The 72,089-nt window shown below is 45.7% G+C and overlaps 1 pseudogene; it reads right to left on the bottom strand.

Moving 5' to 3' along the window:
• On the bottom strand, positions 43,332-55,489 carry LOC110437544 (annotated as a pseudogene).

The raw sequence follows: 72,089 nt of genomic DNA, 5'->3' as shown, positions 1-72,089 counted from the left end.
GTTAAGGCGCGCACGGTGGAGGAGATGGAGCACTGGGGCCTAGGGAGGATCCGTCTTCGAGGCTCCACTTCTTCAGATGAGCCCAACATCATGATGGATGATCGGAAGGAGGCGGAGAAGTGGGAGCACCTCGAGGCTTGCGTTCTTACTGTCTCATGATCTACTACTAGATTTGAAAGAGACCTCCTGCCTAAAATCATGCTTTATTCATGCGACGAGGGGTGGTTGGGAGCAGCTCCCTCTTCTTAAGGATCAACTCCTTGAGTGACAAGAGAAGCTCCTCAAGGCCTACAAAGATCTTATGGTGGCTTTGGAGGAGAAGAAGGAGAAGGAGGCTGCTCTGACCGAGACTCAGGAGACCCTATCCACTATGGGCAGCAAGGTCTCTCGGGCGGAGGAGGACGCCCAAGTCACTCGAAAGGCCTTGGAGAGGGCAAAAGAGGAAACCGCGCAGTCGAGGGAGCAAGCTACTCTAGCTAAGGAGGTGGCTACAAGGCACGAGAAGAGGCCGCATGTTATAAAGGTGCTGCCGCCGAGCTCGACAAGGAGATGAGGCTCGTCGAGTCAGACCTCATCGCCATCTGGGATGCTTACCACAGAATAAAAGAGGAGAATCGGAAGAGCAAAATCGCTCGAGGCGCCGCGGAGGAGGCTGGGAAGAAGGCCCGTGATGATCTCGAGGTAGAGCGAACCCGCTCTCGTGGCCTTTCTAACAACGTTGATCGTCTGAAGAGAATGCTGCAAGAGAAGGAGGAAGCTATCTTACAATCGGGTAAGATGACCGAGGACCTGTGGATCTGTTGATGCAAAAACTAGATCTGCAAACACAAAGGGCTAATACCCGATTCAAACGTTAAGGCGTGCCAGCCGATTTGACCTTACTATCGGCAAAGGTGATAACTCGAATACTTTGGTCCCGACAACAGCGATGCGCCCAGATGCCATGGCCAAGAGGTATTCACGCGGAACTTGAGAATACGCCGAGCTTAAGTCGACGAACTCCTAAGAACTCGTAGTAAAAAGGAAAAAATATGACGAAGTCGTCGAAAAAGTAGATGATGGAATGTGAGTAAAAACTTGTGTTTGATTGATTGATAGATGTCTCGATTACAAGGCCCAAGGGTCTACATTTATACCCTGCTCAAAGAGCTACAACCAGACACGACTAGGACTCGAATTCCAAATCAAACAGAATCCGTATACAAAACGATCTAAATAACTAAGGAAAACATAAAACTGTCCCCCCGTGACAATCTAGGACGCCACCATAGACCAATCGGCAACCTTCAAGTCTTCCCTCCGCGTCATCGGCAGACTCTCCATCGTAGCCATCAGCAAAGGTTAATGCTGGCCATCGGCACAAACACATCACCACCCATGGTCTTAGCCACATTCAGCTGTCTCTTCATTGGCAACCACCCTCATCGGCAACTCTCCTGCAGACCAGTCACCGTTGCCCTATCTTGCCAATCTACACTCTACCGATCCTAGGTACGTGTCCAAAAACGGTGTCAACACATGCCCCCCAGTTTCGGAGTATGAAATAATTAGTGCTCCGAAATTCTCTGCAGTAATGATGCCTTTCCATAATTAATTCTCCCAATTTGGCAACCGACAGCCTAAATCTGAACAACCTCAGTCCGATTTTTCGCAGATTTCTCGAATTCCTCAACTTCCCAAACGGACATCTCCACTTTAATCCCCCATCGGCAATATTACCGTTACAAGGAACTACCGATGGACCGATCAGGAAATCCCGCACAACGAAATATCTCAACCTCCCAAACGGACATCTCCACATTATTCGCCCATCGGCAATATTACCGTTACAAGGCGCTGCCGATGGACCGACCAGGAGATCCCGCACAGTGAAATATCTCTGGATTATGACCGCTTCCTGTCAAATCACCTGTACAATCCCTTGATTATCATGCGAACAGTTACCATATCTACCGGAGTACCCTCGGATTTCACGGATATGGCGAAGAGATAAGTCAGATTTGCCCTTGCCCGTTTTGTCCTATAAATAGTTTCTTCTCGGGTACTCCTTCTCCACCACATCATTCTACAGCTCCAACTCCTCTTTTCTGGCGGCTGCACTGTTCGAGAGCTCCAATAACTCCAACGAAGCCCTTTCTTCATCAACCTCAAAGTCTTCGATCATCCTTCTCGCGAGAAGATGGTCATCAACTTTGCTGTCCCCGAGGTCAGTTCATCCTTACCTCTTGCACTTTTGCCACATCCTTGTTCATCCCCAATTTAATTTTACTAAACATTCCTCTCTTTTTTTCCTCTTTTGTTCTTCTTTTTACCTCAAAAATCATTAGGATCTGTCCAATAAAATTGTCATCCCTACCGATCAACCACATCTCCAATGCCTCGGTCCGCTAGGGAACCCAGATCCCACTGATCTAATCAACGCAGAAACAAATAGGATCCCCTTTAGAGCCGAGAACTTTTCCCTAGATCTGTGGAAAGATACCTTCCGTTCCTGGCCCAGTCCTACCGTAGGATGGAAAGATTGGTTTTTGAGAGTCAGCCATTCTAATGAGGTTCAGTGGGGTGAGCGAAAACTGGATCAATGCATCAGGTTGTCCCTTGCCGATATGCATAGGAACGAGTCACTGCTGATTGCTGCATCTTATTTCTGGTCAGACACGCTTAATGCCTTTGTCTTTGGTCATGGCCCTGCTTCCCCCACCCTTGCCGATGTGCTTATGCTCACCGGCTTAGATGTATCCACTGCCGATAGTAGCCACCTATTTGATACCACACCCAGTGCCAAGGTGGAAACTCGCGCTATCGGCCGCTGGTCTGGGTACATCCAAAAGTACAGTAGGACGGGACCTGTTAACATAAAGGAACAAACCACCTTTCTGATCATGTGGCTAGACAAATTTGTATTCTGCGGTCGATCGGCAGGACCAACCTCTGTCTACCTATCGGCAACAGAGAGGTTAGCCAATGGTGGCCGATTTCCCCTCGGCCGATACCTGCTTGGTTCTGCCTACCATCTCCTCCATCAAGTAGCCAGAAAACTCCTGCTTGGCCAACCCATCGGCAACTTAGGGGGTCCATGGTGGTTTATCAATATGTGGCTCAGCCTCCACATGCATAAGCGCCTCGAGTTGAACCTCTTACACACAGCGCTTCCCTAGGGACATAGCCGAGAATTATGAATTGGATGAAGAGGAATCGGCAACTCGTCCTCCTCTGAACTTTGGTGAGGCCGTCATAGTTCTACCTGGTACAGGTGGCAATGCAGACCAGGTCAGCCGATTCTTCCAGACCCTGTATGAAGGTCTGATCAGAGAACAGCGAGCATGGATGCCTTATGAAGATCCAGATACCATGTTTCCTTTGGTCTTCCATCCATTCAATGATGCTCTCAATAAAGATCATGATGTGATGATGGCACTGATCACTCCCAGAGCTATACCAGTAAACTTCTTTAGCAGTGGGAAAGCCTCCAACCAAACCTATGAGTTTTACAACCCAGCGGCACTAGCCCGTCAACTAGCCTTTGGTCAGCTACCGATTGCACTCTGTTATGCCGATGTGATAAAACCTAAGGAGACCATCACCAGCCTCCTCGAGTGGACTCGAGTAGCTCAACTGCCACCGAATGCCGATACAGATGCAGATCTATCAGAGTGGATCCCGGTCCTCTTCATTACTCAGGCGTACAAACAATGGTGGGAAGAATGGAAGGAGCATTTGTTCTGCAAATTGGCTCTTACGTACCGCGGCATGATCGACCCCAAGTACAAAGTTCCCGATAACACTGTAAGTATTTCCAAACTGATGTCTCAATTCTTTCACTTTTATTTCCATCGGTAACTCACTTTCTGTATTATATTGCCGGTTGATAATGTTCCCCCATCGGTCAGCAGGAGTGGCAAGCCGATTGATCTTTTTCTATCAGGTCTGATCTTCTCAATCGGCAACAATGCTCCCACCTTGGCTGCCATAATGCACCGAGGTGTACGCCTCAAGAAAGTCACCACCAAGCGTACAAAGACATCTCCATCGGTAGCCGCCTCTACTTTGGCGCAAGCCTTTAAGGTAAATCTTCAAATTTCTTCACCGATTTCATTCTTCCATCTGATACACTTGTACTCACGAATTCTCATCCTTGGTACATCACACTGGCGCATCGGCAAGGACTAGAAGCACAGGCGCCGATGCCCCCCAGTCCAGCCAGGTGAAGAGGAAAGGCTCCAAGAGCATCAGATCACAAGCAAAGCACCAGAAGACAGCAACACCTCCTCCTCCCCCAGTGTCTCCAATTCCAGTGGAATCTTCTCCCTCCTCTCCAGAAGCCCAGATGCAACAGGCACCATCTCCTCCTCAGCCGCAGGAAGAAGCTCACGTAGAAGAATTCCAACCGAAGGGACCTCAGCCAGAGGATACATTGGCTGACATACACGAGCAAACTGCCGATCTAGCAGGTTCAATCATAGCATCGGTAGTTTCCTCCATCCAAACAAGTGCTGCTCCTCCTCAAGGTAACATACTTTTTATGAAATTATTGCCGATGAACTTATTTTCCCTGTCTTATAATTACTTCTGTTATTCTTTCAGCTGACATAGTCCCATCGGCAACTCCAGCCGATCAGCCTATAGTTCCATCGGCATCTTCCAGTCAGAGGCGAGAGATTGCCTTGAAACAAGTAAGCCATCCAATCTCCATCGGCATTATTTGTCAATACTTGACCATGGAATGACTCACTTTATTTCTCTTTCAAGAACATGATTCTCCTGATAGCTTATTCTCCTTTGCCATCGATATCTCTGAAGACGAAGGTGAGGAAGCAAGCTCTTCTCGGGCAGTTGGGATCACATCGGCAGAAATCAGGGCGAAATTAGAAGAATTATCAGCCCTCCTTCACCAAGACACAACCCAACTGGTTGATGACTCTGACCCAGCCAAGGCTTTGTTGAAGACCCTCAGAGGCCAAATTCCTGCCGATGCTGAAGAAATCCTCTTTCAAGCTGCACATCTAGGGAGCCGTCAGCTGCAGTACTAGAGAGCTGCCCAACGTCTTGCCGATAGAGCTGCTCGTGCCCAGCTTTCTGAGGAGATGATCAAGGTAAAACTCCTTGCCGATGAGAAACACAAGAGCATCGGCATCCTGACATCCTCAGGAGATGTATTGAAACAAAAGATTTCTGATCTATCGGCAAGAAGAGAAGTTTTGTTGGAAGAACTCAAACAAGTAGAAGATGCTTTATCCCAAGCCTGTCAAGAAGAAAGCCAACTGCCAGAGACAATCAAGCTTCTCGAGCAAGAGCGAAATATCCAAGCCCGCACGGCATTGCAGATGAAGAAGAAGCTAAAGCTAGTGGAAGGTTCTGCCGATGATGATGCGAAAGTAATAGAAGAAGCAAACCAGATCCGTCTGCGTGCTATATCGGCGATCCAGACGCTGTTGAACATATGAACCATTCATCGGCAACATACTTGCTTCTTTATTTTGAACACTCCTAATGTGTTGGTCTAGCCGATAGGATTGTTATCGACACCTTTTAAATTATCAAGTCTGGCTCCAGATACATTTTGATCCAGCCGATAGGAATGTTATCGGCACTTAAACTTTTATGTATCGACCCATATGCTTGGGTAATACTTATTTAGATATTTGCCATTTAATGCTTTGGGAAATTCGGCCCCTTCGAGAGTTTCTAAAATATAGGCATTACCAGGAGCCGATCGACTTACCCGATAGGGACCCTCCCAATTGGGAGACCATTTCCCAAATTTTGTACTTTTAGTCCCGATCGGTAAGATTAGCTTCCATACTAAGTCTCCACTGGCAAACTCCTTAGCTTTTACCTTCTTATCATACCATCTGGCAACTCTCTTCTTATTCTGTTCTATACTCATCAAACCCTCAGCCAATGTCCCGCTAGATCATCCAACTCGTCTGTCATCAAAGTAGCATAATCATCGGCAGCCAATTGATCTTGAAAAGATAGTCGCCTAGACCCAGCCTTAATTTCCCAAGGTAACACTGCATCATGCCTATATACCAACTGATAGGGTGAAACCTTGGTCGATCCATGACAAGCCATCCGATATGACCATAAAGCCTCATTTAACAACGTGTGCCACCTCCTAGGATTTTCTTCAATCTTCCGTTTAATAAGCTTGATAATTCCTTTGTTAGATGCCTCAGCCTGCCCATTAGCTTGAGCATAATAAGGAGAAGAGTTTAATATTTTAATCCCCATACCGATTGCAAATTCATCAAACTCCCCCGACGTGAACATAGTACCCTGATCGGTAGTAATTGTTTGAGGGATTCCGAATCGGTAAATAATATGCTCTTTCACAAAATCGATCATATTGGCCGATGTAACTTTCTTCAAAGGAATAGCTTCAACCCACATAGTGAAATAATCGGTGGCAACCAAGATAAACTTATGCCCTTTACTGGATGGCGGGTAAATCTGGCCGATCAAATCGATAGCCCATCCTCGGAACGGCCAAGGCTTGATGATAGGATTCATGGCCGATGCGGGTGCCCTTTGAACATTGCCGAACCTTTGACATCCCTGACACCCTTTGAAATACTTAAAGCAATCCTCAAGTATAGTCGGCCAATAATACCCATTTCTCCTAATCATCCACTTCATCTTAAATGCCGACCCATGTGCTCCACACACTCCTTCATGGATCTCTCCCATCAAGCTTCTAGCCTCATCATCACCTAGACACCTGAGAAGAATCCCATCAATAGTTCGGTAATATAACTCATCTTCAAAGAGCACATACTTAGTAGCTTGAAACCGAACACGTCTCTCAACTTTCTTGGATGGATCCTTTAAATAATCAATGATTTCTTTTCTCCAATCATCGCCACCGATTGCCGATATTGCATTAATCATGGGCTGATATCCCGAGGCATGTTGAGCTAACCGATTGGCCTCTTCATTATGCAATCGAGGAACATGCTCTAATCGGAAGTCCTTGAATTCCTTTAACAGTTGCATACTCCTTTCATGATAAGTTATCAGGACCTCGCTTCGGCATTCATAGCTCCCAGCCAACTGATTTATAACCAACATAGAATCCCCGAAGATTTCAACAGCATCAGCATGAACTTCCCTCAGCAATTCCAATCCCTTTATTAAAGCCTGATACTCAGCTTGATTATTTGTGGACGTGGCAACAATCGTCAAGGAAAACTCATACTTCCTTCCTCGAGGGGAAATTAACACTATGCCGATTCCTGCCCCCGGTCACACGTGGATCCATCAAAGAAGAGCGTCCAAGGTACAATTTCCAAAACCTCCACTGTACCGCAATGTTGAGTTACAAAATCGGCCATAATCTGTCCCTTAACTGCTTTAGCCGATTCGTAACGCAGATCGAATTCCGACAGCGCCAAAATCCACTTGCCGATCCTACCACTCATGATCGGCATAGATAGCATGTATCGGACCACATCATCTTTGCAAATGACAGTTGTCGACGAAAGTTGGTCGGCAGTCTACCTTGGGGTATACCCACGGTAGTAGTTTATCGGTAGACGGTGCGCAAGCTACGAACTCGATGGTGACGCAAGACAAAGACAAGGTTTTTATCCAGGTTCAGCCGCCATGAGGGCGTAATACCTACGTCCTGCGTCTGACTGTATTGAATTGTGTTGAGAGAATAATGTGTCCTAGGGGGTCCCTTGCCCCTCCTTATATAGTCGGGAGGGCAGGGTTACAGATCTGGAAACTAATCCTAGTCGGTTACAATTGCCATAGATAGTTCAATATCAATTCCTATTCTAACCGACTAGAATCCTGCTTGATCTCCACGTCTTGTTTCCTTGCGCGAAACTCCGAGCTATCGGATCAAGCCTCGAACTTGTCTCGTAACGGGCCAAGCCTTCTGGCCCAAGCCTAGCCGTAAGGGTATAGGGGTTTATACCCCCACAGCTAGTCCCCGAGCACCATGTATTGTGAAGTAACACGCCGTCTTGAGCTTCTTCGACCAGCGAAACTTTGACATCTTCAATAGGCAGGAGAGTCGCCCAAACGGTTGCAACGGTATTTTGACCGACTCAAAAGACAGTTGATCAACATTGACATCAAAGAAGCAGGTTGTTCGAAGAATGCATGGTGCTCTTAATCAAAAAATATTTCTTTCCAGGTGAAGTGTGCCCACTTTACTTTGCTGAAAAGTATATATTTTCAACAAGCAAGCATGTTCACCGCAAGGTGAAGAGTGCCCACTTAGTCCCCGAGCCTGGTAGTAGGTGGCGTAGACACGTGGTGCTAGGGTCAGAAGAAGAGTATTCAGAGAAATTCTGAAACCAAGATGCATCGCCAGATGCATCGTACCGATGTAGTCCCCGAGCTTGCTGGAAGGCGAAGTATAAGCCTTGTAGCAAGGTCTAAAAAATTAAAATTATCCAGTCCCCGAGCATCTCATGCTCGTTTGCCATCGAATAGACTTATCAATCAGTCCCGAGCAGATAATGCCTTGGTGATTGGCATAGTCCCTAATTCTTGCAATCTGGCGGGCTGGTCGGCCAGTCCACGAGCGTACAATGTTCGGTGGCTTGCGCGGCCCCCAGATCCCCAAGCTGGCGGACTGGGCGACCAGTCCCCAAGCATACAGTGCTCGGTGGTCGGTGCAGTCCCCAGATCTCCGAGCTGACGGACTGGGCGACCAGTCCCCGAGCATACAATGCTCGGTAGTCGGTGCAGTCCCCAGACCTTCGAGCTGGCAAAGCTAGGCAACCAGTCCCTGAGCATACAGTGCTCGGTGGTCGGCGCAGTCCCCGAGAACGTTGATCCTCCACCAATTTTTGTCTGTCATTTTGAAAAAAGCATCTTACCACATAAATGATTGACGTGACGTGACCTCCTGACGTATTGTCAGATGGTTGCGCGAAAAGGTGCGCCTGGTAAGTGTGCAGCCGCTCTTTGCGTGATTCGAGAAAAGGAAACCATCAATTATACAAAAAGGCCGCCGTATTAACTGCCGCTAATTATTGAAAACCGAAGCGCCGCGTCCGCCGTTGGGCCCGCCCACTTCCCAAGAATGCGGGAAGTGGGAGGGGTGGAGTTGTGGTTTATAAAAGCCTGACAGTAGCCCCGCATTGCTTACCCTGCCATCGCTTTCAAGCTTTCGGTTCTTGCCTTCTACAACCACCGTCAATCCTCCCAACTCGCAATCACTCCTGCAACGTCAATGGCGAAGAGCGACTCCAAAAAGAGGGCCGAGCTGATGGCTAAGGAATGGAAAAAGTCCTAGAGTAGTGTGAAGTCCCTCAACGACCTCGTCGACATGGGGCTACTGCACAGCCCAGAGCTCGGCGGCTGGAGGGCGCTAGAGGGGGAGAGCTACCCCGACCCCCGTGCCGGTGAGATTGTAGTTTTCGAAGATTTTCTCAAGAGGGGTTTTGGGGTTCATGTCCATCCTTTTCTCTAGGGGCTTCTACTGTACTATGAGATCGGGATCTGCAATCTGCACCCGAACTCAATTCTTCTCATTTCCACTTTCATCCATCTGTGCGAGGCCTATGTTGGAATAGAGCCGCACTTCGATCTTTTCCATTATCTTTTCTGTTTGAGGAAGAAGGGAGCAGTTGGAGGCTCCAAGATTGCAGGCGGAGTATACCTCAATCTTCGTGACGGGATGAAGAACCAGTATCTAAACTGCCCATGGAACACTTCTCTCACCGAATGGTACAAGAAGTGGTTCTACGTCAGGGAAGAGCCGGGCAGCTCCACGTTCTGCGACGTGGGGTACATCCCCGAGGAGAGGGTCAGTTGGACTGACCGCCCAGAGTTCGCCGGTCAAGTAGCGGACCTGATGAAGCTGATCGACTGGTCGCGTTTGGACGGGCTAGGAGTGGTCGGCAACTTCGTCTGTCGTCGGGTGATGCCCTGCCAGAAGAGGGTGCACTCGGCGTACGAGTACGCTGGGAGCCAGGACCCGACCATGATGAGGCCTGAGGTCTTGGAGAAAGCTGAAGTGCAACAACTGTTGAACGAGCTGTTCAACTTTGCAGACGGCAGCTTCGTCCGTGGTAGTGATCGGGTAAAAGCCTTCAAACTGGGGCGACCAACTCCTAAGGTAATGCTGCTGACTGATGTTACCTCCTTAGTTCTTGTTCTTCGTGATTGTTGACTTGTCTCTGTTATTGTTGCAGATCGGAGATGTTGACCGGTGCACAGTGTACATATCACTGGCACCCGGCATGGAGAATCCCGCGGGTGAAGACCCGCCAGAGGACGACGCTGCTCGGTGTACTCGGTACACCAGCAGTGAGGAAGAGCAGAACCACCCTGCCCTGACCACCGAGGACAGAGTGGCGGGGAAAAGGCCAATGGCAGCGGACCCCTCCCCTGCGGCATCGCTGCCGACAGAGAGCAGCCAGGCGCCAAAGCGCCGTCGGCTTATCCGGATCGCCGATGACGACGACGAGGAGGAGCAGACCGCGCCGTCGTTGGTCCAGAGGCCTCACAGCCATCCGAACGTTGCACCGGCCACCACTGGTCAGGTGACCAGTGACCCGCCTGCACCGCACGTCGAGTCGACGCGCGTTGTAGAGACGGGGGCGCAGGCACTGACCGGTAGGACCAGGAGGAGGTTCACCGCAACGCACCGGCGCTCTGACCTGTAAGTTCGCATTCTTACTTTCGCGTTGGGATATCTTGCGTTTTGTTGCTGCGTTTTTACATTGCTTAAATGTCGTCTCATTGTTATCGCGGCGTTGGACGTCGATCCTGACCACGTTGCAAGCCAGAGGGTGGCCGAGCCCGTTGCTGCCGCTGGGGACGCCGCGCCGCAGATCACGGAGAAACCCGCGGCAACAACCGTGGCCGAGAACACCGAGGAGCATCCGGCCTCAGCGAAGACCGCGGCGAGCACCCCGACGAGGGATGAGTAGGCTACGAGGACCCCTCCCCCGAGTAACGTCGTGAGGGAGGAAGACAGAGTCCCGACTCCTCCCCCAGCCGAAGAGAGGGGAGTTCCAACACCGCCCCAGGCAGGGGCCTCTTCACCCGCAGGCTCCCTTGGCCTGGACCAGGGGCCGGTGATGCCTGCGACCACAGCCGGTGGCAGTACGGCGAACAAGGAGGCCCGGGCGGCCTCTGACGATGACGTGTTGGAGATTGAAGGTCGTCCTCGTGACGGCCGCCAGCACGTTTACGTGTGGCGCCAACGCGGGGACCACTTCATCGGACACGAGGAGCTCACGGAGACGAAAGAGGCCACGAGAGTACCGGAACAGGAGCTCGTGGACGAGGTTAAGGTAAGTGGTCCTTTGTGTTGCTCGACATTTATGTGCTGCGGTCCTATGTTCGACATGCGTTCTTCTTGCAGGGCGCAATGAAAACGGCGAAGTACCGGAAGAGGTGCTTCGACCAAATTGAGGGCATTGTGGCCGAGAACAAGGCCCTGTCCGCGGAGGTGGACCGGCTTCAGTCAGAGGTTGGGGAGAAGGTGGCCGAGATGAGTGCTCAGGAAGAGTGCCGTCTCGAGCTCACTTGGCGTTTAGCCGACCAGTATCGGCAAAGAACAGGTCAGTCGCGCACTCCGAGCAGCTGAATGTAGCCGCGTGGTTAGTTTTGCTGACCAGGGGATTGTTCCTGTAGAATTGGAGGAGGAGGTTGCGCGCCTCCGGCAAGAGAAGGAGCAGATCGGCCAAGACCTTGCCGAAGCGCTGGAGGCCGGGCGCCGAGCAGGCGAGGAGCTAAGCCACAGGAATCGGGAGCTGTCTAGTAATAACCGTGCCGCCCCCTTTTTTATTTGGTTGCTCAACGTTCCTTTGCTTGAACTGACCTCTTGCTTGGTTTGTAGTGCTCAAGGTGAATACCAAGAAGAACTTAGACGAGCTGGTCAAGGACCGGGACTCCTGGAAGACTAACTGCATTAGGCTTTGGAAAGGAGTAGCCCCGGTTTTGGACTTGATCAGCCCCGAGCTTCCTGAAGACCAGCCCCGCGCGCTGAGACTAACGCTAGTCGAAAAGGCACAACGGGCGTGGGACTGGCTCCAGCAGTTCGTCAAGGACACCGGGGAGTTCGCCGGGGCGCATATCCTCAGCATGGTGCGCGCCCACTATCCCCTGGTCGACCTGTCCAGGCTGGAGAGGGGGTACCTCAAGGAAGTTGGCCCGCAGGAGGCAGACGACCTTCGAGCTGGCCTGCTAGACTTGTCATCAACGGTGATCGGCGACATCAACCTATGCGGGACGGCCACTCCCCCCGACCAGCCGGGGTCAGACAGATCGGCCAGGGAGTTGTCGGGGGCGTCTATTGCCGGAGATGGGCGGTCGACGCCTACGGTCTCGACCAGCTAGGCGCCGGTGGCCCCGACCCCATCGTCTGGGCAGCAAGGCCAAGCAGGTGATAAGCCCGAGCAGTAGGCCTGTAGGATAGTCTATAGGAGTAGATTAGTAGTCGCCCGGTGGGGTGTTTATTGTAAACTCTGTATGTAAAGTTTGTAATAAAGTTTGATTTTTGTCATGACCATGAATTTGAGCATTGTAATGTTATCTGAGTGATGTATCACTGTGTTTGATTGATAATCGTTAAGGATCTCTGTCGCAGAGGAAGATTGTTGTGCTCGTCGAAAACTCTGCGTGTAAACAATGTATAGCGAAAAAAGGAAAACTTTTATTATTGAAAATTATAAGAAACTTACAAGCAAAAGGTACTGGAACTTATGGATAAAAATGGTGCAGTTTGTCTATGTGCCAAGAATTAGGCACGCATGTTCCATCTGGATACGCCAATCTATAGGATGTAGGACGTGTGACTTCGGCGACCACAAAGGGTCCTTCCCAAGGCGTGGATAGCTTGTGCATTCCTTCCTGGCTTGTTTTCCACTTGAGTACTAGATCACCGACCACGAAAGAACGGTCCTTGACGTTCCTGTTGTGGTACCGTCTAATGGCTGCGAGATACTTTGCTGTTCGAAGACATGAAATTAGACGCTTTTCCTCCATGCAATTGATTTCGAGCTCCCTAGCGTTGTCGGCCGTTGACTGGTCGAAGTTTTCAATTCTTGGAGATCCGAAGGTTATATCAGACGGCAGCACTGCCTCGGTGCCGTAAACCATGAAGTTGGGTGACACTCCCGTGTTCCGACTAGCCTGTGTTCGGAGACCCCAGACCACGGCCGGTAACTCTTTCATCCATCGACCAGGTGCTCTATCGTTCTCGGTGTACAACCTTTTCTTTAGGGCATCGATGACCATGCCATTGGCGCGCTCTACTTGACCGTTTGCCCGTGGGTGAGGTACTGACACGTATTTTATGACTATGCCTCTGTCATCGCAGAAGTCCCAAAACGTAGTGCCAGTGAACTGAGTGCCCAGGTCGGTGATTATGCTGTTGGGGATCCCGAATCTGTGTATGATATGATTGAGGAATTCCACAGCTTTCTCGGAGGTTGCTTTGACCAGTGGCATGTATTTGATCCACTTTGAGAATTTGCCGATTAATACGAAGACGAACTTGAAGTTGCCGGGAGCCGGTTTAAATGGCCCGATCATGTCGAGACCCCAGCAGGCGAAAGGCCAGGATGACGGGATAGTTTGAATCTCGTGAGCGGGTACATGGGTCCTCTTGGTGAAAAACTGGCATCCTTCACAATGTCGGACCAGTTTTTCTACGTCGGCGACCGCGGTTGGCCAGTAGAAAGCCTTCCCGACCAGTGTTCTGGAGGCTGCGTGGTTGCCGCAGGATCCGGTGTGTATGTCGTCCAAGAGCTTGATGCCATCATCTTGGGATATGCATTTGAGCAGCACTTCAGAACTTGCATTTTTTCGCATAAGTTTGCCGTCCACCAGTATGTAATTCTTTGATCGTCAAATGAGGCGCTCGTTCTCCGTTTTATCCTAGAAGCCCGACCCGTCCGATATATACCTAATGAACGGGGTGCGCCAATCACGGCTGCTGGTTGTTGGGGTAGCGTCGTCTATGAGCATCGCCTCATTAGGTTGCTTTTCGACCAGGTCTGTGCTCACACTTGGCTCAAGGATGTCCTGGATGAAAACGCCTCGTGGGATCTGGGCCCGAGATGACCCTAATTTTGACAGCCCATCCGCTGCATGGTTCTTATCTCTGACCACGTGAATGTACTCTATGCCATAGAAGTTGGATTCCCATTTGCGGATTTCTTTGCAGTAGAGGTCCATCTTCTCGTGGGTTGCGTCCCATTCCTTGTTGAGCTAGTTGATAACTAAAGCAGAGTCTCCATGGACGTACAGGCGTTTGACTCCCAGCTCAACGGCTAGTCGTATGCCATGCAGGCATGCTTCGTACTCGGCGACATTGTTTGACACCGGAAAGAGGATCCTAAGGATGTAGCGCAGTTTGTCCTTGTTAGTCGACACGAAAAGTATCCCAGCGCCGGCGCCGTTGATGTTCAAGGACCCATCGAAGAACATTGACCAGTGGTCGGAGACGTCGGAAATGGGAGGCTCGTTGAGATCCGTCCACTCTGCGATGAAATCGACCAGGGCTTGAGACTTGACTATGGTGCGGCTCTAGAAATCTAGGGAGAATGGGCATAATTCCATTGCCCATTTTACAATTCTGCCGTTGGCGTCTTTATTGCGCAGAATATCCTCGAGAGGGAAACTGGTGGTTACCAAGATCCGATGACCGTCGAAGTAGTGCTTTAGTTTCCTTGACGTTATTAGAATGGCGTATATGAGCTTCTGTATTTGTGGGTATCTGGCTTTGGACTCGTTTAAGACTTCGCTTATGAAATAGATGGGTCTCTGGACCTTGTAGACATGACCTGGCTCATTTCGCTCGACCACTATTGCCGTGGAGACAACCCTGTTGGTTGCTGCGATGTAAAGGAGTAGGTCTTCATTGGGCTGAGGCGCTGTAAGAACAGGCGGTGAGGTGAGGAAAGTCTTGAGCTGGGTGAACGCAGCGTCAGCTTCCTCTATCCATGAGAATTTTTCCGACGCCTTCTAGAGTTTGAAGAAAGGGAGGCCTTTTTCTCCTAGTCTTGAGATGAAGCGGCTGAGGGCGGCCATACATCCGGTGAGCTTTTGAATATCCTTAACATTCTTAGGTGGTCGTATGTCGAGCACTGCTTTTACTTTTGAAGGATTCGGTTGTATGCCGTCGCGGCTGACGACGTTGCCGAGTAGTAGACCAGAGGGGACCCCAAAGATGCACTTTTTGGGGTTAAGCTTCCATTTGTACTTGTTTAGTGCCTTAAAGGTTCGGTCTAAGTTGTCGATTAGGGTGCTTGCGTCCCTTGTTTTGACGACGACATCGTCTACATAAGCCTCGACGAGATCATCACAAATCTCGTCGTGGAGGCATTGCTGGATGGCCCGTTGATAGGTGGCTCCGGCGTTTTTGAGTCCGAAGGACATGGTCGTGTAGCAGTATGCGCTGAAAGGAGTAATGAAAGACGTTTTGATCTGATCGTCTTCCTTTAGCGAGATCTGGTGATAACCAGAGTAGCAGTCTAGAAAAGAGAGGAGTTTGCATCCGGCCGTTGAATCGACCACCTCGTCGATGCGAGGGAGACCAAAAGGATCTTTAGGATAGTGTTTATTGAGATCAGTGTAGTCAACGCACGTTCTCCATTCATTATTCTTTTTGCGTACAAGAACCGGATTGGCGAGCCAATCGGGATGATACACTTCTTTTATAAATCGGGCTGCTAGAAGCCGTGTTATTTCTGTCCTAATAGCCTCCTTTTTGTCACGAGCGAACCGTCGCAACTTTTGCTTGATGGGTCTTGCAGTCTTTGAGACGTTTAAGGAGTGCTCGATCAGGTTTCATGGGACGCTGGGCATGTCTGCGGGTTTCCATGCGAAAACGCTCACGTTGTCCCTTAGAAACCTAACGAGCGCGTCTTCCTATTTAGGGTCCAGGTTGGCCCCGATGAGGGCCGTCTTCTCGGCGCTTCCGTCGACCAGCTGTACTTCCTTGTATTCCCTGGACTTTGAATTCTTCATGGTGGTCTCCTATTCAGGTAGTGAGAGGTGGTCGGGAGGAAGCTGTGCAGCTTGAGCTGTTGTGTCTGCCATGCGGATTGAAAGGTCAATTGCTTCGGTGATCTTGAAGCTTTCCTCCTCGCAAGTGTATGCAGTGTAGACATTGGCCCTGACAGTTAGAACGCCCTTCTCTGTAGGCATTTTAAGAACCAGGTACGAGTAGTGTGGGACCGCCATAAACTTTGTCAGTGATGGCCGGCCCAGTATCGCGTGGTAGGTCCCGTCAAAGTCAGCGACCACGAAGTTGACGAACTCTGTTCGAAAGTGGTCGGATGTTCCGAACTGGACAGGCAGTGTTATCTGTCCGAGGGGTACTGAGCTTTGCCCTGGCAAGACTCCCTAGAATTGAGCGTCGTAGGGCTTTAGCTGTGCCGGGGTTATTTTGAGAGGAGGCAGGCTGTTGCGGAAGAGGATGTCGATGGAGCTTCCACCGTCGACGAGCACGCGCTCGAATCTGATGTTGTTGATGTAAGGATCCAGGATTAGGGGGAAATGTCCTGGCTCCGATATGGCGGCCCACTGATCCTTCCTACTGAAGGAGATCTCTCTGTGCGACCAGGGAGGAAATTTCGGATCAGCGATCAAACCATCTGTGTTGTCTATGTTGAGGCAAGCTCTCTTTAGAAGCTTTCTTTCTCGCTTGGACTCGATGGAGACCTTGCCCACGAAGATGGAGCGGACCATGTCTGTGGGACTGACATACTAGTATCGGGGGTCCCTATCCTCGTCGTCGTCTTCGTCTTCATGATCGTGCCCGTCCTGTTTCCCGTTTTTCTTGGCGGGGTCGTCTTGAGCAGCCCGCCGCGTGTAGATGCTTTTTAGGACGCAACATTCCTCCATCGTGTGGTTGGATTTTGGATGCAGTTGGCATGGTCCCTTCAACGTCTTATTGTAGTCTTCCTGGTAGTCTCGCCGCCCATTAGGACGTTTGACCGTATTCACCTCGTGGTCGTGTCACGCCGCCTGTCCCAGCCTTCTCTGTGGTCCCGGTTGTCGGGGCGACGATGGTTCCTATTGTCGAAGCGGCCGCAACTGTCGTCTCGCCGAGGAGGCTGGTCGGGACCTCTGGCATCATTCCGGATGAGTTTTTCTGCATCGTCGGCGTCGGCGTAATTTTTAGCCGTGGCGAGGAGCTCGGCCATTGTTGTTGGCCTTTTGCGCATTAGCTTGTTCCTCAGTGCTTCGTGGAAGCACAGCCCTTTGATGAAAGCAGATATGGCCTTGTCGTGGGAAATTTTTGAGATCTTAAGGCACATATCCGAGAATCGTCGGATGTAATCGAGCAGAGCCTCATTTTTCCTATCCCGTATCCTTTCGAGGTCGTATTTGTTCCCAGGCTGTTCGCAGGTAGTGATAAAATTGTCGATGAATGCTTGGCGTAATTCTTCCCAGGAGTCGAAAGGGTCCTTGGGCAGGCCTAGGAGCCACTGGTGACCAGCCTGGTCGAGGACGACTGGGAAGTAGTTGGCCATGACGTGCTCATCTCCTGCTGCTGACCGGACGACGATCTCGTATAGAGTGATCTAGTTTTCTGGGTTTTCCTTGCTGTCGTATTTTTTGAGTTTCTCAAGCTTGAAATTGCGGGGCCACACGACCTGGCGGAGGTGTGAGGAGAACTGTCTCAGGCCCGGGGGGCCGTGCGTTGCATCGTACTCAATACGACGCAGGTTTTCGTGAACTGCTCTCTCCGTGGTGCGCCTGTTGATGCGGTCCCGGGTGTCTTTGGGAGGGATGTTATATCGAAGATCCCTGTGCTGGTTTACTTCTTGACCACGCCCGCGATTCTGCTCGCGGTGACAGGTCGTGACGCCGTGAATCTTTTCGATGATTGTTGGGGGAACGGCTGCGGTGGTGCCTGCTGGGCTGTGGTGAGGTCCGGCTGCGATGGGTCTGGTCGGAGGAGACCTCTGTATAGGAGATAGCTTGGACTCTTTTGAGCAGAGTGGCTGTCTGTCCCATCGCGGCGATCAGGTGTGCTCGAACGCTGGATCGGACGCCCTGGCATTCGGGAGTATCAGGGAGTCGATCTAAATTGGCCATGGCGACAGCCACGTTGGCACTTAGCGTTTTGTAGACTGGTTGATCCCCGACCATATCGAAAGCGTCTGTGAGATTGTGCGGCGGGAGTTGGCGTTCCTCGTCCGCGCGTCGTCGGGCGCGGTCGCATTGCGCTGCTCGCGGAGCTACTGTTGATATTTGGTAACGCAATAAGGAAATGATCCGCAAGCGCACGGATATTGGTGAGCATTTCACCCGGGAGGTTATCCAGAGTTATCGTATTTATATTTTTACCACTGGGAGAAAGGGTGCATCTGACTAACCAAATCTATTGCTACTATCCCTTTAGGCTACAAAGAATGTCTCTCGATGTGAGTGATAAATAGAGAAGACTGCAACCGTAGTCTCCTTCTAACCTTGGTAAGTGTGATCTATTGCTCTAATGGGGAGGCTAACGGAATCTAGACACCACAAAGGATGTTCAACCCGCACCTATAAACCCTATCCTTCCTGCTAACGAGATGTGATCTGCAAAGGTAACTCGGAATTGTCACGTTCCTCACTACTACCACGGTCCAGCTAGTCAGGGAATATCTATGAGTACCCCAGCCTAAACACCACATTTACGCCAGCAATGATTACTCTAAACTCTACGCGAAGAGATTAAAGTAAACTCATAAACCATAAGAACAATAAAACAAGAACTTACTAGAATTTAGAAGTCGAAATACTGAAGAATCCTAGGAGCAAGCTTCGGGTTAGGAGAACTTGATCCCGCAGGTACAAGCTTGGAGTAGACACCGACAGGCCGGGCTTCCTCCAATCTACACCTCCACTCTATCTCTCTCAATCTAGTAGAAACTAGAAGATCTATTTCTACCTTACATTGGATGCTAAGCCTAAAAAGAAATATTAATTAGAGAAGAGGTTTTCCTTCGAGGGCACCCCTCAGTCTCTATGATAATTTCTTCATGTCTTCTCCAGGGGCCAGGGGGGTCTCCTTATATAGTCCTCCTCCTCTATGCGTTTTTGGGTCGGTAGGGGAGGTGGTACTATGTTTTCCTTGATCCAATAGGTCGGTGGAACATCCCGAGCGAAGAGAGTCCTGATTGGCATCCAACAGGGGGCGGGCGCCCTGGGCCTGGCCCCTTTCGGCCTCCGCTTTGGTCTCGTGGCTTCTGGAGTCTTCTAGATGGTAGAAAATTGCGCGGTGCGTTGATATCTCTATGTAATCCTGACATGTGGGCCTTTCTTCCTTATTTCCTGATAACCCCCTGCAGAAATAGACAAACACCAAAACTCGTGGAATTCTGTCAGATAAAACCCTAAGTCTAGATGTTGATTTCGTTTGGATCCTTTTCTTTGTTTATTTGATAATAAAATTTGATACTTAAGGACCGTCAACAGCTGCCTCTGCTCGTCTGTTTCTCCATCAACGACCGGCTCGTCGGCGCTGACGTTGAAAACGAGGTCCCCTCGCCGGGGTGGGAAGACTGGGAAGCGAGAGAAACCCGGAGGATATGGTGGCAAATCCAAGTCGTAGTCTTCGTCCTCGGAGTTTATGACTTCGGTGGGAACGGAACCAGTGCTCGAATTTGTGCTGGAAGCTTGGCCGTCCCGTAGTTCTCGGATCGTCACCATGTTGACGTAGTGACGAGCTGGTCGACCGCTCCACTTTGGCAACCAACCAGCCTTGTTAAAAAGGGATTGGATGTGCCGCGAGTAGAGAGAGGCCGAGTTGTTAAGACCGCAAGGATAATCTTGCTGCGGATCAGCCTCGAGCTTGACGGACCGTCCTGAGGGGGTGGAGGTTATCGTCAGAGACGTTCCCAGCCATTCGTGTGTGACGACACGAGTTGGCCAGTAGGAGTTGAAAAAATCCGTTGGTGCGGCTTGATCAAGCTGACGCGAGATCCCATCTACTAGTCGGGAAGCTTCGAGAAGCTTGAAATCAGCGCGATCAAGGGCTCAGAGAAGATCCGAGCCATCGATCTTCTTTCCCTTGTAGCGCGGAAGCGGTGGTTGGGTGCTCGGTGCCAGCATCTGCGTGGTTAGAGCTGATGCCGCCGTCATCCCAGATTTGATCTAGGTTTCTTCCGAAACCGTGGCTGTGAGGCCACCGCCGCAAGTTGTCCACGTGATCTAGCCGACGGTGAACGTGAGGCCTTCAGGCACGGCCGCGGAAGCTGGAACAGTGACCATCTTGTTCGCCAAAAAAGCTGTACGCACACCCCCTACCTAGCGCGCCACTGTCGACGAAAGCTGGTCGGCAGTCTACCTTGGGGTATACCCACGGTAGTAGTTTATCGGTAGACGGTGCGCAAGCTACGAACTCGATGGTGACGCAAGACACAGACAAGGTTTTTATCCAAGTTCGGCCGCCGTGAGGGCGTAATACCTATGTCCTGCTTCTGATTGTATTGGATTATGTTGAGAGAATAATGTGTCCTAGGGGTGTCCCTTGCCCCTCATATAGTCCGGAGGGTAGGGTTACAGATCTGGAAACTAATCCTAGTAGGTTACAATTGTCATAGATAGTTCGATATCAATTCCTATTCCAACCGACTAGAATCCTGCTTGATCTCCACATCTTGTTTCCTTGCGTGAAACTCCGAGCTGTCGGATCAAGCCTCGAACTTGTCTCGTAATGGGCCAAGCCTTCTGGCCCAAGCCTAGCCGTAAGGGTATAGGGGTTTATACCCCCACAACAGTACACTTGGCCGATAACAAATAGTGTCTCAACTTAATACATGAGAAATAAAGACACAAACATAACTTTTCAATGGCCGAATACCTGGTCTTAGCATCAACCAATCTCCTGCTTAAATAGTAAATCACACATTCCTTCCCTTCAAATTCTTGAATTAAAGCCGAACCGATGACCATCCCATCGGTAGACAAATACAATCTGAAGGGCTTCCCTTGCTGAGGTGGAATCAGAACCGGAGGGTTTACCAAATAATTCTTGATTTCATCCAAGGCCAATTGTTGCTCCTTCCCCCAGATAAACTCTTGATCGGCTTTCAACTTAAGTAAAGGACTGAAAGCATGAATTTTGCTAGACAAATTAGATATAAATCTCCTGATAAAGTTTACCTTGCCGATCAAGGACTGGAGCTCAGTCTTGTTGGTAGGAGCAACTATTTTATTAATAGCATCAATGGATCTCTGACAAATTTCAATCCCCCGCTGATGCACCATGAAACCAAGAAATTGTCCTGCCGATACACCAAATGCACACTTATTGGGATTCATCTTTAAACCATGCTTCCTTGTGCATTCCAACACCTTTCGCAAATCGGCAAGATGCTTTGTGAAGTCTCCAGATTTAACCACCACATCATCAATATAAATCTCCACCAGCTTGCCGATGAATTCATGAAAAATAAAATTCATCGCCCTCTGATAAGTAGCACCAGTATTTTTCAAGCCGAAGGTCATGACTATCCATTCAAACAACCCAACATGACGAGGACATCTAAACACAGTCTTCGGAATATCCTCTTCAGCCATGAATATCTGATTATATCCTGCATTACCATCCATAAAACTAATAATCCGATGTCCAGCCGCAGCATCAACTAGCAGATCGGTAACTGGCATTGGGTAGCCATCCATCGGTGTAGCTTTGTTAAGATTCCTGAAATCAATGCAGACCCGAAGCTTCCCGTTTTTCTTGTAGACCGGAACAACATTGGAAATCCACTCGGCATACCGACACTGCCGAATAAATTTAGCTTCAATAAGTTTGGTTATTTCAGCCTTAATATCAGGAAGAATATTAGGATTGCATCGGCGAGCTGGCTGTTGATGTGGCTGAAATCCAGACTTGATAGGCAACCGATGTTCAACAATTGATCGGTCTAAACCAGGCATCTCAGTATAATCCCAAGCAAAGCAACCTTTATATTCCTTCAACAAATCAGTTAACTGTTGCTTACACTCAGAATTTAACTTAGCACTAATAAAAGTAGGTCTAGGCTTATCACCACTACCTATATCTACTTCTACCAAATCATCGGCCGATGTGAATCCCTAGCCTATTTTTCCATCATCGGCGAACCTATCCATTAAAAACCCTCATCAGAACCGACTGCTTGGATCGGTGGAATTTCATAATCGGCAACTTTGAGAAAATCCTTTTCCCAAACTTCTCCTGAAATACGCCTAGTCCTCTCGTAGGTGTCTGCCTCTGCCTATGCGATGACATAAGAAGAATCCCCCGGGACAATCTCAATTTTGTCACCTACCCACTGGACCAAGCACTGGTGCATTGTATACGGGATGCAACAATTGGCATGAATCCAATCTCTTCCCAACAGTAAGTTATAAGCACCCTTTCCACTGATCACGAAGAAAGTTGTCGGCAAAGTTTTACTGCCGATGGTCAATTCAACGCATATGGCTCCCTTGACCGGAGACACATTCCCTTCAAAGTCTTTAAGCATCATATCGGTCTTGGTCAAATCCTGATCCCCTTTTCCAAGCTTCTGATACACTGCGTATGGCATGATATTGATGGCAGCTCCACCGTCGATTAAAATCTTGGTCATCGACTGACCATCAACCCTTCCTTTGACAAACAGAGCCTTAAGATGTTGCCTTTCATCATCGGTAGGCTTTTCGAAGATGGCTGTCATCGGATCCAAACCAACTGAGCTATTTGGTCGGAAAAATCCAACTCATCATCACTGGACGGCTCAAGGAATTCCATCGGCAACATAAATACCATATTGACATCTGCTGGTGGACCTTTTCCCTTAGGATCTGATTGTTGCTGATCCCCAGACTGGCCAGAGTTCTCGCCCTTGCTCAACTCTTCTCGTCTTTCGCATTGCAACCTCCTTTTCTGTGTCCTAGTCAACCCCTCTGGACACCATGGAGGAAGTTATTGCTGCCTTACCAATGGGCGACGACTTTCCCTTGACTCAATCCGATAAGTATTGGCGTCCCTGCAAAATATGAACTCATCGGGAACCCGTGCATTAGCCATCTCTTCAAGTTCTTCCGGGTTCCTGGGAAAGTATTCAACACGGTCGCCAAGCCTATCATGCACACTGAGCCGGCCCCCAGCCGATCATGAACCGAAGCTCACCCCCTGATCGGCCCATCAAACCGGCGGTTGTTGTTCTGATACTGCCAATTTGATCTGTTATACCGATCGTAACCATTACATTCCGGGCAGTCTCTAACAGTAGGAAGCTTGATATTTTCCTCCCAACAATGAATGAAGAACGGGCAATTCCAGTGATCCCTGTGCCGATTCCACTCTTGTCGGCGTCTTTCTTCTTCCTGATTATAGTCTTCCTGCTGGCGCCGATATCGATCCTCACGCTGCTGCCAAGTTTCCCGAGGCCTTCTGTGAGTTATTACAATACCAGATCGGGGAGGCCTTCCTGAGTTAGTTCCCTCCTGGATCAAGCCTTTTCCTTTTGCATCGGTAGTAGTAATCTGATACTGAGGGTCTACCGATGCACTTCTTTCAGCAGCTTCTGATGTTGAGACCTTGGCCTTTCCCTTAGCATCCAGCATGTTTGTTGGGAAAGGATGTTGATTGTAACATCCCCGATGTTACGGTTACTAAAATTTGGATCATGTCATCATCAGCATTGCACATCATATTTATTAAGCACACCCTGATGCATTAACTTAAAACAAGTTTAATTTGGTTGAATGTGCTTAGGGAATTAAAGTGTGTTTATATTGTGTTTGGATGCTGGTGTTGGTTGCTAAAACCCTAGGGTGAAAGGTTTCCGAAAGATTAGGGGGGGAAACTCTGATTTTTGAACCCTAGAATTACCCCCTTTTCCACAATTTAAAAACCAAGCAAAATTTGGGGTGGAGTTCAAAAGCAAAGTTGTAGATCTTGTCAAGATGTACAACTTTAATGTTTTGAGTTTTTGAAGTTTCAATACAAAATTCAAAGTAATTTTGAAAATACAGATTTCTAGAAAGTGTCCCCTTTTCCAATTTGAATCTCCAATTCAAAATCTATTTGGAATTTTGAAAAGTGACCAACATGAAAGTTGTAGAGCTCAAAAAGTGGAACAACTTTCATGTTGGGAGTTTTTCAAGTTGCTATGGAAAATCAAAAGTAATTTTGGAAACTCTGTTTTGTCCCCAATTCAAAAATTTGAATTTCCTTGAATTAGGATTTGAATTGCAAACTGTTTTGACAAATTCATCATGTTCCACTCAAAATTAGCTTTGGTCACCAAAACATGTTTTGTAGCTTATAAAATTTTGCACAACTTTCATTTTGGTGGCAATTTGGCTTTAGTTCAAGTTTTGGCCGAATTTCACAAAAAGACAGAGCAAGTGGATATAGATTGCTACAGTGCTGAGCAGGGGGGTGCTCTGCCGCCGGAGCAGGGCCGCCTTCGCGCGCGCCACCACGCGCCTAGCCACGCAGCTGCTTGGCTGCGCGAGCCCGCCGTGAAGTGGACAAGTCCCCGGCGTGCTCATCCACTCCCCTCGGTGCTCCCACTGCGCGGCTGCCTTGCTTTTCTTTTTTTTTCGCCCGACGCCGACGACCTTGCTGCGCCCCTAAAATTCCCCTCGCCTGCTTCCCTTCCGAGCCATCCGAGCACTCCCATAGCTTCGCCAAGCTCGTAGCCATCGATTGCGCCCCCAAACACACGCTCTACCCTACCGTAGCTCCAACCCAAGCCATTCCCCTCTCCAACTCCGGCCGAAGCGCCGACGCAAGCACCTCGCCGTGGCCAGCCTTTCCCCGAGCTTTTCAACCGCCGCGTTCTACATTGTCGGAGTCGTGGTGAGCCCCTGAAGCTTATGCGCTGGTTGGTTCGTGTTCTACCCGCTTGTAGTGGCTGGTGCCCGCGCCGATAGCCTCGCCGTCCGCCATGGACGCGGGCAAGGGGGTTAGAGAGGGATAGCGCTTGATCTGAGGGTCCCAGAGTATGCGCACAGGGCCGTAGACGCTAAACCACCCCGCCACAGGAGCCGGAGGCTCACCGACGGCGTGTCGGCGGTCGGCCGAGCCCATGGCGGGAGGTAGGAGGAGGATCTGACGGGCGGGACCCGCCCGTCAGGGACCGCCTGAGGGGGGGGAAACGCGCGCAGCGCCCGCGTGGGCCGGGCGGGAGCGGGCCGGCCTGCAGGCCGGATTCCTGGGCCACTCGCGGCATAGTTTTGTTTTTATTCTTTATCTTTTTCTGTAGTTTTTGATTTATGTTTGATGTTGTGTAATAAATTATGTGCTGCTCCAAAAATGATGAAATTTTTTGTATAGGTCCCATGAAATAAGTAGAACACAAGAAAAATAGTAGGTTTCCTTTTCTGGAATATTTGTATAAAAATTGCCTCTTTTATTTAATGAACAAAACTTTTATGAATTTTAATAATTTAGTGATATGTCCAAAAATCACCAAAATTTGTGGGATGCCTCTAAATATTATTCCCTGGCTCCACACAAAATTTGGTGGCATTTGGATAATGTTTGAATGAAATATTATTAAACCCCTATTTAGTAATTACATAATAGTTCCAAAATAATTAGATAATAATTAGTTAAATCCTCATAATTAGGGTTGAGTGATTTTGGGATTGTGTGATGACCTAAGGTCATTAACCTTAATGGCCTTTGGCATTTAATTATTGTTTGGCATTAATACTTAATTACTGTTATTAGTATTTAATGAAGAATTAATTAAGATAAAAGGATTAATAATTAGTTAATTTAGGATAATTATGAATTAAGAGAGATCTTAATTCACAGATGCAACCTCTTGGGTAAAGACACTAAAATGGTAAACAACTTTAATTATTGTTTAGTCTATGTTGCGCCAAGAGGGCAAGTTGTACTCGACTTGGTCCTTCTTGCATATTTGTCATACGCATATCATGAGCATTCATCATTTTGCGTATAGTGCACGTGACCGAAGGAGCGACCGTTGAACCGAACCCCGAGGTCGGTGCTCCGTTCGAAGAAGTAGGATCCGAGACTTGGGAAGTCTCTGAGGGTCCATCTCTGCCCTGCAACCAAGGCAAGCCCCGGATGCATTAACCCCTCCTTGAATGTTTTAAATCTCTGATCACTTATGAATTTAAAATGCTGCATTAGGTAGTTGAGAATTGGGTTAACCTACTTGCTGCATTTACTACCTTGATCTTTGTTATCTTGTCCTTGGCACCTGTTTTGTTTAAAACAGCGTAGTGATGCTTAGCCCTGCTACTAGATAGGTTTTCAAACAAGAAAGTTTGAAGGGTTGTTGTGGAATACTCTTATGGTCAATGATGTTTCAACTTGAGACCGGTCGGTGGACTTGCTTTAAGAATGGAGTCTTAAAGTAGTGTCTCCAACTGTGTCGGTTAAGGACCGGTCCGTTGATGGCCCGCTTGGTTGAGAATTTATAGTACTAGCCACTTACCCTCGGTAAGCCCAGTCTTGTGATCCCTCGATGCGAACAGCTACTCGCGCACTGGGCGTGGAGCGATGGCGAGAGTAGTGTGTACCCACCTTACGGATCTGAGATGACCAGAAAACATCTAGATCGGCTGTAGGATGGTGGAGTACTGAGCTCTCGGGTGCCGCGAACCTAGTCAAATTTGGGGAGAGCTTGAATTGGGTTGATATATGCAAGATTTGGTTCTACATATGTCGGGTGGTTAGGAACTCCAGCTGGATTGCTAAGCGGTTCGAATCGTCGTTGCTCCCCGATTGGGAGACTCAATCCACTGACCCTCATCGTAGTTAAATATGCAACTATGTGGTAAAATGAGAAAAGGGGGAAATGTCTCATGAGGTTCGGATCCCAATTCCCGGACTTAGAGTGACATGAAGCTATGGCCGTTGGATAGATAATACTTTAATTTAGGACTAGGAACTCACAGACTTGTCTATGGGAGGCAACTAGATAGACTGTCCTTGAACTCCTCGACCTCTTAAGGAGAGGAATTTGCGGGTAAAACTTGAAAGTAAGGATGCACTATTAGTAAGCTTTTTAGCAAAACACTTTGGTTCCTTACTCAGCCACCCCTTATCTACCCCAAGCCTGCATTCCTAATTTCTTCTCTTTTTCCGCCGGGTAAGTCTTGTTGAGTACTCCCGTACTCAGGGTTTTATAACCCCTGTTGTAGGTGAAGTTCAGGAGCCGACATGTTTCGGACCCTGTTGTGTGTCCGTCGTCGAGGTTGACGACGAGGAAGAGTGAGCGTGACCCATGGGCAGGGTCTGTAAATTTGTAATCTGTGTACTGAAGTTTAAGTTGCTCCGCTAGACCTGGCTTGTAATAACACTCTACTATTTGGAAGAACTCCTTTTGTAAATTAAGTTATGTAATACTTCTGCTGTTTTACTCTGAGAGCTTATTTTGGTCTTGAGTCGTCTGTGATACTGCATTGTCTTCGCAACGAGTGATCCTGGTGTTAAGGTGGCCACTTGCTATCCTGTAAGGGCGAGGAGAAGACATTTTCGTTAATTGACCATTGCTGGTGGTCAAGACAAGCTTGTGTGATACGCCCCGGATAGCGGTGGAATGAGCGTCCAGAGGTGCTCATCGGACTTCTAGAGTGGGAGGATCCCCGGCATCACCGTCAGAGGTCTTTGGGACAATGACAGGTGTCGGTGGGCCCAAACACTTAGGGGGTTCTGCCACAGCTGGTATCGGAGCATTCGTTGCTAAGGCGACTGCTGTATTCCTTGAAAAACTTCAAAATCATTTGGATCCAATGCTATAAACTTGCCTATTTTGAGTCCAAGTGCTTTAGTCCTAACTTACCCCTGTCGGTAGGCCTTCTTAGAATTTTTGAAGTGGTTTGAAGGAGCAACATAAAGTATTGCCCTATGTTGTAAAAATTTGAAGTAATATCGTTATGAATTGCTAATAGGAATCATAAGTTCATGCATGAATCATGATATATCACTTGGTTAAATTCCTTCCTCCTTGTTTTGGGGTTGGGTTGTATAGAATCAATCCCATTCTTGCTAACCTTTAAGGTCTCCCTTACTAATCTAAACTTACCCTCTACAGGATGGGCCGCTGGAAGCAGACCCCGCGCAAGAGGACTGGTCCAAAAGGGGTCCCCAGACATCAGTTGGCCCCGCGAAGCGATCAAGCAAGCAGTAGCCGTTCACCGCCCCAGCAGGAGGTGGACAGGTTGTCCGCCGAGCTGACCGAAGTGATGAGAGAAAGGATGTACAATGTTATGGAGATCGGTGAACTTAAAGCTCAACTAACTAAAGAAAAACAAGCCACAGAGAACTGTGAGGCCATGCTGTCCCATATGGTGGAGGAGAGGAATGCCGCTGTTGCCCGAGAAGAGGAAGCCAGGAGTGCACACAGGCACGAGCTGACTAGGATGAATGCGAAGCTGGGCAAGGCCAAGTACCTTAAAGATCTGTACATGAAGATGACAGCCACAGTCACCACACAGCGGGATGTCGCGTGGCAGCAGGAAGACTAGCTACAGCTGGAGAAGCTGGAGCTGGCACATCATTTAGATACCGTCAACGACTTGGCAATGCAATATCGTGATATTGCATTTGACCTATACCATCAGCTCCATCCACCTCCAAGTGAAGGGGAGATGGACACGGATGGAGAGTTGGCGGATGATGGGGAACCCGACCAAGGCCTCAGTGATGAGGAGGAGTCCGACTTCGGTGACGACAACCCGGGGGGTAATCAGGATGATGGCAATGATGACCTGGGCTACAGCTCTGGCCACACCGACTAGTTCGGTGAAGCCGCGGGCAACGTCGTTGTAGGATTCCTAGTTTGCCGTAGTGGGGTCGGGTTTGTAATATAAAGTTTTCTTTCAATTTAAGAAGTTGTCCTTGTTTATTTCTAGTGTGTTGAACTAATGTTTGATAAATAAATGGAAGTATGTAAGATATGTTCTAAGTTATGAATTTCATGTGGTAACAAGTACATATGGTTCTTGTAGCAGATGCCGATGCGTACCCGTGGATCTGATGGAGCCGGGTCCTCTCAGGGAGGGGATGATATCCCCAACCCTCCACCTGCTCCACCTTCCCTGGCTGATGCCATTGCTATTCTTTTGAGTGCCACTACCGACAACGCTCGCTTGTTACGCGAGTTAGCACAACGCCAACCACACCCCGCCCCAAACTTCAGGGCACCGCACAATGGGGATGGAGAAGCTCGGTACGTGGACTTTACCGAGACAAGGCCCTCGGTATTCACTAAGGCTGATGAGCCGTTAGAAGCGGATGACTGGCTCCGGACCATGGAGCACAAGTTCAGTTTGATTCAGTGTTCAGAAACTCAGAAGCCCTTGTTCCCAGCTCAGCAGCTTTGGGGAGCTGCAGGTGCCTGGTGGGAGAACTTCCTAGCTATCCAAGCTCTAGGACACCAGGTCACCTGGACCGAGTTTAAGGACGCGTTCCGCGCCCATTACATCCCTGAAGGGCTCATGGCCATGAAGGCCGAAGAATTTCTTGCCTTGCAGCAAGGCAATAAAAGTGTCATGGAGTATGTGGCAGAATTTAATCATCTTTCTCAATATGCTACAGACCATGTGAACACGGATAGAAAGAAGAAAGCCTGCTTCACGCGTGGTCTAAATACCAAACTTCAGACCATGATGACCACCTGTCAAAATGCTACCTTCTACGAGGCGGTAAATATTGCCATCGCCTCAGAGGAAAAGAATAGAAAGCACAAAGAAGCCAAGAAGAAGGCTGCTTCTTCCTCCTTCTCTGGTCGCGGTCAAAAGCGCTAGAGAATCATTTATCATCTGCAGGGCCACGGACGCTTTCCAGCGCCGTCACCTTATCGTGGTCCCTTTTCCCCACCACAATAGAGACCAGGACAGTAGGTATACCCTCGACCTACTGCCATCGTCACTGCACCACGCCAGCCGAACGCCCCAGGTGTTCGCCCCACTGCTCCGCCCAACCACAATTATCCTTGTTTCAATTGTGGTAAGCCTGGGTATTTTTCCAAAGAATGCCCCTACCCCCGCCAAACCAACCCCACGTTCCAAAGGCCACCTACGGGCCAACCCCAGCCAAGCCAATTCAGGACTGGGGCTCAGAAAGGACAACATGTACAAAGGGGTAAACCCGTAAAGAAAGCAGGACAAGTCTTCCATACGGAGGTGGAGACGATTCCGGAGGGTGAACCAGTAATGATGGGTACGTTTCCTGTTGCGAAACATCCTGCTTTAATGCTTTTCGATTCTGGTGCATCTCATACATTCATCAATCGCACCTTTGTGTTAAAGCATGGCATACCCATTGGGGAAACACAAGATCATTTTTATATACAGTCACTAGGAGGATGGCTGAGTTCTAAAGAAATGGTTCACCAGATACCCATCGAATTTGGTGGGCATAGTTTTCCCACTAGCATGATTGTTCTTAAAGACTAGGAGATTGATGTCATACTAGGTATGAACTGGATGGCACAACGAGGGGTTGTGCTAGATACCTTGCATCGAACCATTAAAATCCCATTGCCCAATGAGAAATCTTACCTTCTAATCCAGTTAGTTACTCCCAAACGGGCAATTGGGCAGGTTCATGCCACTAAGATGGCTGCAGTCAAAAATATCCCGGTGGTTCGGGATTTTCCGGATGTATTTCCTGAAGACTTACCAGGTCTGCCCCCAGACCGGGATGTCCAGTTCAGTATAGAATTGAAACCAGGGACATCCCCAATATCTCGAAGGGCCTACAGAATGGCACCGAAAGAACTGGCCGAATTAAAAACCCAACTACAAGAGTTGATGCAAAAAGGTTTTATTCAGCCCAGTTCCTCTCCATGGGGTTGCCCAGCCTTATTCGTGAAAAAGAAAGATCAGACGTTAAGGCTGTGTGTCGATTATCGTCCCCTGAATGAGGTGACGATTAAAAATAAGTACCCATTGCCCCGTATTGACTTACTAGTTGACCAGTTAGCCGGGGCCAAAGTATTCTCAAAAATTGATTTGAGATCAGGGTACCACCAAATTAAAATTAGGCCGGAAGATGTACCCAAGACCGCTTTTACAACCCGTTACGGGCTGTATGAATACTTGGTAATGTCTTTTGGGTCGACCAATGCACCGACCCATTTCATGTACTTGATGAACTCTGTCTTCATGCCAGAACTGGACAAATTTGTTGTCGTCTTCATTGATGACATTCTGATCTATTCCAAAACTAAGAAAGAACATGCTGAACATTTGAGAATTGTGCTGACCCGCCTCAGGAAGCATCAGTTGTATGCCAAGTTCAGCAAATGTGAGTTCTGGCTGGACAAAGTCCATTTCCTGGGTCATGTATTATCAGCGGATGGAGTCGCTGTAGACCCAGGTAAAGTAGAAGAAGTGTTGAATTGGAAGCCCCCGACTACGGTACATGAGGTCCGTAGTTTTCTGGGTATGGCGGGATATTACCGTCGTTTTATCCCGGACTTTTCAAGAGTCGCCAAACCAATCACGACCTTGCTCAAGAATCAAATGAAATTTGTTTGGTCACCTCAATGTGAGCAAGCCTTTCAGACTCTGAAAAGATTATTGACAACTACACCTATCTTAGCCCAGCCAGATATTGAAAAGCCCTTTGATGTGTATTGTGACGCATCAGGAATAGGGCTAGGCTACGTGCTAATGCAGGAGGGTCGCGTAATTGCATATGCTTCTAGGCAGCTTAAACCACATGAAGAGAATTACCCGACCCATGATCTTGAACTAGCCGCCGTAGTACATGCATTAAAGATCTGGCGCCATTACCTGTTGGGAAGCACTTGTCATCTATACACAGATCACAAGAGCTTGAAGTATATCTTCACTCAAGCTGAATTGAATATGCGCCAGTGAAGGTGGCTAGAGTTGATTAAAGATTACGACCTTGAGGTGCATTATCACCCGGGCAAGGCAAATGTAGTAGTTGATGCCCTCAGTCGTAAGGCCCACTGTAATTGCTTAACAGTGACGCCTAAAGACATAACTTTGTGCCAAGAGCTAGAGAACTTGGGAATAGAAATGATTCCCCAAGGAAGCCTTGCCAATCTAACGATTGATTTCAATCTCGATGCTCAAATCATAAAGGCACAAAAGGAAGACAAAGGCATGAAATATCTTAAAGAGAAGATTTCTAATAGAGCACCCACAGACTTTAAAGTGGACAATGCAGGAGTAATCTGGTTTAAGAACCGGTTAGTGGTTCCAAAGGTACCTGAGCTACGTCGACAAATCCTGGATGAAGCTCATACCACGAGGTATTCTATTCACCTGGGAAGCAATAAGATGTATCAGGACCTAAAACAACGGTTTTGGTGGACAAAAATGAAGATAGCTCACTATGTGGCCTAATGCGATACCTACCGAAAGGTCAAAGCTATTCATCTCAAATCCGCTGGAGAGTTGCAACCTTTGCCTATCCCAGCATGGAAATGGGATGACATAAGTATGAATTTCATAGTAGGATTGCCCAAGATGGCTAAAGGCTTTGATTCAATTTGGGTCATAGTGGATCGTCTCACCAAAACAGCACACTTCCTGCCTGTAAAGACATTGTATCCTACCTCCACCTATGCTAGGATCTACTTTGAACGTATACTAAGTCTGCATGGGGTGCCAAAGACAATAGTGTCAGATAGAGGCACACAATTTGTCTCCCAATTCTGGAAATGTTTACATGAGTCCTTGGGCACCAAGCTTTTATACAGCACCGCCTACCACCCTCAAACAGGTGGGCAAACTAAAAGAGTGAATCAAACCCTAGAAGATCTATTAAGATCTTGTGCCCTGAATTTTCCAGATAAGTGGGATGACTGTTTGCCTCTAGCAGAATTTTCTTACAACAATAGTTACCAAGAGAGTATCAAGATGGCTCCCTTTGAGGCACTATATGGCCGTCGATGTCGAACCCTGTTACACTGGTCGAAACCCGGAGAAAGATGGTTCTTCGGGGTTGACTTAGTGAAGGAGACCGAGAACAAAGTTAGACAAATCCAAAACAACTTGAAAGTTGCTCAGTCCTGACAGAAAAGCTATGCCGATAAAAGACGTCGACCATTAAGGTTCGCCAAAGGTGACCATGTGTATTTGAAAGTATCCCCAATGAAAGGAGTAAATCGTTTTGGCGTTAAAGGCAAGTTAGCGCCCCGTTACATTGGTCCATTTCCAATCATTGACCGATGTGTACAGGTAGCTTACCGCCTTAAACTACCCGAACGATTATCCGGGATACATAATGTATTCCATGTGTCTCAATTGAAGAAGTGTCTTCGGGTACCAGACCAAGTTCAAGATATCGAAGATGTGGAACTTGAACCGGATCTGACTTACGCGGAATATCCTATCTGAGTACTAGACCAAAGAAATAGAGTTACTCGAAGGACAACTACCAAGTGGTACAAGATACAGTGGAGCCAGCACTCTGAAGAGGAAGCCACATGGGAATCTGAAGATTACCTGATGGAAAATTTTCCGGAGTTCCATGCTTCTCTTCAAGACGACATCTAATAAATAGGAAGTGTACTTTAATGAAGGAAAGAGTAGCCAAAGCTAAGTAATTAGTGTACATATATGTTTATAATTGAGTAGTCTTCCCAGTCTCTTGTCTTATGAAAGAATTGATGATGAAATGGTTTGACAAATTTCCTTTTCCATTACGTACCCTAAGGCTTTAAATCTCGGGGACGAGATTTCTTTAAGGGGGAAGGGCTGTAACATCCCCGATGTTACGGTTACTAAAATATGGATCATGTCATCATCAACATTGCACATAATATTTATTAAGCACACCCTGATGCATTAACTTAAAACAAGTTTAATTTGGTTGAATGTGCTTAGCGAATTAAAGTGTGTTTATATTGTGTTTGGATGCTGGTGTTGGTTGCTAAAACCCTAGGGTGAAAGGTTTCCGAAAGATTAGGGGGGGAAACTCTGATTTTTGAACCCTAGAATTACCCCCTTTTGCACAATTTAAAATCCAAGCAAAATTTGGGGTGGAGTTCAAAAGCAAAGTTGTAGATCTTGTCAAGATGTACAACTTTGGTGTTTTGAGTTTTTGAAGTTTCAATACAAAATTCAAAGTAATTTTGAAAATACAGATTTCCAGAAAAGTGTCCTCTTTTCCAATTTGAATCTCCAATTCAAAATCTATTTGGAGTTTTGAAAAGTGACCAACATGAAAGTTGTAGAGCTCAAAAAGTTGAACAACTTTCATTTTGGGAGTTTTTCAAGTTGCTATGGAAAATCAAAAGTAATTTTGGAAACTCTGTTTTGTCCCCAATTCAAAAATTTGAATTTCCTTGAATTAGGATTTGAATTGCAAACTGTTTTGACAAATTCATCATGTTCCACTCAAAATTAGCTTTGGTCACCAAAACATGTTTTATAGCTTATAAAATTTTGCACAACTTTCATTTTGGTGGCAATTTGGCTTTAGTTCAAGTTTTGGCCGAATTTCACAAAAAGACAGAGCAAGTGGATATAGATTGCTACAGGGCTGAGCAGGGGGGGTGCTCTGCCGCCGGAGCAGAGCCGCCTTCGCGCGCGCCGCCACGTGCCTAGCCACGCAGCTGCTTGGCTGCACGAGCCCGCCGTGAAGTGGACAAGTCCCCGGCGTGCTCATCCACTCCCCTCGGTGCTCCCACTGCGCGGCAGCCTTGCTTTTCTTTTTTTTTTCGCCCGACGCCGACGACCTTGCTGCGCCCCTAAAATTCCCCTCGCCTGCTTCCCTTCTGAGCCATCCGAGCACTCCCATAGCTTCGCCAAGCTCGTAGCCATCGATTGCGCCCCCAAACACACGCTCTACCCTACCGTAGCTCCAACCCGAGCCATTCCCCTCTCCAACTCCGGCCAAAGCACCGCCGCAAGCACCTCGCCGTGGCCAGCCTTTCCCCGAGCTTTTCAACCGCCGCGTTCTACCTTGTCGGAGTCGTGGTGAGCCCCTGAAGCTTATGCGCTGGTTGGTTCGTGTTCTACCCACTTGTAGTGGCTGGTGCGTGCGCCGATAGCCTCGCCGTCCGCCATGGACGCGGGCATGGGGGTTAGAGAGGGATAGCGCTTGATCTGAGGGTCCCAGAGTATGCGCAAAGGGCCGTAGACGCTAAACCACCCCGCCACAGGAGCCGGAGGCTCACCGACGGCGTGCCGGCGGTCGGCCGAGCCGATGGAGGGAGGTAGGAGGAGGATCTGACGGGCGGGACCCGCCCGGCTCGCGGCATAGTTTTGTTTTTATTCTTTTTCTTTTTCTGCAGTTTTTTATTTATGTTTGATGTTGTGTAATAAATTATGTGCTGCTCTAAAAATGATGAAATTTTTTGTATAGGTCCCATGAAATAAGTAGAACACAAGAAAAATAGTAGGTTTCCTTTTCTGGAATATTTGTATAAAAATTGCCTCTTTTATTTAATGAACAAAAATTTTATGAATTTTAATAATTTAGTGATATGTCCAAAAATCACCAAAATTTGTGGGATGCCTCTAAATATTATTCCCTGGCTCCACACAAAATTTGGTGGCATTTGGATAATGTTTGAATGAAATATTATTAAACCCCTATTTAGTAATTAAATAATAATTCCAAAATAATTAGATAATAATTAGTTAAATCCTCATAATTAGGGTTGAGTGATTTTGGGATTGTGTGATGACCTAAGGTCATTAACCTTAATGGCCTTTGGCATTTAATTATTATTTGGCATTAATACTTAATTACTGTTATTAGTATTTAATTAAGAATTAATTAAGATAAAAGGATTAATAATTAGTTAATTTAGGATAATTATGAATTAAGAGAGATCTTAATTCATAGATGCAACCTCTTGGGTAAAGACACTAAAATGGTAAACAACTTTAATTATTGTTTAGTCTATGTTGCGCCAAGAGGGCAAGTTGTACTCGACTTGGTCCTTCTTGCATATTTGTCATACGCATATCATGAGTATTCATCATTTTGCGTATAGTGCACATGACCGAAGGAGCGACCGTTGAACCGAACCCCGAGGTCGGTGCTCCGTTCGAAGAAGTAGGATCCGAGACTTGGGAAGTCTCCGAGGGTCCATCTCTGCCCTACAACCAAGGCAAGCCCCAGATGCATTAACCCCTCCTTGAATGTTTTAAATCTCTGATCACTTATGAATTTAAAATGCTGCATTAGGTAGTTGAGAATTGGGTTAACCTACTTGCTGCATTTACTACCTTGATCTTTGTTATCTTGTCCTTGGCACCTGTTTTGTTTAAAACTGCGTAGTGATGCTTAGCCCTGCTACTAGATAGGTTTTCAAACAAGAAAGTTTGAAGGGTTGTTGTGGAATACTCTTATGGTCAATGATGTTTCAACTTGAGACCGGTCGGTGGACTTGCTTTAAGAATGGAGTCTTAAAGTAGTGTCTCCAACTGTGTCGGTTAAGGACCGGTCCGTTGATGGCCCGCTGGGTTGAGAATTTATAGTACTAGCCACTTACCCTCGGTAAGCCCGGTCTTGTGATCCCTCGATGCGAACAGCTACTCGCGCACTGGGCGTGGAGCGATGGCGAGAGTACTGTGTACCCACCTTACGGATCTGAGATGACCGGAAAACATCTAGATCGGCTGTAGGATGGTGGAGTACTGAGCTCTCGGGTGCCGCGAACCTAGTCAAATTTGGGGAGAGCTTGAATTGGGTTGATATATGCAAGATTTGGTTCTACATGTGTGGGGTGGTTAGGAACTCCAGCTGCATTGCTAAGCGGTTCGAATCGTCGTTGCTCCCCGATTGGGAGACTCAATCCACTGACCCTCATCGTAGTTAAATATGCAACTATGTGGTAAAATGAGAAAAGGGGGAAATGTCTCATGAGGTTCGGATCCCAATTCTCGGACTCAGAGTGACATGAAACTATGGCCGTTGGATAGATAATACTTTGATTTAGAACTAGGAACTCACAGACTTGTCTGTGGGAGGCAACTAGATAGACTGTCCTTGAACTCCTCGACCTCTTAAGGAGAGGAATTCGCGGGTAAAACTTGAAAGTAAGGATGCACTATTAGTAAGCTTTTTAGCAAAACACATTGGCTCCTTGCTCAGCCACCCCTTGTCTACCCCAAGCCTGCATTCCTAATTTCTTCTCTTTTTCCGTCGGGTAAGTCTTGTTGAGTACTCCCGTACTCAGGGTTTTATAACCCTTGTTGTATGTGAAGCTCAGGAGCCGACATGTTTCAGACCCTGTTGTGTGTCCGTCGTCGAGGTTGACGACGAGGAAGAGTGAGCGTGACCCATGGGCAGGGTCTGTAAATTTGTAATCTGTGTACTGAAGTTTAAGTTGCTCCGCTGGACCTGGCTTGTAATAACACTCTACTATTTGGAAGAACTCCTTTTGTAAATGAAGTTATGTAATACTTCCGCTGTTTTACTCTGAGAGCTTATTTTGGTCTTGAGTCGTCTGTGATACTGCATTGTCTTCGCAACGAGTGATCCTGGTGTTAAGGTGGCCACTTGTTATCCTGTAAGGGCGAGGAGAAGACATTTTCGTTAATTGACCATTGCTGGTGGTCAAGACAAGCTTGTGTGATACGCCCCGGATAGCGGTGGAATGAGCGTCCAGAGGTGCTCATCGGACTTCTAGAGTGGGAGGATCCCCGGCATCACCGTCAGAGGTCTTTGGGACAATGACAGGTGCCGGTGGGCCCAAACACTTAGGGGGTTCTGCCACATTGATCAATCTTCATCGGCTTCTGGGTCTTGGAGCTGTCAAATTTGATCGTTCCAGATTCTATAGCCGATTGCAGCTGTTGTCTGAAGACTTTGCATTCATTGGTGCTGTGAGAAGTTGCATTGTGCAATTTACAGTACTTCATCTTTTTTAACTCTTCAGCCGTTGGGATCACATGATTAGGTGACAATTTGATCTGACCTTCCTGAAGTAGAAAGTCAAATATCCTATCGGCCTTGGTGATGCCAAACGCGAACTTCTCTGGCTCTTTATGCCCAACAGGGCAAGACATCGGCTTCTTGTTTTTCACCCACTCTGCCAAGCCGATGACTGGTTCCTCATCAGAGTCCGAGCTTGCTGCTTCATCCACAAATGATACCTTCTTGTTCCATGCTCTCTTGGGCTCGAAGGGCTTGATATCTTGGTCAGGAATTCTCTGCACCAAATGACTTAAGCTTTCAAACTCTTGAGATGCATACTTGTCCCTGATATGTGGCAACAGACCCTGGAAAGTCAAATCGGCTAACTGCCGATCATCCAGAACCAGGCTATAGCACTTGTTCTTGACTTCCCGTATTCTCTGCACGAAACTCTCAACCGATTCATCATTGTGTTGCTTCAATTTGACCAAATCGATGATCTTCTTCTCGTGGACACCAGAAAACAAGTATTTGTGGAATTGTTTTTCTAGATCGGCCCAAGTAATCACTGAGTTAGGAGGTAATGATATAAACCAAGTGAAAGCCGATCTAGATAATGACGATGAGAACAAGCGAACCCTTAACTCGTCCCTGTTAGCAGCTTCTCCACACTTAATGATGAACCAGTTGACATGCTCCATGGTCAATGTATCATCCTGCCCAGAAAACTTAGTGAAATCCGGCACTTTGTACCAATTTGGAAGCGGGATTAAATCATATGCAGGAGGATACGGTGTCCGATAAGAGTAAGTGTTGACTTTGGGTTTTATCCCAAATGGGTCTCTCATTACTTCAGCAATCTTATCGGCCCAATAAGCATCGGCATCTTGCCGATGAGGCGGTTGCGGATTTGGCACCTGCTGGTAAGCTTCCACGTGTCTGTGCGGTGCACGATCTACATGGAACATTGGGTTAATCATTTGGCCGCCAACCGGCTGACCGCCGAGCTGCTGACCACCAAGATGTTGACCACCAAATTGCTGACCGAGATTCATCGGCTGATTGACTGCCCCTTGGTTCTGGAATCCAGGGTAGATCTGGCCTTGTTGAAACCCCGCAACCTGATGATTCTGTTGGGGCATTTGTGAAAAGACTTGGTGACCAAGCCATCCACTATTAGCATTCATCGTCATAGGTCCTGCCGATGACTGGTAATTGGGCATCATCATCGAATTGACATACCCTGGCTGAGTCATAAACCTCTGTTGCGTCAGCATTGAATCTGCTGACGCGTTAGCCATCTGGAACATTGGAGCTTGAGAGTTCCCAGTGTAAGGCCTGGCAGTAGTAGTTGTAGTATACTAGGGACTCTAATTCATCGGCATATTTGGAGGTGCCGATGCCATAGGAGCCTTGCCTCTCATATTAGCCGCCTGAGATGTGCTAGGTGTCTTCAATGAGTATTCTGGAGGCATACCAAAACCCCACCAATTAGGAGGAACGAATCTTGACATTGCCGATGCCAATAGATCTGTAGTAAGCTTGATCGAGTCATCTGATGTTGATGGATTGGATGGCATCGGCATGGATTGTGCATTAGAGACTCCTAACGTGCTTGGAGGAGTAGTAGTTTCTGTGCCTGCAGCGGCCGTAGCAGCCGATGGAGCCGTAACCACTGGCGACCCCGGTTGATGATAGACAGGGCCCACATAATTCAGTGGCAATTGTCCTTCTTTGAAAGTTCTAGCCACGGTATTGAAAACCGTATTGGACAGCACATCAGCTTGGTTGATCAAGGCACGGTTGATAGCACTATCGACCATGTCTTGGAGCTTCCCAGGATTGGCATCAAAAGTAACCTGCCGAGGGGCCAGCAGTGCTTCTTTCTGGATCACTTCCCCACTCCTGTTTATGCTAAAGGCCTTGAGACATTGTTGCTTGTAATCTTCCATAGCCTTCGCAATAGCTTGCTTCTGCTCATCTTTGAGGCTAGCTTCTGTCACGGGGATGACATTCTCCAAGTCGAATTCGGTAGTCGACATGTTGATCTTTGATCTTGAATCTAGTCCCACCGGGCGTGCCAAAAGATGTGTTGATGCAAAAGCTAGATCTGCAAACACAAAGGGCTAATACCCGATTCAAACGTTAAGGCGTGCCAGCCGATTTGACCTTACTATCGGCAAAGGTGATAAGTCGAATACTTTGGTCCCGACAACAGCGGATGCGCCTGGATGCCACGGCCAAGAGGTATTCACGCGGAACTTGAGAATACGCCGAGCTTAAGTCAACGAACTCCTAAGAACTCGTAGTAAAAAGGAAAAAATATGAAAAAGTCGTCGAAAAAGTAGATGATGGAATGTGAGTAAAAACTTGTGTTTGATTGATTGATGGATGTCTCGATTACAAGGCCCTAGGTTCTACATTTATACCCTGCTCAAAGAGCTACAACCAGCCATGACTAGGACTTGAATTCTAAATCAAACAGAATCCGTATACAAAACGATCTAAATAACTAAGGAAAACATAAAACTATCCCCCCGTGACAAACTAGGACGCCACCATAGACCAATCAGCAACTTTCAAGTCTTCCCTCCGCGTCATCGGCAGACTCTCCATCGTAGCCATCGGCAAAGGTTAATGCTGGCCATCGGCACAAACACATCACCACCCATGGTCTTAGCCACATTCAGCTGTCTCTTCATCGACAACCACCCTCATCGGCAACTCTCCTGCAGACCAGTCACCGTTGCCCTATCTTGCCGATCTACACTCTACCAATCCTGGGTACGTGTCCAAAAACGGTGTCAACAGGGTCAAAAATACCAATCTGGCTCGTTGTTACAAGGAGATCGAGAGGGCCAACACCAACCTAGTTCGTGAGAATACGGCTCTCGAGGAGAAGGTTCGCGGTAAGTTTTTCATGCTCTTGTGTTTCTTTTGTCGGGTTTTTCTTTCCTATCGTCTAACTCTCCTTTGATCTTTTTAGGGCTTAAAGACGATCTGTTGGCCGCCCAAGCCGACGCCCAATCCTCTAGGGCTCAGCTCGAGGGGGAGGTCACTCTAACCAGTCGACTAAGGACTGCGATAAACGACCTCTCGACCTCTTGGGAGCTCGAGCCAGCGGATGAGTCGAGGGAAGTGGCTCGAGGCAATGCTCTGGTCGACCAATTGTGTTACCTGGGCACCGCTTTGAGGAATCGGGTGCGGGACGTGCTTTATACTGGGGTGAAGCAAGCGATGGCAGTTGTCTGCTCGGGCATCTCCTACGATATGGTGGTGGTGTCCCACGGCTTCGTCACCGACATCTCCAAGACTGACGCTGAGAACGAGGAGAGGCTTCATGCCTTGATCGCCGATGCGGAAGCTCCAGGTGAAAGGCTGGTGCAGCTGTTCGAGCCAGAAGTGCTGCCTCCCGAGATCGACGCGGGCGCGGAAGACTAGGGGTAGAAGGGAAACCTGAGGGCCTGTGAGCCTAATCTGGGTGTCTAGACCCATTGTAATATACTTGTCTTGATTAAACACTATGCCTCGAGTGTCCTTAAGACTTGTGGCTTTTATGTGTATTTATTTGTTTTTGTGCTCAAGTTTCTTTTATTCCCTTTGCTGCCTAAGTTTCCGTTCCTCGACCGGCCTTTTATTAGGGCGACTTCGATTACCTCGAGGGTGAGGGAGTGAGTAGAGTTACCGTAGCCCGAAGGCGTAGGGGTTCTTGGCTCGACGTCCCTCGACCCTTAAGGGGCTCGAGGCGCCTTTACTACTTGGTTGTGTGGGGTTTTCTTAGGGCTTAAAATGTAAGAGAGATAATGTTGAGCTTTTTGAAAAAACGTTCGATTTTTAGGAACCTGTGGGGGGGACCCCTTGTTAGCCCCTGAGGGAGTGTTCATTATGATGACTCACGTTCGATACTCCCTCTAAATGTTAAGGTTTGACCGGTAATAAGCGTCTACTGCTTAAAAAAGAACTTTCATTTATTCACATATTCATTCTCGGGGTTTTGGTACAAAATGTGCATGAAAATTTAGATGCTTCGAAGCTCTAAGGGTAGAAGCGACGTGGCTTTTTGATGTTCCACACGTTGGTGAAGATTGCCCCTTTTTCGTGTACTAGCTTGTACGTCCCTGGCTTCATGACCTCAACCACCACGTATGGCCCCTCCTAGGGTGGAGTTAGCTTGTGGTGCCCTTCATTGCTTTGTCTTCGACGCAGGACAAGGTCACCCATGTTTAGGTCTCTCTTGCGCAAATGTTTATCGTGGTAGTGTCGGAGCTTCTGTTGGTACCTTGCTGAGTTGAGGAGGGCCATGTCTCGAGCTTCCTCGAGCTGGTCGACCGCGTTCTCTCGAGTCTCCTTGCTCGTCTGCTCGTTGTATGCTTTGAGTCGAGGTGACCCATACTCGAGGTCTATTGGGAGCACAGCCTCGGAGCCCTAGACCATGAAGAACAGGTGTTGGTGCAAAAGCTGATTTGCAAACACAAAGGGCTAATACCCGATTCAAACGTTAAGGCGTGCCAGCCGATTTGACCTTACAATCGACAAAGGTGATAACTCGAACACTTTGGTCCCAACAACAGCGATGCGCCCGGATGTCACGGGCAAGAGGTGTTCACGCGGAACTTGAGAACACGCCGAGTTTGACTCGACGGATTCCTAAGAACTCGTAGCAAAAGAGAAAATATGACGAAGTCGTCAAAAAGTAGATGCTAGAATATGAGTAAAAACTTGTGTTTGATTGATTGATAGATGTCTCATTACATTGCCCTAGGGTCTGCATTTATACCCTGTCCAAAGAACTACAACCAGACATGATTAGGACTCAAATTCCAAATTAAACAGAAACTGTATACAAAACGAATTCTAATAACTAAGGAAAACATTAAACTATCCCCCGTAACCGATCGGGACACCGCCATGAATCAATCGGCAACCTCCGCGCTTTTCTTCAGAGTCATCGGCAGACTACCCATCTACAGTCATCGGCAAACACTTCTAGACTTGGTCATATCTGGTTGTTTCCCATCGGCAGCTACCTTTATCGGCAACTTCCCTGCAGACTGGTCACCACTGCTCCATCTACCGATCTACATCCCATTAACTCCAGATGCGTATCAAAAGATACGTGTCCAAAAATGGTGTCAACACATGCCCCCCAATTTCGGAGTATAAAATCATTAATGCTCCGAAATTCTCTGCAATAATGACGCCTTTCCGCAATTACTTCTCCCAATTTGGTAATCAACCGTCAAATCTAAATAACCTTGGCCCAATTCTCCCGCAGATTCCTCGAATTTCTCAACCTCTCCAATCGAATCTCCGCATTTATGCGCTCATCGGCAATATTACCGTTAGATAGAACTGCTGATGGGCCGACCAGGCGATCTTGCACAGTAAAATATCTCCAAAATCATGACCGCCTGTTGTCAAATCAACTGCGCAATCCCTTGATTACCGTGCGAACAGTTACCATATCCACCTGAACACCCTCGGATTTCACGGATGCGGCAAAGAGATAAGTCAGATTTGCCCCTGCCCGCTTTGTCCTATAAATACTTCCTTCTCCATCTTGTCATTCTACAGCCCAAAATCCACTTTCTTATGTGGCAGTGTGGAGTGTCTCAACCTAGTAGACCGGAGGAAGACACGCCTGAAACAGGAGTGAACGCAAAATGTCATTGATGGTACGGATGGAGCGCTCAGGCTTGCCATTTTGCTGGGACGTATAGGGGCACGACATGTGAAGCGGAACACCATTGGAGAGAAAGAACGTGCGTTCCATGAAATTGTCAGATTCGTGGCCGTTATCGCACTAGACGCTCTTGATGGTGGTGTCAAACTACGTGTGCACGTGGGCAAAAAATTGGGCATGGGTGGAAAAAGTGTTAGATTTTAGGCGGAGCGAAAAAGTCCAAATGTAGTGTGAGCAATCATCTAAAATAACAAGATAATATTTGTTACCAGACACACTGACAATAGGAGATGACCAAAGATCACAGTGTATTAAATCAAAATTATTTGCAACTCTAGAGGTGGATTAACCAAACGAAAGTCTAGTGTGGCCATCGAGCTGACAAGCATGACAGAGATGATGGAGATCATCTTTATTACATGAAATAACACTGAAACTAATAAGTTTGGACAAAGCTTCACGCCCGAGATGACCAAGACGACGATGCCATAAAGAGGTAGGTGCAGCGAGGAATGCAGAGGCGCTGGTGGCTGATGGGAAGAACGGGTAGAGGTCGCCAGAGCTATTGCACCTGGCGATCATGTTTCCGGTTTGCAAATCCTTCACAGAAAGACCAAACAGATCAAATTCAATAGAACAATTATTGTCGATGGTAAAACGATGAATAGAAATCAAGTTCTTAATGATGTGTGGAGAAACCAAGACATTGTTAAGAACTAGATTGCGGCATGGAAAAGAAAAGGTGTGAGATCCGATGGCTATGATAGGGAGTAAAGCACCATTGCCAACAATGATAGACGAAGGTGTAGACAATGTGGGCGAGGAGATATGGGAAAGTTTACCAGCATCCGCAGCCATGTGTGAGCCGGCATCGAAGTCGGCGTACCATTCCGACTCTGCCGGGGGGTTCAACGTCATGGTGTTGAAGTTCGGCACCAAAGAGTCCTCGTTCTAGGCACCTCTGTGAGTGGGGTTCCAAGGGGTCGATTGGTACGACGCCCCCTATAACACGGGTGGCGAGGGTGCGTCGCGCCCCATAGCCATAGTGGTAGCCGCTGCCGTAGAAGCTGCTGCTAGGGCTGCCACCATAGGAACCAATGTTGCCACCGGGAACCCCACCAAAAGGAGCACCATACTGGGGAGCGGTGGAGAATGCCGGCAGGGGCGGTGGGCGGCCGTACGACCACATCTGGTGCTGACCGGTCCAGGGATGTCCAAAAGAGGGATGCACACCACCCTGGCCAGTGGGAGCGCTGTAGCTAGCTGGAGGTGGGCTGTGGCCGCCTTGGGGTGCCGACTAGGAGCCTTGGACCTAGTTGCCCTGGCCCTGGCCGCGCTCGCCCTTGCCACATCAGCGGCTGTTGCGCTGGCCACCTAGTTGGCCACCGGGCTGGCTGCCAGGATGGCCATGGCGTGCTGGAGTAGTGAGCACCACCGGCCCTGGCCGTGCAGCAGTAGGCATCTGTGGTGCGTTGGCGACGAAGGCCGAAGGCGGGGACGGTGGGCGAGCGTCGATGTCAACCTCCTCGAGCAGCAGGTGCGTGCGTGCTTCGGCGAACGACGAAACAGACGGTGCATCTTCAGAATAGACACCATGTGGTGGAACTTGCCACTGAGTCCGCAAAGAAGCGTGAGCACGATCTGGCGGTCACCGATGGGATCGCCGAACTCGCCGAGGGACGCAGCCATGGTCTTCAACTTGCGGCAGTAGTCGGTGATCATCATGGAGTCTTGGCGGAGGTTGCGGAACTGCGTCTCCAGGAGATGTGCACGTGACTCCTTCTGCCCAAGGAATTCATCGTCGAGATAGCACCATGTCTCGCGACGCGGCGTTGCCGGATCATGAGCGATTGCTGCAGGTCGTTGGAGACGGTGGCAAAGATCAACGACAAGACGACGCAGTCCACCTGAACCCAAACGGGCGGTCGGGAAGCGCCTCATCGTCATGGACGTGTGGGACGAGGGCGTATTTGCCAAGCACTGTGAGGAACATGCCGTGCCACTTCGTGTACGTGTCGGTGGCCTTGTCGAGGACAATGGGGATCATAGCCTTGACGTTGACGAAGGCGGTGGCCTATGTTGACACAAGCTAACACCACTTAGATACTAGGTTGTCATCCCTAGCATGGCGCCAGAGTGTACAAAGGTATTTATAAATGTAAAGGCTCTCTAGAAAATTATCTATTCTATCCACAAGCGCACAGATAAAACACCTCATTGTAGCATTTCACCAGGATAAGTATTCCAGGTATCGTTATTTATAATTTTGCTTAGGGAATCTCAAGAAGATGGAATTAAATCAATGGGCAAAATCTATCAAGGCATAGACTAGAGATAAACTTGCAAGAACATGATTACTAATAAGAAACTCGTCACACAGTCACATACTTTAGCAGGGGGTAAACCATAAAGATAATGATAATAAAGTATAAGTTCATGGGATAAAGAGCACAGCGATTAGAAAATAGACTACTCCTCATATATGTAGGTGATGTCAGATTAGCTAGAGAATGGATTCTAAGTTATCTACTAACTACTAAGTCATAATCTACTCTAGTTATCTACAAGATCATATATAGCATAAAAGACTCTTCATTCATGTATAAGGAACATTGATAAAGTAAATCAGAACATCGCATGTCTTACTCCACAATATCGGTTCTGCCTGTCCTATCAACGGAGGGTGGACTATATAAGAATCAACGAAGCTGACACTATCACGAACTACCACACGACCCGGCCAATAGGATACATTTGCAGATAAATAACATCCAAGCACCACGCTCACATGTGATCTATCACCTAACTCCCTCGCGTCAAGAGCTAAGCGCTTTGCAAACTTATACATAAACTCATTATCAATTAGAACTATATCAAATATAGAACTAGAGCAAACTAAGAACATAATAATTAGAGACATAATGCAATTAGAACAATAGAATTAGAGAAAGATATGAATAATACCAATCTTTATTACCGAAGATCCGAATCCAGAGCGTAGTGCTCTACTTCTCTAATTGCTATCTAATCAACCTCTAAACTTGAAGGATTAGGGAGTAGCTAATTCTAATTCTCTGTGGGAGAGAGATCTAAACCCTAACTTTGATGGCTACCTCTGAATAATGATTTCTCCTCTTCTCCTCCAGGGGCCAGGGGGTCTGGTTTTATAGTCCCCTCAAGTGAACGTGAGCCATTGGATCAAACCGACATAGATTGTATGGTTTAGATTGATCCTTTAGGTCGGTGGAGTCTTGTCCCAAGAGAGAGTCCTGATCCAACTCCTGGCCAGGGCGGGCGCCCAAGGGGGGTGGGCGGCCGCCCAGCTCCCGAGCCCGATTCGCGTCCCGTTCGTTCCCGTGGCTTCTGGATCCTTCTAGATTGAGGAAAATTGCGCGGCACGTAATTATCTCGTTGTAAACATGACATGTGGGCCTTCTCTCCATATTTTCTGATAAACCCCTGCAGAAATAGATAAACACCAAAGCTCGTGGAATTCTGTCAGATAAAACCCTAATTCTAGATGTTTGTTTCATATTGATCCTTTTTCATGTTTATTTGATTATTAATTTTAGTACTTAAGGACCGTCAACAAACTCCCCCAAGCTTACCCTTTGCTCGTCCCTGAGCAAACAACTAAACTCAGACGGATCAGGAGTTGCTTCGATGTTTTCTTTCCTGACAGGCACACATGCTTTTACATAAAAATTCTTCCAAATTAGAATGAAGTGTTATGGAGTTTAGAACCTGCACTTAAGTCTTAAGTAATCGAAAGACAAAATAGTTAAGTCAAGCACTATCCCTCCTGTCTATACTTCACCTTGGTTCTAGAGTTTCTCATAAGTTTTCAAAATAAAACTCAGAGTTCCCAGCAATGATCTCTCAAGTCTCTCTATATGTGGTATTTGTGGATCCTTACCATAATGTCACTTACCTATAGCTAATGGAATGTTTAAGTGGAGCTCATAGGAGTGAAAACAGCTCATACATATGTTGTCTAATCGAGCCATGGATCCAAAGGAACTCAGCATATAATTAAATCAAGATGTGCATGTGTGATGGAGTAAATGATAGTGATTGTGATAATGCATAAGTGATAATAAAACTTAGTTCTCATTGCTCCTCATATTGCTATCTCTCCTCCTCTTTGATCTTTGCTTTGGGAGAACATGGGCTACCTCTTTTTCTTCTTCTTCTTTTTTTTCAGGTGGGTAGTAGATACCCCTAATTCTACTGTCGGACACTTGTCCATTTTTTCCGCTCAAGTGGGTATCTTTGTACCCCTAATTCTACTTTGGACACTTGTCCATTTTTACCTCTCGTCTCACTCTTTTTCTTTCTTTTTCCGAGGTTCCGGGCACTTGCCCCTTTTTATTTCCTCGTATATTTTTGCATAACCCATGCCTCTTCTGCATTGAATCTTTTTAGAGAGAGAGAATAACAATATTCGGGACAGTGAGTGATAATATTTTTAGTAATTTTAATGATTGATGATGAATGTTGTGGTAGATGTGTGCAAGTGAATATCTTAATTTAACCACATGAAAAGCTCCTAAGGGTCTACACAGCTCGATCAAACTCAATGTAATTATAGTAAAAGATGTTATAGCAAATATGGCTGTGGTAGGTAGTTTGCAATGCTAGGAACTCATCATGTGATATGTAAGTTTTCAAAATAAATCTCCAGAACTTAGTGTAGTAGGAACAAGATAAACAGTAGCTCAACTTTATATCATGTCTTTCTCTTACCTAGACTTTAGTTTTATGCTTCCCAAAGATAGTAATTTTAATTTTAGTAATTCCTGGAAGAATTCTAATATAAAAGCTAGGTACTTGTAAGTAAGCAAACAGAGCAACTGTTCATCATTTCCATCATGCATCTTTTTTGGTCTTTTTATTTTTTTTCTTCTAGAGATTAAACTTAGTAGAAAAATAAAGCACACTTATCTACACACTCTTTTTATTTTGTTTTCATGTTTATAAAAGTGCAGTGAATAAAAGCAGGAAAATGTTTATTTGGTTTTCTAAGTTTTTCCTTTTAAAATAAAATACTAAAATAGAATAGAATAAATAAGAAGAGCAAATAGAAACTTACTTGATAAATTTAGGGAGGAACTCCCCCAAGCTGGATGTTGACGTCGGTCTTACCCGATGTTCCAGAACTGCATCATGGTTGTGATGTTGTCGTTCATTGTTGTTGTATCTTGTCTCAGCTCTTCTACTGCAGCGGCATGGTCCTGGTTCCATTTTTGTTGCTCTTCCAGGAGTCTTCCATGTTCTGCTTGCGTGTTCTGGATGTCGAGGAGGGTGTTGTCGGTACGAGTGAAGAAAGCACCGGCGTCTTGATAGTAGTCATTCGTGAAAGCGTAGGAGGCGTCGGAGTATCGTCCTGCATCAAATTGGGGCGGAGGTCTGGATCCTGAAGCTCCATATGGATCAGTGGAGTACCTGCCCGTATGAAAAGGCGGGTTTGTCCACTGGTGATCTTGGCTCTCCGGCCATGTCTCCTCTGTTGGCTCTTGTGGTTGCGCATGCCGAGCCCATGGGTCTCGAAGGACTCGTGGATTGTAATCGCAATAATGCAGGTGCGCTGCTTCTTCTGGTCCAGGGTCAGCTCCATACCAAGTGCGTTCTCGGTGAGTGGTTATCCTTTCAGATGCCACTCGCTGCGAAGTTCTCTGGTTCACTGGTGTTGCTGCAATCTCAATCAAAAAGTTTTGCACAGAGTAGAGGCCAAGGTTCGGGTTAGGTAACCGAATCTTGCCTTTATCATCATACAGCATATACATTATATTTCCCTCTTTCTTTAACATCCGAGCTTGTCTAAATGTGTCATAGCCATGATAAATTCTTAATTCTTCTATGAAGTCCAATGATGAATTTTCTAGTAAGTGAAGATTAGTGGCTAGACGAGTGATAAGTGAAGTACATCCTACTGGTCCCTGAAGACTAGGTATACTAAGCCAATGTGAAACTAATAATGTAACAGGTGAAGTAGGTACTTTACTAATAGCAGCATATAAAAGTTGTAAATCTCCTACTCTTACTTTCCTAATATCGTCACGATAGAAAAGATTGTACCCAAGCCATTTGTGAAACATCCTAAGAGTGGGGTGTTCCATGTCACTGGTTCGGGCTTGACTATAAAAATTATCTCTAGATATTTCTCTCCAAAACTGGTGTCTCTCAAAATTGGGTAAATCGGAGTCAATGTTCAGGATGCATCTTGAAGAGAAACCAAGATGGTCGCTTAGCTCCCTCCAAGATAACATAATTTCCTGTTTGAACATCCGAAAAACAATTCCCCACTCAAAGTATTGTAAGGTGCAAAGAAATTCGAGGGTGAGAAGGCGAGAACCCAGTTCAGTTATATTCTAAAAATTTGTCCAACCCATCATCTGAAAAATTAAGTCAAATTCAGTGTCCATACCTGTTTCTTGTAGTAGGGTTGGATCGATAGTAGGGGTGTGAATGAAATCTTTATTCTTCAATTGCTGATAAACTTCCTTTTCTCTTCGGGTCTTTAGTCCTAGGTCTCCTATCTTGAGAAGGATCTTAACTTGCTGACCTGATGAAGATGATGGAGCTTGTGTGGGTGTCAGATCGACGTTCATCTCTGATGGCTGTGAGGAGTGTCGGGATGAACTCCTTGTACCAATGTTCTTGAGAGCCTTCCCTGCATTCTTCACCTTCTTAAACATCCTGCAAACAAAAGTTGGCAAAAACACAACTGGTGGAAAATGTGAGATAAAATGTTAGTAGTCAGCCGTCCGGAGTGTCAGTAGTCCAGGGGTTAATCGTTCAAGACAAGTTTCTATTTTGGTAGAGCCTCTCCCTAAACAACTTTTACTTCCGCTTAGACAACGGGATCACTGCTTGCTAGGTGACAAATACTCTCCCAACCTTCTCTTCCACTCTCCTCTTTCTCTCTACTCTCTTCTCTTCACTACAAGAGCTCCTTCTCGGGAAACTGAAACTTGTGTGGTTTTCTGGAGTGTTTGTGTGAAGAGAAGGGGAGCTGGAGGTGGCCTTTTATAGGCTGAGCAGGGGACAGGGCGGGCGCCCAAGGTAGGTGGGCGGGCGCCCACCCCTGGTGTCCATCCTGGGTGTGCCTCCTCCACATGCTTCCTTGCTTTGATCTCACGCAGAATAATATTGTGTTGGTAGTGGTTGGACGGTGGAAAGATGTCAAGTGAGTGGAAACATATTGGTGGATGAAATTATGTGATGGGATGTATGTGAGGTGAAGTGTATGACATGTGGGACCCAAAGAATGTGGGTCATGCTTCTAGAAGATCAATATAAATAAATATAATGCAGGAAAATCTATGAGAATTGAAACTTAATGAAAATGATAATGGAAAATATTTTTTTTTGTGCCTCCACAATAATTAATAAATATGGGTTGTTACACACCACAAATATTATTTATATGGGGCTTTTTGATTATTATAATTATGCTATGACTAATGCAAGAATTAATTATGCAAGAATTTAAATATGATAAAATTAATAATGCGGGTAAATACCGATTTACCTCCCGGTGAGGGTTTGGGATTTTTAGGTCCCCCAAGCTGGACCTCCAAATCTTTTAATCTTCTGAGTTACCTTCCTCTAGAGATGGTGTCTCCGGTGATTCTTCATGAACTTCCTTCACTGTAGAGTCTCTCTCTGGTCTGGGTTTGAATGTGAAGTGTTCTTCTTGACCGTTTATGTTGAACTTGATTTCTCCTTTTCCGACATCAATGTGGGCATTGGCAGTGCTCAGAAATGGCCTTCCAAGGATGATGGACACTTTTGAGTCAGGACTCATGTCCAGTACTACGAAGTCTACTGGCACCAGGAAATCTCTGATCTTGACTGGAATGTTCTCGGCGATGCCCAACGGGTGTCGAACCGATTGATCCGCTAGTTGTAGGCACATTGATGTTGGTTCTAAGGTTGTATGATCAAGCTTTTTGTAGACTGATGCTGGCATCACACTGACACTTGCTCCGAGATCACAAAGTGCATTGTTGAAGTGTTGGTTTCCGATCGAGCAATCGATAGTGGGACATCCGGGATCTTCCTTCTTCTTTGGTGGCTTATTGAGGATGGCCGCACTACATTCTTCTGTCAGTTTGATAACCTCAGTGGTGGGCAGTGGTCTCTTCTTGTTAAGAATATCTCTGATGTACTTTGCATATGTAGGTACCTGTATAGCATCAAGCAGAGGTATGTTGACATATAATTTCTGAATGACCTCTACAAACTTACCAAACTGCTCATCCGACTGCAGTCCTCTGTTTCTTCTGGGAAATGGCAAATAGTTGGTGTCGTAAAAATCTTTCCTCATTTCTCCAGTTCTTGGTGGTTGTAGCAGATCTTCTGCTTCAACTGGGCTTTCTTCTTCTATTACTGCTGGTTGCACTGGTGCTGATGTTCTTTGTTTCTCTTTTGGGTATGGTGGATCTCTGGTAGCTTTACCTCCTCTAGTAGTTATATTCTTTACCTGCTCAAGGTTAGTAGCAACAAGCAGTGCAACAGCTATCTTTATTAATTTAAGCTCTACCCTTTTATTAAGAGTGTTTTGCTCATCAAAGGCAGTTAGTAGAAAATCCATTTTATTGTGTATATCTTTTAGAGATGATTCATTTGTATCTAGCCTTTGTTTAACTTCATCATTAATTTTGGATTGTTGAGCAATTATCTCTTTTAATGAAAGTTGCTTGACAGTATTACCTGAATTCATACCTTTGCTATTGGGTTGACTCGAAGTTGGTTGATATTTGTATGCTGTCTCAATGGCCCTTTGATCTTCTTTAAACTTGGCCCTCTGGTCAATCCAATGGAGCAAATTTTCCATCTTAGTTGATAATGCATTTACTTCTTCTGGTATTTCTTCAGTTTGATGACAATGTTGAGCTTTATCTTAGAACCAGCTTTGGTTTTCTGCTATCTTATCCAAAAGTATCTCTGCTTTTCCAGTTGTAAGCTCCAAGAATGATCCTTTAGCAGATGCATCTAGGCACTCACGAGCCTTCTGGGTTAATCCATGGTAGAAGGTCTGCATAAGTAACCATGTGGCCATTCCATGGTGAGGACAATCTGATATGTAACCTTGAAAACGCTCCCATGCTTCTGAAATGGCTTCTGTCTTCTGCTGTTGGAAACTGACAATATTTCCTCTTAAGGCAGTTGTTTTGCCTATAGGGAAAAACTTTGATAGAAAGGCATCTGACAAGTTCGTCCAGTTGTTGATATTATCTTGATGAGTATAGAACCACTTCCTCGCTTTTCCTTCTAGTGAGAATGGAAAAAGGTGAAGTAGTATGACGTCTTTGTCAACTCCGTTGATGTGGATTGTGCTTCCAATCTCTAAGAAATTCTGCAAGTGTGCACTGGCATCTTCATGTGCCTTTCCATTGAATTGTGTAGCTTGTACCAAATTGATGAGGCTTGACTTGAGCTCAAACTCAGGTATTCCTTCTTCTACTGCAAATCTTGGACCAGTTGGAATGTTGTCAAGACTTGGAGCAGAGAATTCTTGCAAGGTCTTTTGTGCCATAGCTTCAGCAATTGGTAGCTAGCTTCTTCTCTTGATTGCTTTGGTTCTGATGATGAAGAGTTGAATGTACCCAAAGTCAATCCTGTTATACCCTGTATAAAAATATAAACATAGAAAAACAACAGGGTGAACCTGCCAAAGCAGAGGTGCCTTGTTATGATTTCTCACTTAGTAGCTGTTTTATGCAATTATTTCTCTATAGTCTAGTCTAATGTTTTATATGAATAACCTTGATTGATTTTCTGGCTTTCCTTAATATTACCCTTTTGTTCCCTTTAATGACTTAATCCTGAGACTCATATAATTCCTATAATTCCTATAAGTATCCCCGGCAACGGCGCCAGAAATGCTTGTTGACACTAGCTAACACCACTTAGATACTAGGTTGTCATCCCTAGCATGGCGCCAGAGTGTACAAAGGTATTTATAAATGTAAAGGCTCTCTAGAAAATAATCTATTCTATCCGCAAGCGCACAGATAAAACACCTCATTGTACCATTTCACCAGGATAAGTATTCCAGGTATCGTTATTTAAAATTTTGCTTAGGGGATCTCAAGAAGATGGAATTAAATCAATGGGCAAAATCTATCAAGGCATAGACTAGAGATAAACTTGCAAGAACATGATTACTAATAAGAAACTCGTCACACAGTCACATACTTTAGCAGGGGGTAAACCATAAAGATAATGATAATAAAGTATAAGTTCATGGGATAAAGAGCACAGCGATTAGAAAATAGACTACTCCTCATATATGTAGGTGATGTCGGATTAGCTAGAGAATGGATTCTAAGTTATCTACTAACTACTAAGTCATAATCTACTCTAGTTATCTACAAGATCATATATAGCATAAAAGACTCTTCATTCATGTATAAGGAACATTGATAAAGTAAATCAGAACATCGCATGACTTACTCCACAATACCGGTTCTGCCTGTCCTATCAACGGAGGGTGGACTATATAAGAATCAACGAAGCTGTCACTATCGCGAACTACCACACGACCTGGCCAATAGGATACATTTGCAGATAAATAACATCTAAGCACCACGCTCACATGTGATCTATCACCTAACTCCCTCGCGTCAAGAGCTAAGCGCTTTGCAAACTTATACATAAACTCATTATCAATTAGAACTATATCAAATATAGAACTAGAGCAAACTAAGAACATAATAATTAGAGACATAATGCAATTAGAACAATAGAATTAGAGAAAGATATGAATAATACCAATCTTTATTACCGAAGATCCGAATCCAAAGCGTAGTGCTCTACTTCTCTAATTGCTATCTAATCAACCTCTAAACTCGAAGGATTAGGGAGTAGCTAATTCTAATTCTCTGTGGGAGAGAGATCTAAACCCTAACTTTGATGGCTACCTCTGAATAATGATTTCTCCTCTTCTCCTCCAGGGGCCAGGGGGTCTGGTTTTATAGTCCCCTCAAGTGAACGTGAGCCATTGGATCAAACCGACATAGATTGTATGGTTTAGATTGATCCTTTAGGTCGGTGGAGTCTTGTCCCAAGAGAGAGTCCTGATCCAACTCCTGGCCAGGGCGGGCGCCCAAGGGGGGTGGGCGGCCGCCCAGCTCCCGAGCCCGATTCGCGTCCCGTTCGTTCCCGTGGCTTCTGGATCCTTCTAGATTGAGGAAAATTGCGCGGCACATAATTATCTCGTTGTAAACATGACATGTGGGCCTTCTCTCCATATTTTCTGATAAACCCCTGCAGAAATAGATAAACACCAAAGCTCGTGGAATTCTGTCAGATAAAACCCTAATTCTAGATGTTTGTTTCATATTGATCCTTTTTCATGTTTATTTGATTATTAATTTTAGTACTTAAGGACCGTCAACAGCCTACGCCCAGACTGCCTCATGGCCGGCCTCAAACTTGTCGAGGGATGCAGCACGGAGATGAGCCTCCTCGGCAAGGCATGCAGCTTCAGCAGCATGTACGGCCTAGGCCTCCTTGGCCGCCACCGCGGCGGCAGCAACGTCGTCGTCGTCCACCATAGGGACATGACGCGACGAATCTGCTGGAGGACGCGACGGGGAGCGTGCGGATCAGCGGACGCGACGCGGCACGTGTATCGGCAGCGAGCGGACCAGCGACCAGAGACGACACAGACAACGTCTAGGCGATCGTGTGACGCGCGGCGATCGGATCGGCGTTGTCCGGGCACGAGAAGCGGCGGCTAGGGACAGCGATCTGTTCGTCAGCGGTGCGAGGTTTGCGAAAGCGTTAGCGGATCAGAAACGCGGTAGATACCATGTAAGTTGTGGGAATATTGATTGTATTCCAGGTATGAGTCACAGGATTACATACATACGCGCTCGGGTGACATAGAAGCCCACCACAATAAGCGTGATTACATCCACAATTAAGGGCCCAATTACAACATGCTAACAGATTTGCACTAACTTGTAGATCGAGGATTCCCACAGGGCTGTTGATGTCCTCGTGCCTGTGTATAATGCAGGCCTAGTGTCGATCTCCTTCTCCAGGGCCATAGATGGCTAGGATGACGACATAGGGGTGGCCGGTGGCTGGCTCGTGGTCTTCAAGAGATGCACCGAGCTTACCTTGACCCATATAGGTGGTCAATGATTCTATCATAGAGTTCAAGACAATTAATTACATATTATTTATGGTATTTTGCTGATGTGGCAGCATATTTATTGAAGAAAGAGATAGAAAAAATAAGACTTCAAATCTTACCACTACTACAGTCAGGTACAGCAGGGGCGGCTAAATAAGCTCTGTAAGGGCGGCTGGCCCAGCCGCCCTTATGCAAACGCTCTTACAGTGGAATTCACTGTAAGGACGGTTCAACACCAGCCGCCCTTACAGTGGCCCACTGTAAGGGCGGTTGGAAACAACAACCGCCCTTACTAGTGACCACTGTAAGAGCGGCCAGAAGCAGTGAGCATTAGTAAGGGCGGCTTGTGTCTCAGCCGCCTCTATTGTCTGCATTTGCAAGGGCGGCTCAATCTAGAACCGCTCCTACAGTTATTTTTCAGAAAAAAAATAAAAATTACAATAATCGAGTTGACAGCACAGCACAGCACCACATACATATATACATATATAATCAGATTCTCAACATCACAGATTCACAACATAAATATCCATACATATACACAGTACCACATTTCAAGTCTAAAATGTTTCCAAGTCCATTACAAATCCATCCAAAAGAGTCCGAAATTTTTCAAGTACTAATACAAATCGATCACAGTCCATTACAACAAGTTCACATGTAATCAACGACCTAGACATAGCCTATCCCACTGACGGAGGTGCTGGTAAAGAGGATTTCTACCTAAGTCGGAATGTGGGTTATGGTAATCACCTTTATAATAAACAACATGGTCCATTATAAAGTTGCAAAGGTCACCGACAATCTCTAAGAGGTCATCATCCCTGTAGACATCCCTTTTTAGTCCTTTTTCTTCTTTCCACTACAAGATCGTGCAAAGCTAAGTGAGAAATACTATGTTTTCATACTACAACCCACTAAGAGATTCAAACTTACCAATTCAGGGTGTCTCCTGTAGCCTTTTGTGTTACTGATGAAAGCACATACATAGTATCCACAATGGAGACTCCTTGGCCTTTGCTTGGGAAACTTTGTTTCAATTTGCAAATGGAGATGTCAAGTATAAGTACTGAAAAAATTAGTAATTTTATGCCAAACTAAGTCGCACTTACCGAACATAGAGATTTGAAACGCAAGTGGCTCCCCAGACCTGGATCATGCCTTCCTTTGTGATTCTTGACATAGGCCCTGAATGCCCTGTTTGAATGAGAATCGATGTGACTTACAGTATGCAGAAGTTGATATTAAAGTGAATCATATAAGGTTACTAGGATTACTAATTTGCTTACGTAATGAGAATTGACATGAAGTCTTTATACGTGTGAGGGTCAAAATCTGCAGAATCACAAATCCATGCCATGTTCATCCCGACATCGACACCTATGACTATCCAGTGATTGCTACAACAATTTTAAATAAACACATAAGTACCTTTGCATCAAAATAAGATAAACCGAACAATCGTTAAGTATACAATTAATCAAACTTACTTGAAGTGGTATGGAATCCATATTGTTTCGAAGTGTTGGAGATTCTTTAAACATACGGAAATCCACGCCGCAACCTTAAGAGACTCTTCTCTTATTTTGGCTGCACGGATCTTTTCTTTCTCCGCCAACGTCCCTCCAGCAGCTAGTTGTGGCGCATCCAATTCCCATCTCGATGGGTAATTAAAATTTATTTGTGCTATAGGCATAGGGTCTACATACCCAGCTTTCGTTGAGCGTGTAGATTTCATAAAGTGTGCTTGCATTCTAAAAATCATGACGTAAGTTAGTTTTAGCAAAATCCAACTAGGTTACTTTCAAATCATATCAAGAGGAAGAGGACTTACAGGCACCAAGTGCGAATCAGATTCATCAACATTGAACTAAGGTGAAAGCATGATTGGATGTCGCTGAAGTCAAAGGCAATACCTGAAGCAGGGCCTCCAAATGTGTGAGCAGGTTTTACTGCTTCCAACACATTCAGTTCTGTAAGTGAAACATGCAAGTAGTACCAATCATGGAACCTTCTCGTTCCATATGGCATCTTACACAAGATCCGGTTTGGTAGGAAGCGTTTGCCTTTTACATATTCTTTCGGGCAATCCTTTGACCACTTGATGGTTTCAACATCTGGATACTTTGTTATCGTTGTGTAGTCTGAGGTGTGGGCATCCTGTAGGCAAATTTGTTCGGGCCTTGGTTCTCAGGCTTGAACTGGTCATGAGCATACCACTTGTACATACCCGAGACGTTCATATCCACAAAAGATTTTGACCCTGTTGACCTTATCATGATGGGGATCTTTTCACGAGCTTCACATACTAGAGGGAGTAGTTCTTCATGTGTCGGCGGTGCTTGTTGAAAAGTCTGTGCCATCTCATCATGGCCTTGCTCGGGGCGAGCTGGAGAAGGTTGTGGCTTAGGAGGCACATGTGGTGTCTCGTCATGCTCTGACTCGGCACGAGCTGTAGAAGGTTTTGGGCTATGAGGCACATGTGGTGTCTCGTCACTCTTTGGCTCGGCACGAGCTGTAGAAGGTTGCGGGCTCTGAGGCACATGTGGCGTCTCATGCTCTGGCTCCGCACGAGCTACAGAAGGTTCACCTATTTGAGACTCATGTGGCGTCTCATCATGCCCTGGCTCAACCCCTTGCTCGCCAGGGGTTGGAGAAGCCGATGCCCTCTCATGCATCAAGTGGTCCTCATGAGACGGTGAATACACCTCTCCATCCTCAAGGTGGACTCTCTCCAGGTGTACATCACTTGGAGTTGGCGAGGAAACATTCAACACAATATCCTTTTTGTACCAGAGGATGAACTATTTCATGAGTAGTCCAAGCTCACGAATCCCCTTGCTAGTTGGGTGTTCAATCTTATGCTTCGCGTACTCGGGATTCATGGTATGCACCTCGACCTTACTATAGTCGGTCGGGACCGGTTTATGGTACTAGATGTCGCTTGGAATTGGAGGATGTGCCAGACCCGTTGCCACCTCAGCCATCTCCTGTCCCCTACCGATGGGAATCAACAGGATGCAACGAGTTGGCACCCGTATGTGATCGACTGAGGCGGAGGTTGCATTGGAACCTTGGCTGCTTTGAACATTTGGAGGGCTACCAACTAGAACCAAATCCCTAGGTGGCTCCATTTGTGACCGTCGCTCAGTAGACAGTCCTTGCTCCTGTAGTTCCTTAGCAACTAGGGTCTTCACTAGGGTGGCAAGACTCTCCTCCCAGTTTCTACCATGTTTCTTGTACATCTCCACATCCTCTCGAAATCCTTCCTTCCAGGTCTTATGTTTCCCTAACCCCCTGACACGGCCTGTGTGCTTGGGGTTTCCCAAGCCAAGGCTAAGCTCGTCCTTCTCTCTAGAAGGAGTGAATGAGCCCTTCTCGATGTCTTCAGAATATTTCATTATCCTTGACACTGCCTCCTCGGTCTCTAGCTTGGCAAATTTCAGACTGCTGCCTGATTCTTCAAGATTCCTTGCAAAGACCCAATGCTTGGTGCGTGGCTTCATACTTTTGTATTCCCAGCAGCTACGGCCTCCTCTTCCATCTTTCTAAACATCTCTTCCTTTCCCTCATAGCCACCGGGGCCTAGACGAGGGTGGTGGATGTTCTTCTTCGCCTGCAAGCTGTTCTTTTCACTTAAGGCCAAAGATTCTGGTGCAGTCTTCTCAACCATGAGCAACGCACAGATAGCAGGAGTTATGTGTCCATACTTATGGTACGGAGTTAACTCCTTTTTTATGTACTCGGTGTTCAGCTCATTCCTCCAACGTCGGAAGGATTCTCCCATCATCTTCATAGCACGTCGTCTTACTAGGGGTAGCTTCTCTGCCGGAATCCTAAAATTAAAATTGACCAACAGACGATTTTTCCATAGGTCATCCTTTATGTCCTCTGGATAGTCATGCCAATTACGGATTGATGGGTTCAACTAGTCTCTGACTAGGGCCCCAATTGCATTGCAGAATTTTGATTGGAACTCCTTTGGCTTAAGGATCTGCCCTTCTTCCCCAACCTCGTCAATCACAAAAATCATTTTTGCATTTGGATAGTGGTTTGGCTTTCTCACCCCTCCTTTCCTTTTCAATTTGGTAGTCGAGGCCGAGGTTGTGCCTTCAGGTTGCGGAGCAGAGGCCACAATGGTAGTCTCTGTGTCTGTTGCCTCTGCCCTCCTTTCCCTTGCCCCGTCATGTCTGGCAAAACGTGCCGGATGCCGACGTGGTCTTTTTGAAGGTTTAGGAGGGACCTGTATAAACAACAGGTCAAAGTGTTAGTAGAGGTAACACAGCCATATCGTTACCAAAATTCATGATTTACTAAGTGACCTTCATATCCCTACCTCCTCGTTTGGGTCAAAGTCCTTGTCCAACTCATCCATCGTTGGCTTCCGTCTAGGTTCACATGGGTGTGGATCCTCAAGACTTTCATATCCCGAGGTTGAGTCATCGTCCTTGCTAGATCCTTCATCAGTCTGTCCTCTTCCCGCTTCTCCCCCTTGCTCCTCGCCAGACTCCTCCTGAGTAAGCATAAATGCTACACCATTGCCCACTTCTTCATGAAACTGTTCCTGAGAAAACTGATCATGTATTTCTTGCTCTCTAGAGCTAGGGTGCTCTTCATGTTCGTTGGATCAAGCTGCATTGCTTGTTGTCCGTGTCATTTCGTGATTTGTTCTAACAGATGAAAGGAATAAAGTGTAGATGAATGCTCTAAAAAAAAGGGAATAATATGAGGAAATAAAAAGGAGCAAGTGCTCGGAACCTCGAAAGAAAAGAAAAGGTGAGACGAGAGGTAAAAATGGACAAGTGTCCGACAGTAGAATTAGGGGTGCAAGATACCCACCTGAGAGACAAGAAAAAGAAGAGCATCTCATTCTCCTCATAAAGTTTCAAAAGCAAGGAAGGTATGTATCCCCTCAAAGAGCAAAAGTAGAATTAGACTTCCATCACCATTGTTTTCACCATTGTTTTCACCATTGTTATCACCATCATCACCATATACCATTCATTCGCCACACATGCACATCTTGATTAAACTTATTGGCTTGTTTCTTTGGATCCATGGTTTGACTATGCAATAAATGTCTTGTAAGTATGTATACTTTATCTCCCGCCTATGAGCTCCAGATATTAAAGCCTTATTAGAATAGGGTGAGAGAGAAGGCAATGTCACTATGCCTCATACCACAAATACCACATATCTTGAGAGAAGGCATATACCATCACTGCCTTGGTAAGGATCCAAAAATACCACAAAAGAGAGACCTGAGAGAATCATACAAGGAATCTCTGAGTTTTATTTGAAAATCTGCAAAAACCCCAGAGCTATAGCTGATCAAGAATAAGAGACATGGCACTTGGCTAGACTGTTCTATCTTTTAACCACTCAAGACAGAAGTGACAGTTACAAGTCCCATGGTGGAGGTAAAGTAAGTAAGTTTTAAGTCTTGACAGTTTACTCTAACTCAGAGATGAGATCTTATTTAAAAGCATGTGTACCGTCAAAATTTTTAAAAAAGATATTGCAACAACTTATGATCCATAGCTAAGTCTATCCTTGCTCAGGGACGAGCAAGAGGTAAGCTTGGGGGAGTTTGTTGACGGTCCTTAAGTATCAAATTTAATTATCAAATAAGTAAAGAAAAGGATCCAAATAAAATCCACATCCAGACTTAGGGTTTTATCTGACAGAATTCCACGAGTTTTGGTGTTTGTCTATTTCTGCAGGGGGTTATCAGGAAATACGGAAGAAAGGCCCACACGTCAGGATTACGTAAAGATATTAACATGCTGCGCAATTATCTTACATCTAGAAGACTCCAGAAGCCACGAGACCGAAGCGGAGGCGAAACGGGGCCAGAGGCAGGGCGCCCGCCCTGTCCTACTGGGCGCCCGCCCCCTGTTGGAGTCCAAACAGGACTCTGCTTTGCGGGAAGTCTCCACCGACCTAAAGGATGAATCTAAACCATACAATCTATGTTGGTTTGATCCAAGGGCCCATATTCACTTGAAGGGACTATAAAACCAGACCCCCTGGCCCCTGGAGGAGAGAGTCTCTCAACCCTAATTCATTGTTCCATCAAGGGAGAAGAAGCCTCTGATCAAGATTAGAGCCACCACATCAATTAGACATCTAGATTAGCATAGCTACATAGGATTAGAACTAGAAGGAGTCAATCTTCGATTGGTTTCCGGATCTGTCAAGAGGATTCTTGGTAATTCTCTAATTGTGTTTCTAATTGCTTTCTAATTATCTTTGTTCTTCAATATTATGAATATGACTTTGTTCTACTTCAATATATTGCTTATGACTTTGCTCTACTTGCTTATATTCAAGATTATATTGTTCTTAGTTTATCATAGTTATGTACTTGGCTTAGTTAGATACGATCTATATACATGCTTAGGATCGTATAGCGTTTATCCATCGGATCCATGGGTAAATGATAGATATTGTGTAGGCGTGGTGCTTATACCGTATTTATCTGCGATTGTACCCAATATGCCAGATCGTGGGGTGGTTCGTGATAGTGACAGCTTCATTGATTCTTATATAGTCCCCCTCTCGTGTATTGGGCTGGCAGAGCAACATTATTACAGGGGAGTGATTGCTATGTTTCTCATATTCCTTGCTAATATCACTATGCATGGGCGTAGTCTTGTCTCACAATGATTGCTAAGTATGCTTGCACTAACTATGATATGCTAGACTATATAGTTGAGAATAACTTAGGGAATATTCTTGTAGTTCGTTCTAATACCATGCTAATGACTTTCTAGAGTATCTAATTGAGGTGCTTATCATATTTATTATGTGGCTAGATCAGATTAGTTATCCTTGTCACTATTATTATTTCATACATCTTTTATGTGACACTTATTCCTGTATGATGAGTTAGATATAATGTTCTCAATTATACATGCAATGATAGATGCTCAATCTCATATTCTATTCTGTAATCATTAGTGATGATTTCTAATCCCTTCCCAGTGGTAAAAATATAAATAACGATACCTGGAATACTTCCCGGTTAAAATGCTACATCGGTATTAATCTGTGCGCTTGCAGATCCCATTCATTATTTATTTAGAAGAGCAATTGCATATTTCAATACCGCGTCTCTCATGTCATGCTGGGGATGACAACTTGGCTTAAGTGGTGTGAGGGATAGGTTTGGCATTTTTGGCACCGTTGCTAGATTTAGAACTTAGTCTACTTTTTGTAATGATGTTAAGAATACCCAACAAGCATTTTTGGCGCCGTTGCCGGGGAAGGTTGATTACTAATCAGGAATGGAATAAAATATTTTGAGTTATCATTCGCATCACTAATATGATTGAGCTTATCTATTCTCTCATACAGTTTTACCCCGATATTTTTCTATTTTATCTTATGCAGGGGAATGTATGAATAGAAGACATCTTCCAGGAAATTTTGTTCACGATCCTGAAGCATTATTCAAGAAGACGAGGGCCAAGCTCAAGAAGAGATCATCAACACTTCACGAAGAAGCTTCATCCAATCAAGAAGATCACCGGAACTTGTCTTCAGAGTTCGAAGCCATGGCGAACAAATCAATCCGCGAGTTCTCAGCTCCCACTACGGACAACATCCGCACTGGACCTGCTGCAGAGATCGATGGCAACTTTGAGCTCAAGCCTGGACTTATCAACATGGTGCAATCCAACCAGTTCTGTGGGAAGGTACACGAAGATGCTAGTGCTCATTTACAACACTTCCTGGAGATTTGCAACACATTCACCATAGCAGGAGTTTCCAAAGACGCTATACTACTTCGCCTCTTTCCATTCTCACTGTTAGGAAGAGCGAAGCAGTGGTTCTACGCTACAAAGGAGAAGAATACTACGTGGGCACTCTGCTCAACAAACTTCCTGGCTAAGTTCTTTCCCATGGGCAAGACCAATGCTCTCCGTGGGAAGATTACAAGTTTTCAGCAACAAAATGATGAATCTGTTCCAGAAGCATGGGAGCGCTTTCAAGACTACATCCTAGAATGTCCCCATCATGGAATGGAGAGTTGGCTATTGATGCAGACATTCTATCATGGGCTCAGCAACAGTGCCCGAGAGACCATGGATGCTGCAGCTGGAGGAGCATTCTTATCACTTACTATACCACAAGCCATAGCTCTTGTGGAGAAGATGGCGTCCAACCAAAGCTGGAATGAAGAGAGGAGCCAGACACGCAAGAGAGGTGGAGGTATGCATTAGCTGAAGGAGGTAGACATGTTGTCTGCAAAGCTAGACCTGCTCATGAAGAAGCTCGACGATAGAGCTGGAGACAAGAAAGAAGTTATGCACATCTACGACTCTCACATGACTTGTGAGGAGTGTGGAGACACTGGACACTCAGGCAACCACTGCCCTGAGATACTTGAGGATGTGAACTACATCAACAACAACTACTACTACTACTAAAACCGTCCTCAACAAAATCAAGGTTGGAATCAACAGAGGCCTAACTACTCAGGTAATTATCAAGGTAACAATTCTTACAATAATAATAATAATTTTCCACCTTTGAGAGAGTTAGTGTCTAATCAAGGAAAGCTAATGGATAATCTATCTAAGAAATTGGCATCTAATGATAAAATGCTAGAAAATATAAATAATAGAATGGATAATTTCTCTACTGCTATCAAGAATCAAATTAGCTTTAATAAAATGATTGAATCTCAGTTAAATCAAATAGCTGCTGCTGTTCCTACTACTAACCCCGGTATACCATCACAACCGGAAGGATTAGAATCTGCAAATCTTGTAGACGTGTTTGATGCAGGTAATTGGAGTAACCCCGTCAATGAATTCTCTACTGACCTTCTGCCGATCAAGAGAGGCGATCCAGGACGCCCCGTCATCCCGATCTCCATCGGCATGGTGGACTTCCCAGAAGCACTCTGTGACTTTGGCTCAAGTGTCAACATTATACCCAGGGTACTCTATGAAAAATTCTTTACATATCCTTTATTAGAAACAACCATGTGTTTGCAGTTTGCAGATCAGACGATAACTGTTCCAAAAGGAATAGTGAGGAACCTTTGTGTCCGAGTTGGTACCTTGTATGCCCCAGCAGACTTCGTAGTGGTAGAGACCAGAAATAATGAGAGAGCACCTATCATCCTAGGGAGGCCATTTTTGAACACCACGGGAGCTATCATCTACGCTAGTGCTGCCAAGATCAGTTTCTACGTCAAATGGAAGAAGGAGATATTTTTCTTCAAAAACAAGACTACACAAATTCCAAATCAATCCAGACGTAAATCAAGGAAGAGGACCAACAGGAGGAACAGGAACAAGCAAGTGTGGACCGAGTCAGCTAAGATGGTCACTGTAGTCCATGGAGGCCAAGATCACCAACTTAAGTCACCGTTTTTGACCAAGAAGGACGACCCAGGAATGCCAAGCATCTACTGCTCCATAAATGGATACAACTTCTACAAGATGATTTGCGACACCGGATCGGGCGTCAATATAATGGCCGCAGTCACCTATCGGCTCTTGTTTGGGACCATGCCACTTAGACCAACATACATTCAGCTCCAGATGGCAGATCAGACATTTCGAGAAGTTAAAGGAACAGTATCTGATGTCCCAATCAAAATAAACGATCACTTTGTCTACACAGACTTTCAAGTTGTTGACATGGGAGAAGACGAGTATGATCCACCCATCATCCTTGGAAGACCGTTCCTCAGCACCGTTAAAGCGATTATCTACATTGGAACCGGAGAAGTGCATAAGCACTTCCCCTCAGAGAAGGTACGCCGTTATTTTACTGACCCTAACTATATCGTTGAAGAATCTAAGCAGGTCAGAAAGAGACGCAACCGCAACCAGAGGAGGCAGATCATCAAGGACGGATGGGCAGACTATAAAGGAGAAGTTGTAAGATCAGAAGACGTAGAGTTTAAACAGAATTATCCCGAGGAGATTGAAGCACCAAGTCAGGTGTGGAAAATGAAGATAACTATACAAGAAGAGGAGACGCTGCCGGAAGTACCGACTACGCCACCCAACGAACCTCGGGACGATTAAGAAATTGGAGAGTCCCGTTCGGAGGACTTAAAAACACCGAACGCCTTGCCAAGAGGTAAACTTGGTAGTTATCTTTTCCCTTTCAATTATTTAAAATAGTTTACTTAGTTAATCATGTTCGTATTATCCTAAAAAGAAAATAAAAATGTGAAAAAACAGTAAGCCCCATGTGAGTATACGAGTGGCATAAAACCCATAAGTACATTCACTGTGGTGGCATAAAAATAAAATAAATATTTTTTCTGCTTTATAAAACAAAAATATAAAAACAGGGAGTAATATTTATCAAGGAGTCTCAAGATAATAAAGGATAGAAATTTAATGCTAACACTTAATTAGTTCCACAAGCTTTGTTGTCTATTTGAGCTCCACAGAATTTAAGAATCAAGAAGACTAGCAGACGGAGGACATTCTAATCGCTGTCAGAATGCTGCTGACTTTCAAATACACCTCTGCCACCTGTTAGCTACATCAAGAGAAATTACGTCAAAATTCAGCTTGGGGGAGAGCACCCCCATTTATCCCGATAAGTATTTCTATCTATCTTTATACTTATATTATTTTAGAATATTAAAATACACATAAACTATGGGAAAACCAAATAAAGATTTTATGCTTATATATATACCTTTTGCTTAGTGTGTTTAATAAATAAATAAAGTGGCTATGCCAATCTGTATCTAAATAAATTTAAGCATGGATATGATAAATAGTTGCTCTGCCTAATTTGCAAATTTTAAGTTCTCTCTCAAGTTTAGATATAACTGTTATAATTTAAAGCTTGCTCTAGACCTAAACTTGTGGGATGAAAACTTGATCTGAAGTTTAAGTTGTTAACGGATAAGATATGGGAAGGCTGAGCTGCTGTTTATCTGTTCCTAGAGATGCTAGAATTCTGGAGAATTTTATCTTGAAAATTTTTAAAATGTTGCATGATGAGTTCCTGTATGATGAGAGTTTAAATTCCTACCACAGCCATATATACATGCTTGCTAGACTTTGAGCCACACATTTACTATTTACTGCTTATGAGCATTGAGTGTGGTCAAGCTGTGTAGACCCTTAGGAGCTTGTCATGTGGTTAAATCAAGATTTCACTTGCACGTTCACTCATATATGCTACTTCTACTCTGGAAGTACCATCCACATATATCCATCCATTCCATCTCCAGAACCACCTGAAAATATTCTACTCCTAATCCGGGAGAGAATAACCAAAAATATTTCTGTTTTCCCCTTGTGAAATAAATGCTCAAGTTATCTTGTTACTACCACTTGCTATATTATCTCAAGAGATGAATGCTCTAAAAAAAAGGGAATAATATGAGGAAATAAAAAGGAGCAAGTGCTCGGAACCTCGAAAGAAAAGAAAAGGTGAGACGAGAGGTAAAAATGGACAAGTGTCCGACAGTAGAATTAGGGGTGCAAGATACCCACCTGAGAGACAAGAAAAAGAAGAGCATCTCATTCTCCTCATAAAGTTTCAAAAGCAAGGAAGGTATGTATCCCCTCAAAGAGCAAAAGTAGAATTAGACTTCCATCACCATTGTTTTCACCATTGTTTTCACCATTGTTATCACCATCATCACCATATACCATTCATTTGCCACACATGCACATCTTGATTAAACTTATTGGCTTGTTTCTTTGGATCCATGGTTTGACTATGCAATAAATGTCTTGTAAGTATGTATACTTTATCTCCCGCCTATGAGCTCCAGATATTAAAGCCTTATTAGAATAGGGTGAGAGAGAAGGCAATGTCACTATGCCTCATACCACAAATACCACATATCTTGAGAGAAGGCATATACCATCACTGCCTTGGTAAGGATCCAAAAATACCACAAAAGAGAGACCTGAGAGAATCATACAAGGAATCTCTGAGTTTTATTTGAAAATCTGCAAAAACCCCAGAGCTATAGCTGATCAAGAATAAGAGACATGGCACTTGGCTAGACTGTTCTATCTTTTAACCACTCAAGACAGAAGTGACAGTTACAAGTCCCATGGTGGAGGTAAAGTAAGTAAGTTTTAAGTCTTGACAGTTTACTCTAACTCAGAGATGAGATCTTATTTAAAAGCATGTGTACCGTCAAAATTTTTAAAAAAGATATTGCAACAACTTATGATCCATAGCTAAGTCTATCCTTGCTCAGGGACGAGCAAGAGGTAAGCTTGGGGGAGTTTGTTGACGGTCCTTAAGTATCAAATTTAATTATCAAATAAGTAAAGAAAAGGATCCAAATAAAATCCACATCCAGACTTAGGGTTTTATCTGACAGAATTCCACGAGTTTTGGTGTTTGTCTATTTCTGCAGGGGGTTATCAGGAAATACGGAAGAAAGGCCCACACGTCAGGATTACGTAAAGATATTAATGTGCTGCGCAATTATCTTACATCTAGAAGACTCCAGAAGCCACGAGACCGAAGCGGAGGCGAAACGGGGCCAGAGGCAGGGCGCCCGCCCTGTCCTACTGGGCGCCCGCCCCCTGTTGGAGTCCAAACAGGACTCTGCTTTGCGGGAAGTCTCCACCGACCTAAAGGATGAATCTAAACCATACAATCTATGTCGGTTTGATCCAAGGGCCCATATTCACTTGAAGGGACTATAAAACCAGACCCCCTGGCCCCTGGAGGAGAGAGTCTCTCAACCCAAATTCATTGTTCCATCAAGGGAGAAGAAGCCTCTGATCAAGATTAGAGCCACCTCATCAATTAGACATCTAGATTAGCATAGCTACATAGGATTAGAACTAGAAGGAGTCAATCTTCGATTGGTTTCCGGATCTGTCAAGAGGATTCTTGGTAATTCTCTAATTGTGTTTCTAATTGCTTTCTAATTATCTTTGTTCTTCAATATTATGAATATGACTTTGTTCTACTTCAATATATTGCTTATGACTTTGCTCTACTTGCTTATATTCAAGATTATATTGTTCTTAGTTTATCATAGTTATGTACTTGGCTTAGTTAGATACGATCTATATACATGCTTAGGATCGTATAGCGTTTATCCATCGGATCCATGGGTAAATGATAGATATTGTGTAGGCGTGGTGCTTATACCGTATTTATCTGCGATTGTACCCAATATGCCAGATCGTGGGGTGGTTCGTGATAGTGACAGCTTCATTGATTCTTATATAGTCTCCCTCTCGTGTATTGGGCTGGCAGAGCAACATTATTACAGGGGAGTGATTGCTATGTTTCTCATATTCCTTGCTAATATCACTATGCATGGGCGTAGTCTTGTCTCACAATGATTGCTAAGTATGCTTGCACTAACTATGATATGCTAGACTATATAGTTGAGAATAACTTAGGGAATATTCTTGTAGTTCGTTCTAATACCATGCTAATGACTTTCTAGAGTATCTAATTGAGGTGCTTATCATATTTATTATGTGGCTAGATCAGATTAGTTATCCTTGTCACTATTATTATTTCATACATCTTTTATGTGACACTTATTCCTGTATGATGAGTTAGATATAATGTTCTCAATTATACATGCAATGATAGATGCTCAATCTCATATTCTATTCTGTAATCATTAGTGATGATTTCTAATCCCTTCCCAGTGGTAAAAATATAAATAACGATACCTGGAATACTTCCCGGTTAAAATGCTACATCGGTATTAATCTGTGCGCTTGCAGATCCCATTCATTATTTATTTAGAAGAGCAATTGCATATTTCAATACTGCGTCTCTCATGTCATGCTGGGGATGACAACTTGGCTTAAGTGGTGTGAGGGATAGGTTTGGCATTTTTGGCACCGTTGCTAGATTTAGAACTTAGTCTACTTTTTGTAATGATGTTAAGAATACCCAACAAGTAGCAGTGCTTTAGTAGTAGCAGCAGCAGATGAGAGGAGAAGATAGGAGAGAGAACAGACAAAGGAGACAAATTAGTAATCGGTAGTAGTAGAAGAAGAAGAAGAAGAAGAAACTCATGTGCTCTCAAATTAACGGGCTACTGCTTTATAGAGCCATCCGCTGCTCTGTGGTGATCATAGATCATAGACTTATATGACAGTCAGTAATATTTTAAGAGAAAACCCATTTGCACTACAAGACCGAAAACCTCTGGGGGAGGCTAGTATCCAATGGCACTCCATTCGAGACGAGTTTCCCCCAGAAGCTTTCGGTCTAGGAGATGCTATGGGTATTTGACTGTCATGTTGTCTCACTACACCTTTTGTATCATCGAGCAAGAAATTTTGAAAAAAAAGTAGTACAAGTAGTAAAGGCCTTAGTACCATGTCAATCATCATTTGATCATGAACTTGGAGCATAAAGGCATCGTAATAGAGAAGATGAGGTCATATAGGGGCCGCTGGTAACGATGCCAAGTTCCTCACAAGTTCTTGATCATCAACTCATATTCCATATAATGAATGAACTTAGACAATCTCATCATCGGGAAAACAAAGGAGAGAAGAAAAATCATAGAAGTAGTAGGAGAGGAGAGGAGTAGTAGTATAGAGGAGCACAGTTTATAAAACTGTCATAGAGAGGGTAGTAGTAGAGTTGGGCACAACAGCAGTAGTAGTAGGATTACAGTAAGCCCCAACAGTAGTGTAGTACTAGTAGAGTACTAGAGTAGAGCAGCAGCTAGCACTAGTAGTAGACTAGTGCAGTAGTGTTGGAGAGAGGATGAGAGTAGAAAATAGAAGAGAGATAGAAGGAGCAGAGAGGAAGTAGAGGTGAGGAGAGGGAAAGGTTTAAAAAGGCCTCAGAAACATGTCTAGCATCATTTGATCAAGAACTTGGAGCATCAAGGCATCAAAACAGAGAAGAAGGCACTATAGAGGCGGCTAGTAATGATGCCAAGTTACTCATAAGTTTTGGATCATCAGCTCATATTCTAAAATAATGTATTGAATTAGACAATTTCATCATCGGCAAAACAATAGTAGAGGAGAGAGAGTATAGTAGTAGTATAGAGGAGCACAGTTCAAAATATGTCATCAATTCAAAATTATGCCAGTAAGCCACCACAAATAGTAGTAGAGAGGAGTGGCATATAAGCAGCCTGCTATATAAACAACAGTAATTATGCCTCAGTATATAAAACTGTCATGATGTATGATTAGTAGAGAGTAGTAGTACAGTTGGAGTAGAAAAGCAGTAGTAGTAGGATTACAGTAAGCCACAAATCAAAATGACAGTAAGCATTAAGTAGCAGAACAGTATTGCATTAAGAGGGAGAACAGTATTGCATTAAGTAGCAGACAGCAAGTACTAATCAAGAGATAGTAGACAGCAAGTACTAATCAAGAGATAGTAGACAACAAGTACTAATCAAGAGGGACTATTTTTGTTTATCATACTATTCATTTTTAGTTGATATAGAGATAGTAAGGCACAATGACTGTATCAAAGAAGAAAAAGAATGTGTAGCAGAAATCAAGTACTAATCAAGAGGGAGAACAGTCAAGAATGTAGCATAATTGCATAAGAATAAGATAATTTAGATGGTTGCACTATCAATCCACAAATTTGTGTGCACTAGACAGATAATTACTAGACAGATCCTACTGTTACTACAAATGTGTGCATCCCCACACCATACCAACTGAAAGAATGTCACCAAAGGCACAACAAATGTAAGAATATGCACCAATTGGCTCTCAAGATATCTGAAACATGAGTACCAACCCATCACCTCCCCAAAAAATTTATTGTACTCAACATCATAGAATTAAAACTCAGCAACCACTGGCCACCAGAATAAATAAGGCACTGTGGGTGTCCTGGTCCAGAGGCTATAGGCAATATAGCGTATGTTACCTATGATGTATACCAAAAATATAATCAAGTACTAGAAGTAGTGTACCAAATCCATTTGAGTGTGAGTAACCCAACAATTATCATCCACTGGTAAGGAATACTTTCATTGCTGCTACTTGTATGCATGGTCAAGGTGCATGCCTCTGATTGCACAACCATACTGACCCCAAGCAATATGACAAAGCCATCCGACCTCAGCATGGTTTCCAGATAGGTCTTTGGAGCTCCATAATTCTAGCCTATCACTATTGGGCACCATGGCTGATAAGCTATAGTGGAATGAACTAGAATGTGCACACTAGAATATTCATGTTCACGATCTATTTTATAAACCAGTACAGAATGTGCCCCCACCCCCAATCACGGCAGCTGATGAACCCTATTGTGTGCTATCAATCTGAACACGATTAATTAAGCCCCCACCCCCAATCATCGATCCAAGCACACAACAAAGATGTAATATCACACAAATCTAATTAGGACTCAAAGAGAGGAGGGGCCGGTACCTTTGGAGGAGAAGGAGAGAAAGTCGCGGACGGGTGGCGGCTAGGGTTCCTAGCAGGCGGCCACGCGTGGAGCTCCGGCCCACCAGTGGCGTCAGAGCAGTTCGCGGACGGAGCAGGTCGCCAATGTCACGGACGGAGCAGGTCGCGGACGGG

This window comes from Sorghum bicolor, chromosome 8, assembly GCF_000003195.3.
Source record: "Sorghum bicolor cultivar BTx623 chromosome 8, Sorghum_bicolor_NCBIv3, whole genome shotgun sequence".
NCBI lineage: Eukaryota > Viridiplantae > Streptophyta > Magnoliopsida > Poales > Poaceae > Sorghum > Sorghum bicolor.
The sequence above is the reverse complement of the archived record's forward strand: the minus strand, read 5'-3'. Positions and strand labels throughout refer to the sequence as shown.